The sequence below is a fragment of the Urocitellus parryii genome, chromosome 15 (assembly GCF_045843805.1).
Source record: "Urocitellus parryii isolate mUroPar1 chromosome 15, mUroPar1.hap1, whole genome shotgun sequence".
NCBI lineage: Eukaryota > Metazoa > Chordata > Mammalia > Rodentia > Sciuridae > Urocitellus > Urocitellus parryii.
The window spans coordinates 46,333,003-46,402,454 of record NC_135545.1 but is presented as its reverse complement, the minus strand read 5'-3'; the positions used below and the strand labels follow the sequence as shown (position 1 = coordinate 46,402,454).

Genomic DNA, 69,452 nt, shown 5'->3' with positions numbered 1-69,452 from the left:
GACTTCTTGTTAGCACCATGCCAAGGAATAAAAAGTGATGGGCCCTTTGGGGAAAGGGTAGTTCTGCAATTCTCAACTCCAGAATCTTGTCATTCTGGTCAGAGGACTATTAATGAAAGCTCCGATCACTCCATAAAAGCCACACTCTCAAGACAGTTTACCTGTGTGGGAAAGCATTGAAGTTTACAAATGATCCTGGCTTGGTGGGTGCTAGATGTGGGAGGCTTGGAGACCTGCTTACATAACTGTAGTTTTAATTGGGTTCCAACCCTAACCCTCAGCCCACTCAGAAAGTTCGTTACACATCTTATATACTTCAAGCTGATGATATAAATGTGATTGGGATCTGAGAAGGTGACTAGCTTGACTGGGTGTTGTCCTTTAGTTTTCCCTGGATGGACATGTTGTGAACTAACTTGGTGTTCTAGATCTTTTCCCAGGAATCAGATGGAAGAAGCAGCCTGTACCATTGCTGTACCCTTGACTTTGCAGATGAGATAGTGTCTTAGGAGAAGCCAAGTGTAGACAACTCTTTCTTTCACACGTAGCATGATTTTGTAAATGTATTTTTCTGGAGACCCAAAATGCAAGTCAATTGATAGTGCTGTTGATTTTTAATTATGGTAGCTGTGTCAGTGATGTGCAAATTGAGGCACTTTTAAAAGTGAAAGGAGGACAGGCATGAAAATTAAGCCCAGGCCACAGGGGTAATCAGGGCTGTCCTATAATGTATGGTTGCCATAATCTTAAGGGGAAGTTCCTTTCCTCAGAGAACTAAGATTATAAATTTATAACTATGCTTCTACATTTTAGGCATGATAATTGAAAATACTTTCTAGTATTTTATACTTTTTCTTTAATTTTGTTTTTGCTACACCACTGCACAGCCAATCTCTTGACCCAAGACCTATGAGCATCTCTTGGTTAAAGTTGCCTCTCTGACTTGCTTGTTGATGCGTATCTTCTCTCTGTTTTCTTAAATTTATGAAGTTTTTTTTTTTTTCTTTTTTTTTGGTGCTGGGGATTAAACCCAGGGCCTCATGCATGTTAAGCATATGCTCTACCACTGAATTACGCCTTCAGACCTATTTTTTTAGCATTAGTATTTGCACTCCTAATTTCTGTATTTTCCATTTAAATTTTAAAAATAAAAAGGGCAGAATGCAGTGAAACATCCTTGTAGTTGCCCAGCCTTTCCTGTTCAAAGATGTGTGCTCTTTTGAGGTCAGCAGGCAGCAGCAACCTGTAGCAGTTAGGGCATCTGTCCCCTGGTGTAGGAAAGTTCAGGTTTGGAAGCTATTCACAGGCTGTGGAGTCAAGGATGGTCTCAGAATGTTGCGCGGGAGATGGAACCTTGATTGGTGATATTTACAGATGGGCTGCCACTGGGAATAAACCTGGGGAAGAATAAAATGTCGGTGGATGCTGCTGCAGACTATGCAGAGGGGGTTCAGGTCCTGGGCCCTTTGGCCGACTACCTGGTAGTGAACGTGTCCAGTCCCAACACAGCTGGGCTGCGGAGCCTTCAGGGAAAGGCCGAGCTGCGCTGCCTGCTGACCAAGGTGGGCCATTGCATCTCTTCTCCAAGTCCCATTCCACTAGCCTATCCTCCTTATGCCTCTCCTTTGTCCTGGGCAAAGCTTTAGCATCTTCAATGAGAAGCTGTCCTTCACACCTGGACCAGTTAAGAGCCCTTGCTGGACCTGAAAGCACTCTCTGATTCCTTAACACAATACCGATTTTGTGTAATAAGGAATGTTCAGTTGTCTGTGCTGCTGTTAAACCGTATGGTCCATAAGAGCAGGAACATGTCTCTCTGGTTCATCATTTTATCCCTTGCACCTAGCACAGTGCATGAATTGACTTTTATCACACATGCTTGTGAAGTATTCCTTGTTATTTTTTTTGGAACAAAAGTCAAAACCCTTAAGATATTAGCTGTTGCAGTGGGGATCTCTTGGTTCAAAATAGTTGAACCAGATCTATCTTGGTGGGGTCGCTTCAGGAAACAGTAGGTTTTCTGAAGCGGAGAAATTGCTCCTGCCTTAGTTTGAAGCTTGTGTGAAAACATTGACTTGCACCGCAGGTTGCGGTTGTAACTCTGGGCTGTGGTTCCTGTCTCTGGCCTGTGCTTCCCTAGGTGCTGCAGGAGAGGGATGCCTTGAAGGGAGTGCAGAAGCCGGCAGTACTGCTGAAGATTGCCCCTGACCTCACGGCTCAGGACAAGGAGGACATTGCCAGTGTGGCCAGAGAGGTTTGAGTTGGGCCAGGCCTGGGGGTGCCTCTCATTGTTGTTAGAAGCCTTTTGGTCCACTGGGATATCCCAGAATGGCATGATTTGTGACTAATTCTCTGTGATATTGGAGGCTTGTTGGGTGTTTGTCATCATGTAACTCATCTTATGGTAAAGAGGCTATGTTCAAATAATTGTTTGAATATGTCTTTTTCTCATGCCTCTTCCTTTCTCTTTGCTTACCTTCATCCAGCAAGGGTCTTACGGCTCATGCTTGCATCTCTGACCAGTGTCAGTTGGGACAGGAGTATTGTTTGCCTTGTCCTGTCTGCTGGGTCTGAACACCAGGCCTCTATGGTGTAGGGGAACAGTGGAAACAGACTGAGCCCAGCAATGGGTTCAGATCCTGGTCCCACCACCCACTACCCAGGGCCTCAGACAATGCACTGTAAGCAGGTTGTTCTGAGGATTAACCCTGTTCTAGTGGAATGTTGTGGGTTGTCAGATGCGGTGATGGCTGCTGTGTCACACTGAGGCTCATTCTGATACTTGTTCACCACAGGAAGTGGAGTGAGGCCCATGTAGCACTTGCTTCCAGGGCTGTGAATGTAGGCCCTGGCTGATGGCTGCCTCAGACCTCTAGAGAAGCTTCTCTGAGTTCCTCAGAGCCATGACTCAAAAGACTCTTTCTTTGTCTCTCACTGCAGTTGGGCATCAATGGGTTGATTGTCACGAACACCACAGTGAGTCGCCCTGCTGGTCTCCAAGGTGCTCTGCGCTCTGAGACAGGAGGGCTGAGTGGGAAGCCCCTCCGTGATTTATCAACTCAGACCATCCGGGAGATGTATGCGCTCACTCAAGGCAAGGTTTCTGCTGTCTGTCTGCTGCTGTGTGTGTGGCCCACGCCTCTGGTTGTGACTGTTCCCTCATCTGCTGTGTTTGCTGGGTGGGGACTTTGGGGCTGAAGCCAGACTGAGGTCCTGGCTCTCACATCCTTCTTCACAGTGTTGCCATGTTCTTTTCTGCAGGCAGAATTCCCATAATTGGGGTCGGTGGTGTCAGCAGTGGGCAGGATGCGCTGGAGAAGATCCAGGCTGGTGCCTCCCTGGTGCAGCTGTACACGGCCCTCATCTACCAGGGGCCACCTGTGGTGGGCAGAGTTAAGCGGGAGCTGGAGGCCCTCTTGAAGTGAGTGTGGCCATGTGTGGCTGGAAATGAGAAGTCACTCAGAGTTAATTCAGAATGACCCAAATCAAAGGGTGTTATTGCCAGGCACAGTGGTGTACACCTGTGATCCCATCAGCTCAGGAAGCTGAGGCAGAAGGATCACGAATTCAAAGCCAGCTTCAGCAACTTAGTGGGGCCCTAAGCAATTCGTTGAGACCCTGACTCTAAATAAAATATAAAAAAATGGTTGGGGGCGCTGGGGCTGTAGCTCAGTGGCAGAGCACTTGCCTACCACCTGTGAGGACTGGGTTCGATCCTTAGCACCACATAAAAATGAACAAATAAAGGCATACTATCCATCTACAATTAAAAAAATAAAAACGAAAAAAAAAATGGTTGGGGATATGGCTCAGTGGTGAAGTGTCCCTGGGTTCACTCCCTGGTACCAAAAAAAAAAAAAAAAAAAATCAAAGGGGTATTATTCATCCATTCATTGTTCACAGAAAAAGGATTTGAGGGATATACTGAACATAGGGGAAAATGACTTAATTACTTCTTTGACAAAGACTTGTGCCAGGGAAGTTCAGGAGTAAGTCTAAGGCAGGGTTGGCCAATTATTCAGGCCTGAGGAATCCTGGTAGAATTAAGCTGTTTTTTTAGTTACATTGGCTTAATGGCAGGGAGCTGTTGGTACGTGAAGTTGATTCCCTTCCTGCTCTGAAGGCCTGGGTGGAGATATCTCCAGGTTCCTGGTTGTGAAGGTAGTGAAGACGGCATGAGATGTGCCTGGGTTGGGATGGTTGTTCAGGAGAGAGAAGTGTGCTTGGGTGAACGCGGGCTTCTTCTGAGAGCAGAGCCTGTCCTTCACCTTTGCTGAAATTGCTTTGTTTCCTCACTTTCCAGAGAACAGGGTTTTAGCCGAGTCACAGATGCCATTGGAGCAGATCATCGGAGGTGAGGATGCTTGACAGAAATCCATGACTGGATCATGTGAAGAAGGACTCTAAAGCCATGTCTCCCAAACCAAAGCTTAGCAGGACTATAACAGCCAATCATAAGGGGGTCACAGAGTCAATGGAGACTTTTTTCAATTGGTTGCTCAAACATAAACTTATAGTTGTGCTTCTTTCTGGATCCAAATCCTAGGATCCTTCAATTTGTAAGGATATTGAATATTTTGGGGGGAAATCATGGAAAAGATAAAGTCATTTAAATCCTGGCTTTGAACATATCCTCTTTCTGTAGAGCCAGGGCTTTGTCCAGTGTTGCAGGTCTTTCCAGGCCATACTCCCTGGATCTGCTGTGGGCTTCCCAGGACCATGACTTTCATTTTGTCACTGTTTTTATTTATCTTAAAATTTTTAACTTTATTTTGAAACTATTTCAAACAGACAAAAGTTGTAAGAATGGGGCTGGCCGTTGGGGCTCAGTGGTAGAGTGCTTGCCTAGCATGTGTGAGGCACTGGGTTCAATCCTCAGCACTACATAAAATAAATGAATGAATGAATGAATAGCATGTGTGAGGCACTGGGTTCAATCCTCAGCACTACATAAAATAAATAAATGAATGAATGAATGAATAAATAAATAAATAAAGTTGTTATGCTCAACTGCAACTAAAAATATTAAAAAAAAAAAAAGTTGCGAGAATGGTGCAGTGATGCTGGTTGTGGTGGTGCACGCCTGTAATCCCAGTGGCTCGGGAGGCTGAGGCAAGAGGATCACAAATTCAAAGGCAGCCTCAGCAACTTAGGCCTTAAGCAACTCAGTGAGATTCTGTCTCTAAGTAAAATACAAAAAAAGGGCTGGGGAAGCCAGGTGTGGTGGCACACCTGTAATCTGAGCAGTTCAGGAGGCTGAGACAGGAGGATCACGAGTTTGAAGCCAGCCTCAGCAAAAACAAGGTGCTAAGCAACTCAGGAAGACCTTATCTCTAAATGAAATACAAAATAGGGCTGGGGATGTGGCTTAATGGTTGAGTGCCCCTGAGTTCAATCCCTGGTACCTTAAAAAAAAAAAAAAAAAAGTGCTGGGGATATGCCCAGTGGTCCAGTGCCCTGAGTTCAATCCCCAGTACCTAAAAAAAAAATGGTGGGGGAGCGCTGGGATGCTCAGTGGTCGAGTGCCCCTGAGTTCAATCCCTGGTATGCAAAAGAAAGAAAGACACTGCCTCCAAATAAGGTCAGATTGTGAGGTACCTGGGGGTTAACTTCAACATATTAATTTTGAGGGGACCCAGTGCAATCCATAAGAGGAAATGAGCTTGCTCTTCCCCATTTCACTTATTTATTTATTTATTTATGAGTTCAGAGGATTAAATTCGGGCACTCGGCCACTGAGCCACATCCCAACTCTACTTTGTATTTTATTTAGGGACAGGGTCTCACTGAGTTGCCTAGTGCCTCAACATTGCTGAGGCTGGCTTTGAACTTGATCCTCCTGCCTCATCCTCTGAAGCCGCTGAGATTACAGGCATGTGCCATTGTGCCCGGTTCTTCCCCATTTTAAGTGTCTGTGACTTGGGTGTGTGACAACATTAGATGAGACTAAAGGGGTCTAGTTGTAACTAAAACTATGTCAGTTTTAGCAATCTTACAACATAAAGTCTTATTTCTACTTGTACAGTGGTAATTTGATATATTGCATAATAAAAAAACTTTAAAAATCTAGAATGCACAAGTATTGCAGTTTGATCCCTAAATCGTTAGTTAAGCAAACCTCATAAAACAGCTTCATGTCAGCCACTGCCATAAACTCATCAACACATCAGAACTGACAGATATTTTAGTTGTAACTAAAATAATGTCTGTGTTTTCAGTGCCAAAGAGTGAATGGTTGGGGCTGGGGTTGTGGTTCAGCGGTAGAGCACTTGCCTATTGTGTGATGAAGCACTGGGTTCTCAGCACCACATACAAATAAATTAAAAAATAAAGGTCCACTGACAACTAAATATTAAAAAAAAAAAAAAAAAAAAAGAGTGAATGGTGGAATGAAGTTGGGAACCACTATTGACTCTGGTTTTCCTTCACAGCTCACAGAGACTCTCCTGGTCCTGTTACCCGAGCAAGGCTTGTAGTTTAAGCTCTTTTGTTTGTTTTTTCAGTGCCAGGCTCCCATGCATGCTAGACATGTGCTTTACCACTGTGGTACATCCCCACTTCTACAGCTTTTATTTTAAATTTGAGTTCTTGGCACTTTATGGAGAGACACGGAACTTCAATGGAGATAACAGGTCATGTTGCCTAACTCTGGGCTTAGACAGTGCCTCCCCCTGCCACTCACTGCCAAGAAGCCAGTAGCCAATCTCCCACTGACCTGTTCAAACATCTTTTCATGGTTTTTATTTTTGAAAATATAAACAAATTTAAATAACACAGAACTACAGGAGCCCCCAAGCAAAAGTCCTATTCCCCACAAAACAATTACACTTTCCAGAGCTAACCACAGCTAACTTTTTTGCTATTGTCTAGATTTTTCTAGACATTCTTCTTTGTATCTGGACATACACATGTATCCATAGTTTTCTGCCTTTTTGTCTCTCTGCACACATAGAAAAGTTCATGCAACTTTTTATATACTGAATCATATGAGAGTAATAAATGGCTAATCTGATGTTCCATTACCTTGAACATTTTAGTGTGGACTTCCTGCAAATGAGTGCATTCTGGGTAACCACAGTATGACCATCAGGGCTGCGTTACAGCAATGATTCGCTGAGTCCATTTAATCTTGAGGCATTTTAAGACATGGCTTTCAGGCATAGCTGTGAGGGGGTTTCCAGATGAGGCTGGCATTTATACTGGTGGGCTCAGTGTAGTAGGTCACCCTCACCTATGTGGATGGGCCTCATCCAGTCCTGTGGGCCTGAATATAGAGCCTGAGGAGGAGGAATTTGGCATCTATTTGCACCTCGCCTGTCATAACTTGATGGGGAGCATCTCAACTTATTGTCACCTGCCCTATGACTGGGATTTATATCATCCCTCCATTGGTTCTCTGGCCTTCGAGTCTTGACCGAACTATACCACCTGCTTTCCCAGCTCTCCAACGTGCAGACAGCAGATGAGACTTCTCAGCCTCTAATCAAAGAAGTTCCCTGATACATAAGATGCCCCTCAACTGTGTGATGGGGCCACATCCCAACAAACCCATTGTAGTTGAAAATACAAGTAAAAAATGCATTTAATATACCTAACTTACCTGAAATATGCTTAGAATGTTTGTATTAGCCTATAGGTGGGCAAAGTCATCTGTCATAGTCTATTATTAAGTTTTAAATATGTACACATACATTTTATACACACAACATGATACAAAGCCTAAGACAATATCCAAAAATCACTGGCAACATATACCACTTTGGAGTATTGGTTGTTTATCTTCACGATTATGTGGCTGACTGGGGGCTGGGCATGACACAAAGAGTCTCATATTGCAAATTGCTGAACTGGGCAAAGGTCAAAATTAAGAATTTCAGGTATGGTTTCTATGAAATGTGTAGTGCTTTTACACCATCATATTCAAAAGTATCCAGGACACAAAGTCAAGTACAGAGACACTTTCCCAGACACAAGGAGACTAAGAGGACAATTGAATGCAACCTATGATTCTGAATTTTACCTTTACAATAAAGAATATTATTAGGACAATTGGTTAGACAGGAAGCTGGCCTCTATTTTCTATTGCTGTGTAACAAATCGCTATAAATAATGATTTGAAACAATACCCAGTGATTAGCTCAGCTCAGTAGGGCAGAAGTTGGAAACTCAAGTCAGTTGGGCTCTACCATCTATCTCTTATTGATTCTGTATCTTTGGAGAACCATACTATAGTCCTACGACCACAAAGAACAATTTTGCCTACATCCTGAATGACCTTGAACACTGATTCTTTCCACAGACTCTGGGTAGTAAACTGATCCAGCTGGCCCGATGATGTCCATGATGTCAGCCTGTGAGTCTCAGCATGGAGTTCAGTTGAGCAGCCTCAGCTGCCCTTCTGAGTTTGAGTTAATCAGTGGTATTGTTTCAAACCATTGAGTTTGTAGTGATTTGTTAAAACAAGTGTAGACAGCTATCCCCATAATGTTCTTTATTGTAAAGGTACCCAGTTCAAAATCACAGGTGGTCCTGTCTCCAGTCTCCTTGTGTCTGGAGGAGTTTCTCTCTGTCCTGGACACTTTGGAAGATGATAGGCCAATTACTTTATAAGTGCCTCTCATTTGGGTTTGTCTGGTGTTTTCTTATTGGATTCTGGTTCTGCAGTTTCATTGGGAACCTTACAGAAAAAATGCCATCTGATCAGGTGTCATTGCATCTTATCAGCCTCCGTTGGGGCCTAGGACAGTGAGTGCAGTGGTGCATGGAATTCCTAATATTGTTTGTATCGTATGCTCTTGTATTTTTGTGGAGTGTCTGATGGGCATCCACATTATAAATGGAGTAAGTTTAATTGTATTCTGTAATTTGCTCTTTTCACATATCGTTATAATGAGCAATTTGATATCTGTGCCTTAGGTCTACCTTGGTCTTTCTAGCAGAGCCAGCCTTGGTTTGCCATAGTGTAAATATCAATGTGTGCTTAGGTGTAAACACGTTGGCTGGTTCCATTCTCCACATTACAGAGTACTGCACTGACTAGTTATAATTTTGTGCTCTTCCTTTAGCACTGCTGGAGAGTGTAACCCCAGAAGTGGTGTTGCTCAGGTTCTGAGCACTTAGCTGCTTCCGTTACTGCTGCTGGGATTACAGGTGTGCACCACTGCGCCCGGTTATTAGTTTTCACTTTTGACAGGAGGAATGTCAAAGAATTTGTGGAGATTAAAATTTTTTTTTTTTTTTAAATTTTGAGACAGGGCCTTGCTAATTTGCTTAGGAGTCTCACAAAGTTGCTGAGGCTGACCTTAAACTTGCAATCCTCCCACCACAGGCATGTGCCACTGGGTCAGTCACTACAGCAGGGGATTTTGAAAAAGTTCATTTGGTCTAATGTATGTGGATAGGTGCTTGGGAGTCTGTGAGGACAAAGCAGTAGTACTGGGATGAGCAAGGTCATCTTCCCAATAATCTTGTACATTTACAGAAAATCCCACATAATATCTTTTTAAAAAACATTTTTGTAGGTGAACACAATATCTTTTTTCTTTTTCTTTTCATTTTATTTATGTGGCGCTGAAGATCGAACCCAGGGACTCACACATGTGACATGAGTGAGTGCTCTACTCCTGAGCCCCAGTCCCAGCCCCCCACATAATATCTTATTTGATCTCCTGACAGCTCTCTGTGACATATGATTATGATTGCCATTTTTAGAGATGAAGAAAATGGGGTTAAGTGCCTGCTCTTAGGTGATACAGGTAGGCATGGTGGAGGGAGGACCGTTTCTTCTCATCTCGATGCCAGCATCTGTCCTACTCTGCTTGGGGGTCCTGTTCCACTGTAGGCCTCCATGTGTAAGTTGTCTTGGCTCTCTTTCTACCCACTGCTGTTGTGCTGCCTCCAACACATGATGGAATGGGTCATTGCTGCATTCCAGGTGATGAAGGAGGAGAGGCCGAGGACCAGGATGCAGTCTTCTCTCCTAAACAGACTCTGCGATGCAACCCAGCTAGGGATGTGAGGATTCCACCCATCACTCGTGGGACCTTTGTACTGGCTGGCTCTGGAGTGCTCCAGGAATGTCATGCTTTTTATCAGAAGGCAGTCAGCCTCATCTGAGAAAGATTGGGATAGCCAAACCAAATAGAGAATGACTCTCCCTCTGATGTGTGAACTGATCAATATAATCAATAAGTCATAGACATAGATAACATAGATAAGCAACAGACATAGTTTATAGATAAGTTCATCAGGAGTAAGCCTAAGTAATAGTAATAAAATCATGAAACTGTAAGACATAGGATTTAAGCCACAGGAAAAAGATGGAACAGTGAAAGGTGATAAGTCAGTATGCCAGAACAGTTATAGATAAATATAGGCTGATAGGTTAGTATAGATGTAGACAAGGTTAAGTCAATATAGTTGTGAACAATTGTAGTAGCTTGATCATGTAGACATAAGGCTTATAGATACCACTAATAAATTGATGAGTAAATGAGATAACTGCAAGCATCAAATAAGTTACTGGTCCTGGGATAGCGGGAATGGAGTCACTGTGGCTATGGGAACAAAAAGTGTGGCTGTCGGGACTCCGTCTTAGCTGTTCTGACTCCGTCTTAGTTTTCCTGTTACTGCTCCTGTGAAGAGGGAACTAACTGCATGGCCCATTTCTGAGAAACAGAAACGAAAGCTGTCTTATAAAAAAATTGTTTTTCTACTTTGTACCCCAAAGAATGTACCCAACTCAGGATATGGTGGTGGTGGTGAGCTGCCTCCTGGGTTTGAGTACATTTATGGGTATACATAACTTTGAAATAGATTATCACCCTTGCTCAGCTGAAACTCAGGATAGGTTGTCTAACACTTTTTTTGGACAGAGATGCAGTTAAACTAACTGCTTTTTTTTTAGCTTCTGTAACTTGCTTGCTTACTAACTGGAAAATTCTAGTCCTCCTTTGGTCCCACTGATTACTGTTTTTAGTTGTAGTTGGACACAACATCTTTATTTAATTAATTTATTTTTTACGTGGTGCTGAAGATTGAACCCAGCGCCTTGCACGTGCTAGGTACACGCTCTACCACTGAGCCCCAGCCCCAGCCCTGATTACTGTTTTAACTTCTGTGATTGGCTTGCTTACATGATGATAAACAAGCCACTGAGTTGTGGTTTTCATCCTTATATTCCCAAGACACAGGCCAGGAAGCTGCTGTTCTCCCACAGAACATCAGTCTCTCTGCATGGGTAACAGTCCCTGGCTAGGTAAATAAAGCTCTCTTTTGTTTGAATTTGTTTTCTGAGGTGGCTCCCCATGACACCTTTATTTTTTTTTTCTTTAGTTGTTGATGAACCTTTATTTAATTTATTTATATGTGGTGCTGAGAATCGAACCCAGTGCCTCCCACATGCTAGGCAAGCACTCTACCATTGATCTACAACCCCAGTCTCCTCCTTTGATTATAAAAAGTCTTAGACATACAGAAAATTAGAAAGGATAGTACATCCATTGTCCTACCTAGACTCCTAATTCTTACTATCTTTTCCATGTTTGTTCTGTCAATCTTTTAAACTATTTATATACTGTATTTTGACTCACTCCTAAGTAGTTCATAGCCTGTATTAAATATATGTTCCTATACAACCATAATTACATAATCAACCTAAAATTAGCTGTGATTCTTTAATATCATCTAATATCTTTAAATTTCTCCTGTTTCCCCAAATTATCTTCCATAGTCAATCAAGATTCATCCATGTCTCTAGTTTCTTTTAATCTAGAACAATAACTTCTGAAGAGATCAGTCAGTTGTCTTGAAGATGTAGATTCCCAGAATAAGTACTACATTTCCCTATCATTGTTATATCTGGGTGTGGTCTTGTGACTCAGTTCTATTCAATGAGATGTATATGAAAATACTGTGTGAAATTTTGGGAAAGTCGTCAACTGCCTGAAACCTTGGTATAATGGCTGGAACTCTGGCAGTCACTTTATACTTCAGGATTAGGGTCACCTACAACTTAGAAAGGATAAGTGGTAAAAGCAGAGCTTCATGAATGGCCAATATCAGTTCTGTCTGCCTACCCCGCTAGCTCTAACTTGTGAACATAAAACCCTGTGTGTTGGGCTGGGGATGTGGCTCAAGCGGTAGCGCGCTCGCCTGGCATGCGTGCAGCCCGGGTTCGATCCCCAGCACCACATACCAACAAAGATGTTGTGTCCGCCGAGAACTAAAAAATAAACATTAATAAATAAATAAAACATTAAAAAAAAAAAAACCCTGTGTGCTTAAGTCATTGTGAAACTTGGATTTTATATTCAACCAAATTTAATCCCAGTTGGTGAAGAGGTAGGTTGAGGCTTACAACAATCTTGTATTGGCCTGGAAAAGATGTCATTTGTTTCTGCTTGGCTAAGACAGGTTTCAGGACTTCTTTTTCCTCCAGGTGCAGATCTCTGGTGTCAGACCCCATGAGAATGTTCTGAAGCTGTCAGCCTACCCAGCCTCTAGTCTTGGCAGTTGGGGAAATTTTCTGTAAGAACCTTGTGGTTATACATGTGGGAAATGAAGATGGTGTGGCATGCCACATGTAAAAGGACACCAAGGGACAGGGCTGAGAGGTGTCTGTACAAGAGCAGAGTGGGAACAAGCTGGAATTGGCACACAGTGGGATTGTGAAGTACCTGGGAAGCAGCACAAGGACATATTTATGAAGGGCAGGGCTTCGGGTGAGGAAATTGAATAAACATTGGCATCTTGAATTGCCAGCCAAGAGCAAGTTTCCTGGGTGTGAACAGCTCCATTTGGAAAGTGTCCCACTGGACACAGGAGTCACAGTGCTTGAGGGCAGTCTGGCTGACCACCTGCTGCTTGGGTAATCACTTGACTTAGTGGTTTGAGAACAGAGCTGTGTCCAGGGGTGGGAACATTTCTTTTCTGCCCCAGCCCATGGAAGACATTCTCCTGAGTAGTGTGACCTTGGTGCTGGCATTTCATCCTTAGTTTCTTGAGAAGACTTTGGTTATTCTCTTGGATGTTGAAATTTCAGTTCTTAATCTAGTGACATCCTCCTACCTCAACAGAGCAAGGAATGTGGATTCTAGGCTTGGGAACCCGAAATAAATCATTCTGGTTGGATTAGGATTTCAACTGTATTTGAGTTTCTGATATGACGATTAAAAATAAACACACACACACACACACACACACACACACACACACACATGTTGTTGACCTATTTTCATCAGTTCTTTTATTCCTCCAAACAGTCATTTATTGAGATCCTGCTTCTTGCCTGGGGCTGAGCTATGTGTTGGGGATGAAGAAAACTGAGTTTTTTAGCATCTCGGTCTCTCAGAAGAGACACATGCAAACACAACTGTCCAGAATCCAGTGGATCACACCCAACAACAGAGGAAGGAGCCTGGTGCTTTGGAGTAAAGAGGGAATTCACTTTAGGGTTTAACAAGTTTATATAAGTCCCGTATTTCTTGCACTGACTGTTCAAAATCAGAGCCCTATTTCAATACCATTCCTTCTAGAGAGATCTGTCAGGAGACCAGGATGGATGATTCAACTCTTTCCAACTTCTGGTGGCACAGGGGAACTCTGTTGTCCGAATGCTCTGTGAAGCAGTTTTCTGGTCTGTTTCCGTGGGTGTTCCTCAGCTGTTTCTTGGTCAGCTCCTCACAGCCTCCCTGCTGCAGTGCCTCCGGGGAAGAGCCTCACTCCCTCTGAAACATCAGGCTTCTCTAGCTGTGGGTGCCAGTGAATTAGGGTCTTCCTCCCTCTCTTTGCTTGGCGTCACTACCTTAGCAATGGTTTTAATCTGATGCACAAAGTTCTTAATGGTGTGAGCAAAAATAATGAAAATACAAATAACCAGGACGGAAGCAGCCCTCAAGTGGATCAGTAAGCTCTCCTTTATCCTGCAGCAGAGTGAATCAGTCAGGCACAGGAGGACCCATTTTCTGGTTGTGGAAATGGCCCCCGGGTTACAGAAGGAGTCTGAGTTTTACAGTTTACAGTGAGGGTGAATTAATCATTAGAGACTGCAGACGTGCTGTTCAGTCAGGGACCTAGTTGTGCAGGTTAAACTCAGGAAGGCAGTTGTAAGAAGTTTGAAACTCATTGTCACTGGGAAAAGCCCAGAACTCGGTGTTCACTGCTTATCTTCCTTCCTCTGGGACCCTTTGTTACCTAGAGCTTCACTATTTGCTTTTCTCTTCCAGGAAATGGGAAAGGGCAAAAGTCCATGTTAGGCCAAAGTCCATGTTAGGGCAGGCTGAACTAACGTTGTCTGCAGGGCAGGCTGAACAAATGTTAGCTGCAGGATAACCCACGCACTCAACCCCCTCTTTCTGGTTCTTTATCACCTGTTTGCCTCAAGTGCTCACCACCACCCCCCACAAGGATGAGCACTCAATCCCTGCTCATGGTTGAACACTCAATGCCCCCTGCTCAAGGCTGAACACTCAATTCCCCCACTCAAGGCTGAACACTTAATCCCCCTTATGCCAACAAGGCAGCTTGCAAACCCAGAGACCCGATTAGATTTAGGCAGCACAGCAGAAGGACTATAAAACCCTTCTCCTGCTGGGCTCGCTCTCTCTCTCTCTCTCTCTCTCTCTCTCTCTCTCTCTCTCTCCTTTCTCCTCTTTCTCACTGCTGTAATAAAGATCACTTGGTCGCTCTGAGTGTCGTGGTCACTTTCCTTTCATCTGGTGCCAAAACCCAGGAAGAGGATTAAAACCCACTTTTGGGTCCCTCTTCCTTGGGAAGTGCCCCTCACTGGACGGCCTGAACCCATTTTCTCGACCGCCAGAACTTCAAGTACCACCAGCCTTCGATTGGTGAGTTTCCCCTTCCTGGAGTCCTCAACCCAGTGGTGGTGTCGGGAGGATTTGAACGTAGATGGTTGGCAAACCTCCTTGCCCACCTGCGGGGAGAAAAGCACCTCACCGCAGCCTTCAAGGCCACGGTGGTCCTCAGGGACTCGATCCTCTCACAGATTCGACCCTCGGGTCCAAAATTATTCCCCTTCCCCTTCCCTGCCATAACTTTATAGGTCATCCTCAAAGGATGTGTAACTCTGGGAGCACATAACAGAACTGAAGACACACCCCACCCAGACCTTCTCGTCCCGTGGCCCTCATAAAAGTCCTCTCACCTTTAAGACTTGGCCACTAGAGATACACTTACCCTCCCCTCCCACTCTCCTTTCTCTGGCCCCGGGAGTCTTCAGCCCCTCCGGGGGGGGGGGGGCGTCCTGAAAAGCCTTGGCCAAGTCTCCCACGGCTCTGGCCCCGTCCAGGACAGGAGCTTCGACTGTCAGGATTTGGTGACGACCAATCTCTGCAGCTCGAACCTGCCACTAGGCACTACCTGATTTTTGGTTCTAGTGGGGACACCCCTTTTGCAAATAAATCAGTTCCTTCCCTCTCCCCTTACACTACGTTTGCAGGTCCTCACCCCCCCTGCCACCCCTCTTCCAATCCCCCCCCCCATACTATGTTTGCGATGTTTGCGACATGGGTAATGCATCCTCTCTGTGGTCGACTCTCCCTTACAATGCCTTTTAGGCAACCTCAAAACCCTCTCCTTGACACCAGCTAGTAAACCCCCAAAACTGATCTATATTAAATATAGCACCCAGGCTTGGCCCACGTATCCCCTAGAAAACCAAAGCAAATGGCCCCCATTTGGGTCTTTAGATCCCTCTATTCTAAGGGATCTTTACAATTACTGTGAGCATTTGAAAAAATGGGTAGAGATCTCTTATGTCCAAGCTTTCTCCTTCTCCGATCCAATCCTGCTCTCTGCACCGCTTGCAAACCTCTACAAATTCTTCTAGCTTACAAACCAACCCCCTCAACCACCTACCCTCAACTTTCTCCTCTGGACTCATCCACTGCTTTTGATCTTGCTGATGAACCCCCACCCTATTGCCCGGCTCGAATAGGTCCTCACTCTCAACCTTCTGCCCCAGCCCCTCCACCGTCACTCCATCCTCAACAACCTGCTTTCTCCCCTCCAATTTCTAGATCAAAAACCCAAACCACCACCCTTCCTCAGATCATTGCCCTCTTGCGTGAGATAGCAGGTACTGAAGGTATTGTCTGAGTGCATGTCCCCTTCTCTATGGCTGACCTTTCCCAAATTGAAAAACGACTAGGCTCATCTACTACCAACTGGTCCTATATACCAAAGAATTCTAATACTTCACACAGGCCTACAGCCTCACCTTCCATGATGTCTATATGATCCTCTCCAATACTTTACTTCCTGAGGAGCAGAGAACGGGCTTGCATTCCTGCAGACGAGATCCATCAGACCAATCCGGCACATCCCACTGGGCCCCAAGCAGTCCCAGACCAAGATCCCCTCTGGGACTACAACACCAGTAATGGCATCACAAACCAAGATCATTTCACCACTTGTATTCTAGCAGGCCTAAAAGGGGCAGTCCAGAAAGCAGTCAAGTTTGAGAAACTTCAGGAAATTATCCAAGATAAACATGAGAACCCATCAGCCTTTCTGGACTCCCTAACTAAGGCTCTCTTGTAGTACACTAATTTGGATCCAGAAACCCCTGACGGCCGATGGTTATTGATGACTTATTTCTTTGCCCAAAGTTTTCCTGATATTCGGATAAAACTTAAAAAATTAGAATGTGGCCCCCTTACTCCCCAGACTGAGATTCTTGCTACTGCTTTTAAGGTCTATCATAACCAAGATAAAAAGACTAAATGCCTAAAGTGCCAAATGCTGGCTCAGGCCCTCTGTGGGCCTTCCCAAAACTCATCTCCTATGTTGCAAGACTATCCCCCAAGGTCAGAATCCCCTGGGGCCTGCTTTAAGTATGGACAAGAAGGACATTGGAGCAGGGCTTGCCCAATCCAAGGCTATCTACCAGACCCTTCCCAAAATGGGCCACTAGGCTTCAGACTGTCCCAATACCCGAAGGCCCTAGCCCCCATAATCTCATGGGACTGGCCATCGACAATTGATGGGCTGATGGGGCCTTAAGACTCCTGTCCCAACAAGTCCAGTCACCATGCTGGAACCCAGAGTAAAATGACAGTTGATGGTTGCAAAATCCTTTTTAAAATAGACACTGGAGCAACATTCTTCATCTTACAGGAGTTTGGGGATCCTTACTTTCCTCTCAGTCCCCTGTTGTTGGGGTAGGTGGACAAGCAATATACCCCAGAACCACCCCACCCCACCCTGCTTACTCTCAGGCCACCCGTTCTCACACTCCTTCCTGGTGACGCCCCAATGTCCCATCCCCCTTTTGGACAGAGATAGTCTATCTAAGTTTAAGGCCATGATTTCCTTTCCACTGTTTTCACCATCCTCCCCCCTCTCAGTTATAGCCATGGCTGCCCTACAGGCTACACCAGATCATTCCCTTCCACTTCCACAAGATCAAGTAAACCCATTGGCCTGGGACACCGAGATTCCATCCTTGGCTCAATTAAAAAACATCCATCACATTCCAAACAAGCCTCAATATCCCCTCCTGATGTCCAGTCAAAAGGGACTACAACCCATCATTTCCAGCCTTCTCAAAAAGGGCTTTCTTAGGCCCACACATTCACCATATAATTTACCCATTCTTATAGTCAAGAAACCCAATGGGACTTACTTCTTCCACGAGGCAGTCAAACCTATCCACCCACTAGTCCCTTCTCCTGGCCTCAACTTCCTATTTTTCTATTATAGACTTAAAGGATGCCCTTTTCACCATTCCTTTGGCCCCACTTTCCCAAGACCTCTTTGCCTTTACCTGGACAGATCCAGATACTCAACAATACCAACAATTAACAGGGGCTTTAGAGACAGCCCACATATTTTTGGTCAGACATTGTCTGCCGATCTAAAGGGCCTCAACCTCCCCCTGTCAAGTGTCTTCCAATATGTAGGTGACTTACTCCTCTGCAGCCCCTCCCTCAATATTTCCAAGGCTGATACCAACACACTGCTTAACTTTCTGGCTGACAAGGGTTACCAAGTGTCTCCCCAAAAGGTACAATTATCACAACCCAAGTCACCTACCTTGGAGTCCAACTCTCCCCAAATTCCAAGACAAAGACTCTTAATTCGTGACTACCCCACCCCCAAAACCAAGGAGGCAATCCTATCCTTCCTGGGTCTGGCAGGATATTTTAAGGCTTGGATTCCCAACTTCTCACTCCTGGCCAAACCACTATACGAAATGGCCAAGGGGGACAAATGGGAGCCCCTCCCCTCGTCACCTAAATCTCATTTTCTTTCCATACAACAAGCCCTCCTCCAAGCACCAGCCCTACATCTCCCAGACATCCAACAAACCTTTCTTCTTTATGTTCATGAAAAAAATAGGCCTAGCCCTTGGAGTGTTGGGTCAGAATAAAGGGCCCACCTTTGCTCCTGTTGCTTACCTTTCCAAACAACTGGATTCAACTGTTAGGAGGTGGGCTCCATGCTTGCGTGCTCTAGCTGCAGCACACATTTTACTACAGGAGACAAAAAAACTGACTTTCAGAGCACGAACTATTATCATTTCCCCTCACACTCAGGAGGATCTTCTCACTTACAAAGGCTTACAGACCTTTCCCCTTTCCACTTCCTTTCCCTTTGGTCTCATTCCTCCATGATCCCTCCATTTCCTTAAGGCCTGCTCAGCCTTAAGCCCAGCCACTCTTTTTCCCAAGACTGAAGCACCTGCTTCCCACCACTGCCTCGAAATACTAGAAAACCTTATGCCCTGCCCCACTCATATCCATGAAGGGCCTTTTTGCCTGATGCCAGTTACACCTGGTTTACTGATGGCAGCGCCTTCACACTAGATGGTCATCATTATGCAGGCTACGCTGTTATCTCCCTGACTGACCCACTCGGCACAAAATTTTCTACAATGGAGGCAATCCCTGCCTCCACACACCACCAACCAGCAAGCTGAATTAATAGCCATCACTAGGGCATACTAAGTAGCAGCTGAACATCCCCTAAATTTATACACAGACTCTAAGTATGTTTATCACATAATCCCCTCCCACTCTGCCATATGGAAAGAGAGAAGACTCCTTACAACCAGGGGCTCCACAGTCACCAATGCTAAGCTCATCACTGATCTCCTTAGAGCCTCACTCCTTCCCCCTAAAATCGGAATCATACACTGTCGCTCACACCAACATGACTCTTCACCTGTCACAAGAGGCAATTCAAAGGCTGATCAGGAAGCCCGACTAGCAGGCCTTGCCCCATATTGTACTCTAGCACCAGTTATCCCACAACCCAAGTCCTCAATGTCAACCAGATCCCTGCTCTCATACCTCCATTCCATCTTTCACACTAACTCCCAAAGCCTAAAAGCTTTCACAAGCTCATTTCTCACACTCAACCCCGACGATGTCTACTTCTAACTGCTCCATCTGTAAAAGAACAAATCCTCAAACCCCACTGAAACCTGGAACCTACCTCACATATCAAGCACGGGGCCACATTCCAGCAGCCAACTGGCAGTTAGATTTTACCAACATGCCACCAGTCCGCAAACTTAAATACCTACTAGTTCTGGTAGATACTTTCTCAGGATGGGTTGAAGCCTTCCCAACTGCCAACAAGCAGGCTACACAGTCGCCTCTATCCTCGTCTTTGAGATTATACCCTGATTTGGAATACCCACTCTTTTCAGTCTGACAAGGGACCCAAATTCATTTCTCAGATTGCACAGCATATTGCTAAAGCTCTTAACATCCCATGGCACCTACACATTCCTTATCATCCACAATCATCTGGAAAGGTGGAGCGTACCAACCGGACAATAAAAGAAATTTTAACTAAACTTACCCTTGAGATTCACCTAGCTTGGACCAAACTCCTTCCCCCTCGATTTATTCCAACTCAAGAGTATTACCAAGGAAACCAACCCTTCTCTCCCCGTTTGAGGTCATGTATGGCCGTCCTGCCCTTCCCCCTGGTGTCATAGCTTCTCCGTGGACTCTACCAGGAAAGTCTGTCTTTCCCTCTCCTCTCCTTTCTATGCTCCCAACTCTGGAAAAAACCAAGAAACCCTACTCCCAGACCCCAAGAGGTTCCACGCTTCTTTTCCCCTGATGCCAGGAGCCTGGGTATTCTTCTCTTCCCCACAGCACCAAGGTTCTCCCTTGTCAGCAAAATGGGAAAGCCCCCTACAAGTTACTCTATGTACCCCCACCACTGCAAGGCTTCAGGAGTCTCCAACAAAGCTAACTCCCTGGATTCACATTTCCAGGTTAAAACTTTCATCAGCTCCTAAGCCTGAGTCTGCAGATACCTCCTCTTCTTCACCGGCATATGCCTGCAGCCGTTCTCCCACCAACCCACTGAAACTCTGTTTCACTAGGTCCCCCAAAAGTGATGAATAAATTCCATATCTGAGTCCACCTCCCTCACCTCCTCTTAGTCTACACCTCCATTTTCCATATTTCCTTGGATCCTATATATGGAGGTTCACAGTAGTTGATCAGTGGAAGGATGGATCCATATCAAAGACTGAACAAATTGCCACTTATGATATGCCCCTCAACTCAACTGCCCCCATTACCATTTCTCTTGAAAAATCTTGGTTCTACAAAACAGCCTCAATAGGACCCTATTTCTGCTTTCTATTTGATCACACTCAAGATTATTGCAAATGGTGGCCAGACACTTATCAAGGCTGTCCTTACTGGTCATGTAAAATCCATCACCAGGACAGGAAACTAGATACCAGTATGTTCCATACCTGAGGAGACTTGGCAAGAGACCTCAGCACAGGGCAGATGGCAAAAATACCATTTTGCGCTAAATATCTATGATCCAGCCCATCCATCATGGGCCTCAGGAGTCACAGGCGCCGCCTTTTGGGTGAACTACCAGACCAAACCCTTTGGATATTTGTGGACAGGGAGAAGCATCATAGCACAGGCCCCATCCAGGTCAACAATCTTAACCTCAGACATAACAGTACTCCGAAAAGGTCCTAAGTAGGCAGTTAGGGGAACTCCAAGGTCCCTCCTCCTCAGACCCCTACAAACCTGGTTCTCAGATCCATACGTGGATCAAAATCATCCAAGACACACTGACATTTCTAAACATGACAGCCCCACACTAAATCCCCAAGACTGTTTTCTTTGTGCCTCCCTGGCAAGGCCCCTCCTGGCCGCAGTCCCCCTCAACTTCTCCTCTTATGATCTCTCCCCCACTGGCATTAAAATGCAACCTGCCTCAAACATCCCTTTGCAGGAACCCATACCCAGTACCACCAATTCTTCTTCCTTGCCCCGATGGCTCTGTATTAGCCCTTCGTCACACACCCAACACGACAGAAGCTCACATTACACGGTTGCTTCCACCAATAAATACACAAACCCTGGAGACTTTCTTTGGTGTAACCAAACCTTAATGACCCTCATCTCTGACAATATAACTGCTCCCTATTTTGTTGCCCAAGTAACCCCTCAACTTACTTTATGTAGCACCGCAGAGTTTGAGCTCTTACTCCCTCACCCTAATTCCCCACGCAGCAAGCTGCGTGCAGCCTTTTTGCCTATTTTGATAGGAATCTCTGTAGCTGCAACTGTATCAGCAGCTGGAGTCTCAGGAGGCGCTATAGGGCACTCTATCTGGACTAAAGATGACCTTCACAAAAAGCTTCAAGCGGCTCTCGATGCTACGATGCTAGATGCTACGGCGACGTCACTTTCCTCCCTCCAGAGGCAGGTCATCTCACTGGCTCAGGTGGTTCTCCCAAACCAATGAGCTCTAGACTGACTGCCAAAAAAGGGAGGTACTTGCCTTTTTCTAAGGGAGGAATGCTGCTATTAAGTGAATGAATCAGGCCTAGCAGAACAGAGTGTTAACAAACTCACTGCCTTGCAACCCAACTGACTAAAGCTACTTCCCAAACTTCTTTTCTGGGATTCTTTCAAAATCTCTTATTCACCTGGCTCCTGCCCCTTCTGGGCCAACTTATAGGCATACTGCTCTTCTGCACCTCCCTCCCATGCATAATAAGTTCCTCCAAAACCAGATGAACACAATTTTTAACCGTTCCTTTAACCAGCTTGTCCTCAGGGACTGCCAACTGCTTCACAACCTAGATGACTCCAACTCATTTCCAGCAGCCCTCACCCAATGTTGACAATGCAAAAACAACAGCCAGTGGACAACAAGAGACAATGCACCCAGAGAACTTCTTAGCCTGTCATCCCGGATTTTTGATCCTTTCTGCCCTTTTGAGCCTCCTCATGGCCCTTGGCCTCTTCTCTATTAGTCCCCCAACTTGGAACTCCTGCCTAAAACTGATCTTTGCTTTAATCCTCATCCTGTTTTTGCTTACTCTGATCCTCTTCAGGTGCTGGTGACGCCATGGGGTGACAACGCTTTCAATACTTCCTAGAGTCCCTATGACGGGATCAGTGGCTGATACGAAGGATCTCCTCTGCTCAGGAATGGTTTGATGCCATTGAAGACTTATGGCTTCAAGGGACTTTTGTGGACTTTGCCCCTGACCAGATAACTGTCTACAGCCACTGGGGCTATTTTTAGCTGCCCTGGTATTCCCAGGCCTGTCCCTGAACATTCTTCCACTCTCCCAGGCAGGTCCCATGCTGCCCCCTCCTCTCAGCAGGAAGTAGCCAGACAAATTTTTGCCACCCCCACATCACTTAGAAACAAAAAGGGAGGAATGTTAGGTGCAGGGCAAGTTGAACGAATGTTAGCTACAGGATAACCTGGGCACTCAACCCCCCTCTGTCTGGTTCTTTATCACCTGTTTGCCTCAAGTCTGAAGCTCAACTCCCCCAAGACTGAACGCTTGCCCCCTGCTCAAGGCTGAACACTCACCCCCCACCCCCAACCCCTCAAGGCTGAACAACTTAACCCCCCTTATGCCAACAAGGCAGATTGCAAAAAACCCAGAGACCCTATTAGATTTAGGCAGCACAGCAGAAGGACTATAAAACCTTTCTCCTGCTGGACTCTCTATCTCTTTTCTCCTCTTTCTCACTGCTGTAATAAAGATCTCTTGGTTGCTCCGAGGGTCGTGGTCACTTTCCTTTCAGTCCAGGGTTCAGAGTGTAAGTATCTGCCTCCTTCCTTCAGGACCCATTGTGGTTGGGAAGCAGGTGAATGTTTGCTTTTGGTGGAGATGCTGGGAAGGAACCCGGGAAGGGATGAAAGTCTGCTTTTTCCCTCAGGGCCCAGGGTTACTAGGAAGGGATGTACTGGAAGAGGTTTAATGTTTGTGTAATTTCTCTCCCTCTTCCCAAGCCACACTATCCCTGCACTTTTCCTGGGAGAGCTGCCTTGTAGGAATATTATTTTCCATAACCCTTCAAGGGGTCCTCCATAGCCACTTAGGCCAATGTGGTTAACTACAAGTTTGTTCCCTTCCGGGTAAGAAATGCTTTAACCCATAAAGGATGTGTCTCTAGCTGACTCTTAAAAGCGACTCCAGAGTTAAGAACTTGAGGCTGATCAAGTGAAAAGGCCATAAAGGGCTTGAATAGTTCATCAGTCAGGAGAGGAACCTGTGCCCCATGGTGGTCCAAGGCTTGGTCTGAGTTTGAGTCCTGCCTCCTCTACTTATTATTTGTCTTACCTTGAGCAAGTTCCTTACCCTTTCTGTGCCCCTACTGATAAAAGGTCATTGAGAATCAGATGAGTAAAAACAGGAAGCACACAGAACAGTGCCTGGCTGAGAGAAAGGATTCACAGTGTGACCTGTTATCATTGCTATAGATGGCCTTTTCTGTTGCAGGGCAAATTTTTCCAATAGATTTTATGCCCCTGAGGATCTTCTAACTGCAGACAGAAGCTGAATCAGGCATTGCATTTATCCCCACACCAAAAGCTTTGAGGGTAGGTAGCAAACTGAACTGAGTGTCTGTTACATGCCACGCATTGCTGGGTATAGTGGGAAGAATGAGTAAGTAATTGCCAACATGGTCCTACCTTTCACCTAGAACCTAGGAGAATGTCTGCCCTGTAGATGTAGGTCGCAAAAAGTGAAGAAAGTTGATATGAATTCTTTTGAATATAGTCCATTTTTAGACGTATGCTAACATCCTTGTGCCTTTGGCTTTTTTTTTTTTTTTTTTTTTTTTTTTGCACCAGGGATTGAACCCAGGGGCGCTTAACCACTGAGCAACATTTCCAGCCCTTTTTTAAATTTTATTTAGAGACCCAGGTCTTGCTGAATTGCTAGGGCCTTGCTAAGTTGCTGAGGCTGGCTTTGAACTCATGATTCTTCTTGCCTCAGTCTCCTTAGCTGCTGGGATTACAGGCATGCACCACCATGCCAGTATTTGACCTTTGACTAGCAAAGGCAGGTTTCACTAAAAATTGTGACAGACCGTGTGGGTTTCTTGGCTCTGGTTGGCTCTTGCCAACCAGCTGGCCTTAGGACAGTATATGAATTAGCAGCTTGGATCTTGCAAATTCCTCAATTATAAAGTGTCTGGATTGATGTTACTTTTGAGAAGCTTTAAGAAAAGATTAAGTTTTAAGAAAAGATAAATGTCAGTATGTGTGCCAGCCCAGTTTTCAAAAAGAGAATTGCTGATACTCTGGAAGTACAGCTAGGAGCCAATTCCCATGTTCCTGTCACATCAGTGACTTGGAGTCCCTAGACCCTGGAGTCCTAAAGTCACTCAAAATTTGGCTCAATATTTTTCCTTCTCAAATCCATCCATAGGTATCAGTTCTTTCTCATTTTTGAACCTTGTATTTCTTTTGCCTGGTCAATATTTAGTTATTCCATTTTAGTATTTTTTTTCTGAAAATTCTTTTATATTTTTCCCTCTTTATTTTCTCCAACACTGAATTTGTCTTAATTATTTGCATTTCAAGTTATTTCAAATCTGACAGAAACTGTGTGTGTGTGTGTGTGTGTGTGTGTGCGCGCGCGCGTGATGCTGGAGCTTGAACCCAGGGCCTCGTTTATGTCAGGCAGACACTTTACCACTTCCTGACTTTAGCCACATCCCCATAGAAAAAAAAAAGTGTTAGGTGGGATTTTAAAATGTAGATGTAAAGCAAGTGACAACGACGGCATGAGGAGGGGAGGAAAGGTAAGGAGGATAGATCTGTAAAAAGTTCTTTCATTGTTTGGTAAGTGGTAAAGGAACTAACTTAAAGTAGACTGTGGTAAGACAAGAATGCATACCTTGAAATAAGAGGGTAACCACCAGAAAATAATATCAGAAAAGCTTTTAGCTTTTTTGTTTAGAGGATAAACTTTTTAAAAAATTGGTTAATATAATAAAGGCAGGAGAGAAAAAAATCAGAGAAAAGAGGATTTCTGGGTTAAATGCAAAACAAATAGTACAATGGTACCCTTAAAACCAACTCTACTTATAATAATATTAAATATAAATAAACTAAATATTCCAATTAAAAGGCAAAAATTGTCAGAATGGATGTGTCAGTTATATAGGTAAATATATGGAAAAAGACATAACACAAAATATTAAAAGAAAATTGGTGTATCTTGAGAAACTTTATGGAAAGAAGAATTACTAGAGATAAATAAGGATATGTCATAATGATGAATTAAATGGTCAATTTAACAGGAAGACACAAAAAAGCCCTAAATTTGGATGTACCTGATAATAGTATTATAAAAGAACAGACAAATTTATGAACTTTCTCTCAGTAATTAAAAGAGCAGAAAAAGTCAGTAAGATGACTTGAACTGAACAATTAATAAAATTGATCTAATTGATATATATAGATCATTACACCGAAAAACTATGTTCTTCTCCTTCTTCTTTTTAGAACTGTTGTCTTCTTAAGTGCATGTAGAACACTTATCCAAATAGGCCATATTTTGAGCCATATTTTAGTAAGTCTCAAAAATTTCAAAGGATGAAAATCATAAAGAGCATGTTCATTAAGCACTATGGAATTAAACTAGAAACCAATCAGGGAAAAATCACTTAAAAATCTCCAAAACGCTTGGAAGCTTAGCAATATCCTTTTAAACAAATATAGAGCAATTTAGACACACATAGAAATTAACAACTATTTTAAAATTATTTATAAAAATACAATACAGTAAAATTTATGGGATATAGGTAAAGAAGCATGTAGAGGAAAATACACAGTTTTTTTTTTTTTTTTTTTTTTTTTGTTACTGGGTATTGAACTCAGGGGCACTCAACCACTGAGCCACATGCCCATTCATTTTTTGTATTTTATTTAGAGACAGGGTCTCAATGAGTTGCTCAGGGCCTTGCTAAATTGCTAAGGCTGGCTTTGAACTTGCAATCCTCCAGCCTCAGCCTCCTGAGCCTTTGGGATTACAGGCATACACCACCACACCCAGCTTTAATTCCTGCCTCAGCCTCCTGAGCTGCTGGGATTAGAGGTGTGTGCCACTGTGTCTGGCAAATATATAGTTTTAAATGCATGTATTAGAAATTAAAAGTTAACTTTTATTGATATGAGTTTCTACTTTAAAAATCCAGAAAAGAACAAATTAAATCTAAAGTAAGTGGAAGAAAACAAACAACAACAACCAGGGGACTGGGAAAGAGAAACAAGAAAGAGAACACTAAGGATAAGAATGGGAATCATGAAGCAGAAAAGAGACTAACAATATAAAAAAAACTAAGTAAGGGAAAAGTTTGAATTTTAAAAAAGATTAATAAAATTGATAAACCCTTGGCAAACTGTTCAAGTAAAAAATGAAGGAAAACAAATTATTATAATCATTACTTGATTATTATAAATAAAAGACAGGCTATCACTACTAATCTTACTGATATTAAATAAATAATGTTGGGAAGTTTTATGGCACTAACTTTGACTTCTTAATTGAAATGGCAAATTTCTAGACAAACACTTGTCCCTAGAAAAAAGAGAGTATCTAAAGAATCTTTTAATTAAGAAATTGAATCTGAAAGCTAAAATCTTCTCACAAGATTAACTACATGACTTCAGTGGAAACTTCTTTCAAACAATTAGGAAATTAATAAAATCAATCTTACACAAAGTCCTTCATGGAATTAGGGAATGCTGCTCGCTTGCATTAAGAGATCAATATAACCTTAACTTAAAATCCTGGTGTAGACATTACAAGAAAGGAAAGTCATCAGCCAATATTTCTTAGAAACTCAGATGGCAAAAGAAAACTCAGCAAATCAAACCCAGAAAACATAAAAATCATACTACATCATGAGAAGCTGAGGTTTATTCCCAAAATGCCCAGTGAGTGTAACATTAAAAAAATCAGTGAATGTAATTCGCCACCATTAACAGAATAAATAGATGATCTTAATGAATAAAGACAAAGTATTCAACATCTCTCTTTTTAAAAATATCTTTTATTTATTTATTTATTTATTTATTTATTTATTTATTGCTGAGGATCCAACCCAGTGCCTCATGCATGTGAGGCAAGCGGTCAACCACTGAGTCACAACCCCAGTCCAACATCTCTTTTTGGTTAAAAAAAAAAAAAATCAGTGAGCCAGGAATAGTAAGGAACTCCCTTAATCTAATAAAGGATATCTATAAAAACAAAACAAAACAAAACACACAAATGATAACACAAAGAGAATAACAAAACAAAACTTCAGTTAACATAATCTTTAAGAGTGAGATTTTGACTGCTTTCTTGAAAGTCTGAGGGAAAACCAGGATGGAAACTTCTGACTGCTATGAAAATTCTAGTTAGTACAACGAGGTGAGAAAAGAAACAAAACATAATTATTATAAAAAAACTAGAAGAGGTAAAAGAGTTGTTATTTCCAGAAGACATAACTGTGGCTAAGATTTTTAGAATATTAATCAAACTATTAGATTTAATTAGTGAAGGTTGGGCACACACACCTGTCACCCCAGTGACTTAGCTGGCTGAGGCAGGAGGATTGAAAATTCAAAGCCAGGCTCAGCAATTTAGTGAGACCCTGTCTCAAGATAAAAAGGATGTAGCTCAGTGGTAAAGTGCCCCTGGATTAAATCCCTGGTTCCAAAACCAAAAATGCTGGGAACAATTATCCTCAGTACAAAAAAAAATATAGTTCTTCTTATTAGTAGCTATATGTATCTACACAATATATTGCAGTTTTATTTTTTTCCCTCAAATAAAAAGTTTATTTACTATTTATTTCTTGAAATTTTTTTCTTGTGATAAAATGTATATAATACAAAATTTGAAATTTTAACAATAAAAAGCCATTCTTTTTTTATTATAATTGTAAACACATATTGATTTGAACCATTCTTAAGTGTACGATTCAGTGGCGTTCATTACATTAGCAATGTTACACAACCATCACCACTGTTTCCAAAATTTTTTCCTCATCTCAAACAGAAACTCTGTACCTATTGAGCAATTTTAAAAAAACCCCATTCCTCCTCCCCCAGCTCCTGGCAGCTTCTACTTTCTGCCTCCATGAATTTGCCTATTTTAGACTTTAACATAAGTGGATCATATAATGTCTGTTCTTTTGTGTCTGGCTTGTTTCATGTAGCTTGTTTTCAAGGTTTATTCATGTTGTAGCATTATCAACCTCATTTCTTTTTATAGGCGAATAATATTTTATTGCATTGTTTCTGCATTCTCCTGCTGTTTCTACCTTTTGGCTGTTGTGAAAGTGCTTCAGTGAATACTGAGAGTCTCTGATTTCAGTTTTTTTGGGTCTGCATCTGGAAGTGGAACTACTGCAATTCTATTAGATTTTTGAGTGGTTATCCACAGAGAATGCACCATTTTATATTCCCACTATCAAAATATGAGGGTTTGGGCTGGGGTTGTGGCTCAGTGGTAGAGCGCTTGCCTTGCATGTGTGAGGCACTGGGTTCGATTCTCAGCACTGTATATAAATAAATGAATAAAATAAAGGTCCATCAACAACTAAAAAATATTTTTTAAAAAATAGAGGGTTTCGGTCACTTCCTCCCGGAAGCTGGCCTCGGCGGATGTCTCCGGCGCGACCGTGCTCGGGGCTGAGGGCCGCCGTGGCCGCCAGCGTGGGGCTGAGCCAGGGGCAGACGGGCTCCGCTCGTAGCGGACGCCTTCTCCGCCCGCCGAGCCCCGCTCTAGCGGCGCCGGGGGCCCGGCTGTTGCGGCTCCCGGGAAATGGGGCCGTGCAGGCCGCAAGTCCTGAGCGCGCTGGCTGGACCGAGGCACTGCGGGCCGCCGTGGCCGCCGTCCCCGCAGACACGCTGTCCGGCCTGGCCTGCTCGGCCAGCTGCTCGGCGGCACTGGACGCTGTGTACCGCCTCAAGGGCCGCAGCGAGACCAAGCCGCTGGCCGTACGCCTGGGCCGCGTGGCCGACGTCTACAGATATTGCCAAGTCAGAGTACCCGAGGAGCTCCTCAAAGACCTGTTGCCAGGTCCAGTGACTCTGGTGATGGAACGCTCAGAAGAGCTCCACAAAGACCTGAACCCCTTTACTCCTCTGGTAGGTATCCGGATTCCTGACCATGCCTTCATGCTGGACTTGGCCCAGATGTTTGGGGGACCTCTTGCTCTCACCAGTGCCAACCTCAGCTCCCAGGCCAGTTCTCTGAATGTTGAGGAGTGTTAGACCAGGACGCAAGAAAAGACCACTGACTCCAATTAAAATCAAATTAAAGCAAGCTTATTATTTCGACCGGCCGGGCTGCCTTGCCCCTCAAATCGTGGGAGCCAAGGACAGCCCCGAGGCTTCTTTGTGGCCCAGTTTTATAGCCCAAAAAGTTACACAAAGGGGGGGTTACAGATAACAACACTCTGAGGAGCATAACACAAGTTTACATTTTGCTGGCCCCGGCATCAGAATTTATGGAGATCTCAGAGACTCAGAGAGGGTCGTTGTCTGGCCAGGGAGGGCCAGAATTTATGAGGCGTCACTAAGGTTTAGGAAAGGGTTGTTATCTGGTCAGGGAAAACCGGACCTGGGTGAGTTCAGGGCACGGGCAGGCATTCCAATCAGCTTTACAACATCAACTAATGGCCAGGCCATACAGACATCCTGATATTTTTACAGAAAACAGAAATGAATCCTTCATAACTTGTGACAAGCTGGCTTCTAATCTAATGAGATAACTAGGCTAGGTATATCAGGAGTTCCAAGACCTTTGGCCTCATTTGTCCCTGGTCATTGATGGGGGACCAATTGGGGATGGTCAGAGCCCTGAGTATCGCCTTGGTTCTACTGTGGTTGACTTATCTGTGTCTGGAAAGTTTGGCATCATTCGTCCAGGCTGTGCCCTGGAAAGCACTACAGCCATTCTCCAACAGAAGTACGGGCTACTCCCCTCACACAGGTCCTGCCCATGAAATTCAGGAGAAGGACCCAAGGACAGTGCTGGATACTATGTGTCTGTCCACTGGTGGTTGTCAAGGCCTCATTTGCAGAGGCCACTGGAGCCACATCACTAGCCTATTCTTTAGGCAACACTCTGAATACTAGACCAAATAAAAAGGTTAAGAGCATTCCTAGGGTGGTCTTAAATCTGATCAGTTTCTCCTCTCCCTCCCTCTCTCTTTTAAATTGAAAAGTAAGCTGGTCACAGTGGCTCGAGCCTGTGATCCCAGTAACCTGAGGCAGAAGAATAACAAATTCGAGACCAGCCACAGCAGCTTAGCCAAGCCCTAATCAGCTTGAGACCCTGTCTCAAAATTCAAAAAGGACTGGGGATGTGGTTCGGTGGTTAAGAACCCCCGGATTCAATCACCAATACCAAAAAGGTGACCAAAAGCAAGGGTTTGCTGGCTCCTCAAGCTGGAACCAGGTTAAAATAAAAATTGTAGAGGGCTGGGGATGTGGCTCAAGCGGTAGCGCGCTCGCCTAGCGTGTGTGCGGCCCGGGTTCGATCCTCAGCACCACATACCAACAAAGATGTTGTGTCCGCCGAGAACTAAGAAAAAATAAATAAACATTAAAATTCTCTCTCTCTGTCCCTCACTCTCTCTTAAAAAAAAAAAAAAAATTGTAGAACTGCAGACCAAACATTTTCCTCCAAATCTCTGGGGCCAGTAGGGTGGTTGTGATTGCCTGGCAGGGAGAGTTGTCATTTTGGCCTGAAGGGAGATTTGATGGGGGAGTGGGGGGCTGCAAATTAAATAATACTGGAAACCAAATCCTTTTCAGCCAGTGACTTTTTCTTATTTATTTATAAAATAAATTATAGTTGATTATATGTATATGCCTTTATTTAACTCCAGTGTTTACTCAGCAGCCTTTTATCTTTGTTCAGTATGTATACCAAATGTTAGACATAACTATTGTTGGGCATTTGAGTTTTGTTTTTCTTTACTATTAAAAAAATGCTATTAAACAAACAAAAAAAAAAATAGAGGGTTTCAATTTCTCCACATCCTTGCCAACACTTGCTACACTGTTGTTGTTTCTTAAATGAGTTCCATTCTGGTAGATATGAAGTGGTTTCCCATTGTGACATTTCCCTAATGACAGTTTTTAATCAGGCCGAACACTTTCATGTGATTTCTTTCCATTTATGTATCTTTTTTGGAGAAAGTCTACTCATATTATTTGCCCATATTTTAATGAGGTTGTCTTTTTGTTGTTGTTATAGGAGTTCTTTGAATATTCTGGATATTAAACCTTCATCAGATAGATGATTTGCCAGTATTTTCTCCTATTCTGTAGATTGCCTTTTCACTTAAAATTTTTTTTTTAGTTGTATATGGACTTAAGGGCTTTATTTGTTTTTATGTGATGCTAGGATCGAAGCCAGTGCTTCACATGTGTGAGGCAAGCGCTCTACTACTGAGCCACAACCCCAGCCCTGTCTTTTCGCTTTCTTGATATTGTCTTTTGATGCACAAAAATTAATTCTGATGCACAGAAAGGATCAAAAAGGTGGGAGGTAGAATGACTATAAAAGGAAATATTTTCTTTACAGCCACCATCTATGCTAGAAGTATCTACACAGGGTTTGAAAGAACTTAAAGAAGGCCTTTTTAAGTGATGAAAATCCTCCAGAATAGAGACAGATTGGTGGTTCTGTGTCAATCAATACCATAGCTGAACTATCTTATGTGATTTCCTGTGAAGAGCAATCAGAGAATAAGACAAAACAGTTTACAGATTTCAGGTTGGAAAGATTTTAGCAACAGGAAGATGTTCACACAGGATGGGGAAACTGATTGTGAAAAGGAAATGCTTTCTTTACTGTTCCAGCTAAGCTAGGTTGGGGGAGAGTCCGTCAGGGGTTTGAAATAACTCAAAGGTCTTTTTCTGTGTTGAAAATCCTCCAAAAATTAGGCAGATTAGCAGGCCTCTCTTCCAGGCATTCTGCTCTGTCGCTATTTTCTGGAAACACTTGGCAGGTACATGGGGACATAAAGTTGCCAGATTTCTTCAGGGTTGTAAAACAACACCACGGGAAAACCAAGCATGAAGCAAGAGCTCAACTCTTAACAGAGATATTGTTTGTGGTTTTGTTACTGGAAACTGCCAGTGACCTTAACAAGTCCTGTTATATAAACACAACTTTGGGTAAACACAGGAATTACAAATTAAGAAAGAGGTGGGGTGAGATTTTGAGGCATAAAAGGCTCAGCAGGTACCCCACAGTACTGCACGTCCAGAGGCCAAGTCAAAGATGAGGTGAGTTTATAGCACAGGGCCCCCTTCTTTATTTTATCCTTCTTTATATGTATTAGTATAGAAGAAGCCTACAGGGGAGATGCACAAATGTAACAAAGAAACAAGGCCAAGGGCTAAACTGTGGTGGATTAAAGGGCTTCCTGTATTAAGGCCTTTCCTTTTTTTTTGTATCCACAAAAGGTGGTATTGTCTTTCTCAGGAGACAGGATCTACTCTAAGGAGGATCTCCCTGCTCCTCCTCCTTCTCCTCCTCCTCTTCCTTCTCCTTCTTTTTCTTTTGCAGTACTGAGGCTTGAACCCAGGGTTGCTCTACCACTGAGCTATATCCTCAGCCCAGATGGTTTTTCTTGAAGTTACAGTTTTCCTCTTCATAAGGGATGCAGCAGCTTCTTGGCATTTTAACTTTATTTATAGCATTTTTTTTTTAAATTAGACCAATAGCAACACATTTGAGTGATACAATTAAGGATTTAGATTTTATCAAAATAAGACTTTTTGAAATGTTAAAATGACAAGAAGCTAAACATCACCAAGTAATCCTGGATGATTGACATCTGCCAGCAAGATGGTTATGTGGTTATGTGGTAAGTGTGGCCTGTGTGCTAATGTCCATGGCCACGGTCATGTCTTCAGGAAGCCAGTTCTCTTTCAGGTAACCTCCTGGCATTCTGGAGTTTGATACCATTTCTTTTTTAAGGTTTTTTTTTTTTTTTTTTTTTTAATGTGTGTGTGTGTGTGTGTGTGTGTGTGGTTGTGGTTGGTACTAGGAATAGAACCCAGGAGCACTTTACCACTGAGCTATATCCCCAGCCCTTTTTATTTTTTGAGACTAGGTCTTGCTAAGTTGCTGAGGCTGGCCTTGAACTTATGATCCTCCTGCCTCAGTCTCCTAGTCACTGGGATTACAGATGTGCACTCGGGCTGATTATATCCCATTTCTTTTTTTTTTTTTTTTTTTTTAAGAGAGAGTGAGAGAGAGAGGGGGGGACAGAGAGAGAGAATTTTAACATTTATTTATTTATTTATTTTCTTAGTTCTTGGCGGACACAACATCTTTGTTGGTGTGTGGTGCTGCTGAGGATCGAACCCGGGCCGCACGCATGCTAGGCGAGCGCGCTACCGCTTGAGCCACATCCCCAGCCCCTATATCCCATTTCTTAAAAGCAAATGATCATAAAACAATTAAAACAATCATATGTAGATTTTAAATTGCATATTTGGGCTGGGTCCAGTGATGAGGGCTTGTAGTCCTAGTTACTCAGGAGGCTGAGGCAGGGGGATTGCTTGAGCCCTGGAGTTTGAGACCAACTTGGGTTGATCCCATCTCAGGAAACAAGCAGTAATATTTTAAAAAGTCTTTTATTATAGAAATTTTTAAAAAGTAGAGAGGTTAGCATAATAAGCCCCATGTTCCCTTTCTTTAAGTCCACATTGTATTGGGAGCATCTTTGTAGCCTAGTTTAGGGGTACCCAGTGGAGGTTCCTCTTGGCTGGAGAGCTCATATATTATTGCCAATTTAGTGTTTTCTGAAGGTGGCCATAAATTGAGGCTCCCTTAACTCTGTGCCTTCGTATCTTGGTGGTTACTCTCTGAAGTGGACGTATTATTCCTAGCAGCATAGAACTTGCTGGAACCTGGGTGTGTTCAGAAGAGCTACTAAAGCATATATGTGGGTGGAGGAGCAACTTCTTGGTCCCGGCACTTCTATATATCTATTTTATTTCCTGGGTGCTTGAGGGAGGGGTGTGTGTGTGTACGTGCTCTGTAAAGCAGGGGATCATTTTTGCATTCCTTCCTTCATCTCTCTGCAGTACCCTGGGAGCTCTGGTTGCTCTCCTGCTCTGCGGACAGCTTTTTGCTGCAGATTTGGACAATGATGTCACAGATCTTACAGGTAGGTCTTTGGGTTTGGGCAGCAGTTGTGCATCCCCACCTCTGCTGTGGCCCACTCTGACCCACTGGATCTGCATTCTTGGAGAAGACCCAGTAGTGCCTTCTCATCCTATTGTGTCCTAGTAATGAGGGTAGATGCCCTTTATTGTCTTCCAAAGGTTGGAAGGAGGTTGATATGCACAGCAACTTCCTCTCTGACTTTTTATAGGTCTCTGGGAGCAATAATTGAATATTAACTTCCTTTACTGGTTTCCTTTTGTTTGCAGAAGACAGCTGCCCGAAGCCCCCTGAGATTGCAAATGGCTATGTGAATCACATGGTTCGCTACGAGTGTAACACCTATTACAGACTGCGCACTGAAGGAGATGGTAAGACCCGGACAAGAGTCTCTGCCCAGCATACACCCTAGCCCTGACATCCCCATAAAGGCCAAAAAGTTCATCTGCACTTCTTGGACCCAGGAGATTTAGATCCTGAGTTAGTTTTTCTCACCAGTAGGTGGTTCTGTGAGCAAACTTTTCTCAGCACCAGTTTCTCTTTTGTTAAGTGGAGTCCAAGCCATGGAGCCTACCTATCTCAGAGTAAGCTCTCTGTCTATGAAAGGAGATACAGTAAAAGAACAAATGACAATGACAATGGGTAACCCTTCCCATTGTAGGCAGCACTATATTCCTGGCACTTTCTAAGTGCTTCCTATCTATTTAGAGCACTTTGTTCTCACAACACTGCTCTGAAGAGATACTGTTATTCTTATTTTTCTGATGAGGAAACTGAAGCACAGAGAAAATGAATATCTTGCTCAAGTTCAGGTGGTCTTTGAGAGGTGGAGTCAGCTCTCCAGCCCCATCTCTACTTGTCCTATATCTTGTCATGAGCACAGTCTGTCCTGCTGGGGATGCCTGGAGCGCCCAGTGCTTGACATGAAGCTCAGTGCTCTTCTCCTCCCTCCTTTTACAGTCTTCTCTTTAAATACCCTCTCACCCTACCTGAGGTCCAGAATTGCTCTCTCTCTGGGCTCATTTCTTTCCTTTTGTTTCAGGAGTATATACCTTAAACAGCGAGAAGCAGTGGATCAACAAAGACATTGGAGAGAAACTTCCTGAATGTGAAGCAGGTGGGTGCTGGGGTTAGGTCATGGGTAGGCAGCTAGGCTGAAATGTTGCAAAGCCACATCCCTTTTCTGTGGCTTACTCTGAGCATACAGGAGCCAAGGCGAGGGATCAGGGAGAACCATAGCCAGTGGGGTCAAGACCTGGACAGTGAGGAGGTGACCTCTAAAGGAGCTTACTGAGCATCTTGTTTCTTTTGGGCTTGAAGGGCATTGTCTTTATTGCCCCTGGATTAGGAGACCCTATGCATATAGACAGCCTACCTAGAGAGCCTAGTTCAAAGGTAAAACGAGAAAGAACAAGTCAGGGAAGGTTGAGCAAAAGCTTAACCCATGGAGGGACAAAACAGGAGGCTGAAGATGAGCTGGGACTCCTGATTCCTTGCTCTCCCCCTTTCTTCTGGGAACAGAGGGTCTTGTCCACTTTCTGCCATCAGGGCTGTGGAACTGCTAATATGCCTTGGATCAACTGCAGTGTCTATAAAATTTGCATTCCTGCCAGTGCTAACACACAGCCCTCGCTAGTCAGGAAGAAGGAATTAGATAGCATCCAGCCCTTTTAAGAGTTTCAGGGAACTGTGGAAATTCCTTTATGGTGACAAAATTATTTAAATATACAAATAGTTTATCAGCTGGGGCTTAAAAATCTCAGTGCTACTTACTTCTTTTTTGTTGGAAAAGCAGGGGCTAAAACTCTACTTTGTGATGTACAGAATGAAAAAAACATTATTTTAAATTGTGAACATTGGCAGTGAGATGAGCAGATGGTAAGAGCAAAGCATTTGAGCATTTCTAATTTTGAAAAGGGTAGACAGTAAGAACATCAGTGCTTTAACTTGTTTCTCCTGGCCTGGGAGACTTTCACATGCCTGCTCTTGAGTTTCTTGCTCTCCTTGACAGTGTGTGGAAAGCCTAAGAATCCGGTGGATCAGGTGCAGCGCATCATTGGTGGATATCTGGATGCCAAAGGCAGCTTTCCCTGGCAGGCTAAGATGATCTCGCGCCATGGTCTCACCACAGGGGCCACGCTGATCAATGAACAGTGGCTGTTGACCACGGCCAAAAATCTCTTCCTGAATCACACAGAGAATGCAACAGCAGAGGACATTGCTCCTACTTTAAAACTCTTTGTGGGGAGAAGGCAGATGGTGGAGATTGAGAAGGTGGTTCTCCACCCTAACTACTCCATGATAGATATTGGGCTCATCAAACTCAAACAGAAGGTGCCTGTGAATGAGAGAGTGATGCCCATTTGCCTACCTTCCAAGGATTATGCGGAAGTGGGGCGTGTGGGTTATGTGTCTGGCTGGGGGCGAAATGTCAACTTTGAGTTTACGGAGCGCCTCAAGTATGTCATGCTGCCCGTGGCTGACCAATCCAACTGTGAGCTGCACTATGAAAACAGTACAGTGCCTGAAAAGAAGATCCCAAAGAGCCCTGTGGGGGTGCAGCCCATCCTGAATGAGCACACCTTCTGTGCTGGCATGTCCAAGTACCAGGAAGACACCTGTTATGGTGATGCTGGCAGCGCCTTTGTCATTCATGACCTGGAGGATGACACCTGGTATGCCGCTGGGATCCTGAGCTTTGATAAGAGCTGCACTGTGGCCGAGTATGGTGTCTACGTGAAGGTGCCTTCCATCCTGGACTGGGTTCGGAAAACCATAGCCGACGAATAATACAAGCTGGCTGAAGTCTACTCAGAGGGGTGGTCTGAAGCCCTTGCCTGACAGTGAGACTTCATCCTGAAAGAGGGAAAGGTAGACGGGACAGGGCACCATCTGAAACTGATAGGCACTACCCCTGAACTGATGAGTCAATTAATAAAGAACTTGCTTATGATTAATTTTGGTGCTGTTTTTAGTCTGGGCCTTTTTTATTCTTTCATTTATGGTACTGGGGAGACAAGTGGCATAGAGTTTACCGGAAGTATGTCAGAAAACACTCCAAGCTGCCTGGAAATTCCCAACATGATACAAATTGGTTCATTTTGGGGAACTGTGCATTGATTGAATGCCTACTGAATGCCCGATCTCAGAGAGATAACTCTTATCCTTGTTTTACAGATGAGGAAATACAGACTCACTTTGCTTAAGTTTCCACAGCTATTAAAAATGGAAGCTGAACCAGAACCTAGGTCTATTTAAATACAAACTGTGAGTTCCTTTTAACTGCATCCTGTTGCCTCTTTGAAGTGGATTAGGAGAAAGGGCACAGGAGTTATGGTTTAGATACTCGTCCCTCCAAAGCCTAGGAGTTGTAAGGCATGGTTTCCAGCCTGTGGCACTACTGGGAGGTCGTGGAGCCTTTGAGAGGACTTATGGGAGGAAGTTAGGTCAATGGGGGTGTGCCTTTAAAGGGGACTATGGGACTCTGGTCTTCTGCTCTTCCTCTTTGCTTTCTGGATGTCATGAGGTGAGCTGTTTTTTGCTCTATCACATGTTTCCCTTCACAATGTGCTGCCTCACCACAGGTCCCAAGCAACAGGGCCAACTCTGAAACTCTGACCCAGAACAAAACTTTCCTTTTCTAAAGCTGATTATCTTAGGTATTTTGTCACAGTGAGAGAAACTGATACAAGCTAAAGTGGGATGAAAAGAATGTGTTCTGACCCAGACAATACTTTTACTGTTGTGTTTCAACTTTCCAGGGCCCCAGAAAACAAAACAAGGAGATATAAAGGAGGATCTCTGATTTGCTGGGTCTAAATCACAGCTCAGGCATAAAACTGCTAAATGCTTTAAGCTCTCTGGCCATTATCAGATCCCTGGTCTCTTCCATAGGGATTTAACAGAGGAGCTCCAAAGTCTCTACCAGCTGCAATGCTCTGGGACTCTGTAAAAAGTTAGGAGTCTCTTCCACAGTAGGAGGAGATGTTTGTCAACCTGAAAGAAACCCATCCTCTACCAGGAGTCAAATGCAAGCTGTGTGATCTTCCATTTCACAAAGATAAGGGGCTTGCTCCTAAGGGTCTCATAGGTGAAAGGTGAACAGGAGGCTTTTTTCTCTGAATCTTTTCTTGCTCTAAGCCTTTAGTACACTGACCCTTCACCAATCCACCTTCTTATCATCTTAACATATGGCCTTCTCCTTCTCATAGTATGAAAGGTCAATGATGTCACTATTCGTTCACCAGGATCTGGCCTTCACTGTAAAGTTCTCTTCACATGCATCTTCCAGATCCATTAGTATATATCGACAGGTGGACTAGTGGACTAATGGAAATGTGGAAGAAATAAGACAGAAACTGAAAATGACACAGTTAAATGCTTATAAAATGCCTCTCAGAATGCAGTCACTTATACACTTTTCTTTTTTTTAATATTTATTTTTTAGTTGTATTTGGACATAATACCTTTATTTATTTATTTTTATGTGGTACTGAGAATCGAACCCAGGGCCTCACATGTTCTAGGCAAGCATTTGACTGCTGAGCCACACCCCAGCCCCTCTTTTTTTTAAACCTTTATTTTATTTTTACGTGGTGCTGAGGATCAAACTCAGGGCCTCATATGCGCTAGGCAAGCACTCTACCGCTGAGCCACAACCCCCGCCCCTCATTTATACCTTTTTCTTTTGATAGTATCTTCAGTACAAAGTTTTCTGAAAGAAGAAACCATCCCAGTTCCCTAAAGAATTATCTGGTTGTATTAAATGGCTTCTGATCACTCCTCAGAGGAAAATAATGATGAGAAAGACAAGAAAATCACTTATGTTCTCTGCCTTCCTAGCAGCACCTCCTGCTGTCCGGGCCTCGTTCTTGGTTCCAGAACAGAGTGTGAGCTCTCTCTGCTGCCTCCACCCTTGGGCCTTTTCCCTTGGGTCCCTCCCCTTTCTGCATAAGGTCTCTTACTCTCCCTTAAGACTCAGACATTGCCTCCTCTCAGAACTTATATTTATGCAGCAGCTAGTGTCAGACGGGGCACCCAGAATGTACTCAAAAAGTACTTGTGGATAGAAAGAATTAAGATAGGATCAAAAAATAAAAATCAGGACTTCAGAGAAGATTCCCTGAAGTGCTCAATGAGACGATATAATTTTAGCATGCAAGTTCTGAGTTTTGGGTGGTTATTTAAATACTTATCATGTACCAAATATCGTGTGATTGAGGCTGTGAAGAACAGAAAACTTGACCAACAGTGACTTAGGTAAAGAATTATTTTTTTTTCTTTCATAGAAGTCTGGAGAGAGGCACATATAGAATTCACTCGGGTACTCAATAATGTCACCGTGGATCAGACCCTTTCATTGTTCTTTTCAGCATATTATTTTCTCATATTGATGCTGGTTGCCTTCTGAGCCTAAGAATGGCTGCTATAGTTCCATGCATCATGATTTAAACTAAGTGGAAAGTGGTAGGACAGAAGACAGGTGGTGGTGAAAGGATTTTCTTTTGCTTTATTCCTGGAGTAACTCTCTCCTTTTATCAGCAAAGGACACATAAACCCCCAGCAGTCTTTCTTCTGTGCCACATTAGCTTGAATTAAGTCTCATGGCCATCCCTCCTGTGAGATGATCTTGGACAGAAGCACCTAGCAAAGGGGTCAGCAGGTAGTGAGTAATGCCCTGAACAGAAATGGGCTTCTGCTGGTAAAGAAGGCAGTGGCTGCCAGGCAGATAACATGTTGCCTGATCCACTTCTGTAGCTCAGTGTCCATTATCTCATTCTAGAAAGTCAGTACTCAGAGCTGCCATGAGGCTTAAGAGAAGCAGTACTCGCCCAAGGCTGTGCCAGGAGGACTCTGAAGAGCAAGGCTTCTTTGTAAAGTCATTAGGGTTGGCAACTCCTATAAAGGTGATATTTTTTTTCTAGAACTTGCAACATTTTTTTCAATCTTGAACCCTTGAATGCAATTTTCTGTCTCAGGAAGAGGTAGCAACTCAGACTTCTGGGAAAGCTTTGCTCTAAGGGTAGTTAAGTTTTTGTTTAGCTCAAACTGGGTACTGGATGATGTTAAAGTTCTTGCTTCTTGAGCAATTTAATAACACAAAATCTAGTTTATATTATCAAGAACAACCAAGACAGTTTTTCACCATTACCTGTCTTTTTGCTTTCTGAAATGAGGTCTCATTGTTGCCCAGGCTGGCCTTGAATTCCTGGGCTCAAGCAGTACTGCCTCAGCTGCTTAAGCAGCTGGGATTACAGGTGTGCACCACTGGGCCTGGCTCAGGATGGCATTTTTGAAAGTCTCAGTTCAAAAGATTCCAAAAAAAAAAAAAAAGCCTACTATTAGTAGACAATTACTATTCCAAGAGAGATTGGAGTAGAAAGGCCTGGAGCTGGGGGAGTAGGAGGGATATGAGTAGAAGAATGGGCAGGGGTTTGTGTGTGTATCCAGGGTAGAGAAGAAGTACTTTTTCTCTTACAGGACTGACTTTCCATTTACTTGTGCATCAGATAACATGGATAAATCAACTGTACTTGCAATGTCTAGAAGGATTCTGTATCATCTTGAGGGAAAAAAAAAAAAAGCAGTCTACAGGACAGTTAGAAAAACTACCCTGTGGAAAATGAACATGATCCCTTGATTGCTTAGAGGCCTGCAGAGAGAAGATGCTCAGCCCTTCAGACCAGGGAGCGCCGCTGGGTGGTCTTCTGCTCAGGGGCCAGACATCATACACACAAGTCACACCTCTTCTCTTCTGGGATACTGAACACATTTCTGAGGGAGTTCAGAAAATAGCACAGCTGGATTCAGGCACTGTTTCAATGCATGCCATTCTCTTCATTTCCAACAGTGGTTAATATGCTAAATGTCTTGATAGAGAAGGTCATATTTGGGAATATTCTTGGGATCAATGGGACTTTGGACAATAAGCTTTCCTCTCATGGCTCCCCGATAGATTACTTCAATCAAATCTATGAAGTCTTGTTTGGTTTTGAAACTTCCCACAAACTTAGTGTGATCTGGAGACCTACATGGCACAAGAGAGAAATAACTGCTTTCAGATCACTTGCTGAAGACTTGCAGGATAAACAAAATGAACAGCAGATTCATTACTTCCTTCTTATCAGGGAGACTTTAGACACATAGCCTGACACATTAATTTTCCCACTTGGTATATGATACATGACTAACACCAGTGCTGTGGACCACACTGTGGTATGTGAAAGATTCTGCTTAATATATTTTAATCATTTTTTAAGTCATCATCAAGTAGAGTTCACTAACATTAGAGTGGGCATGGTTAGTATTTCTGTGCAAAGCCCATTAATTAGTCATGGTCTCCTAAGTTCCACCACTTATACTTTTGAGTTGTAGGTATTAACAGATTATTAAAAAAGTTTCTTAAACATTAGGTATATTTTAAACATTAGGTATATTTATTTTTTAAACATTTTAAACATTAGGTATATTTATTGTATAACTTTTTAGAGAGAAATAAAATCACCAGTGAGGACAGAAAACACCTTTTGGTGTTATATCCTTCCAAACTTATGTGTATGTGTGTATATATCTATGTATAAGTGTATTCAATTGTTCATGATAATGAGAATCATATTCAAACTATTTAGTAACACATTTTTTCAACTAATATATATATATATCTTTCAAAGTCATTAACTATACACCTACAACATCATATTAAATGTTTAAACACTTTTAAGATAATTTGATACATGGTGTCATAAATTATACTTTAAAAAGTTTGTTTAAAACTAATACTCACATCAAGTAAGTATTACTTTCCTGTGTTCCAGGAAAATAAATAGCTTTAAAACACTTTCAAACACTATATAACTCACTTTCTAACATATAATACAAACCAAGTATACATTTCAACCAGAGTAAGAAATATTTAGAATGATGAATACAGTCAGTAACATTCAGTATTGGGATGCTAACTAGATGGAATGGAAGATATTAAAAAACTAATGTTATATTTTTTTGAGGTGGAGGGTACTAGGGATTGAACTCAGGGGCACTTGGCCACTGAGCTACATTCCCAACCCTATTTTGTATTTTATTTAGAGAAAGGGTCTCACTGAGTTGCTTAGTGCCTCACTTTTGCTGAGGCTGGCTTTGAGCTCACAATCTTCCTGCCTCAGCCTCCTGAGCCGCTGGGATTATAGGTGTATGCCACCGTGCCTGGCTCATGTTACATGTTTTGACAGGCCTGGTTGAAGAATGACTTCAAATTCTCTGAGTAACAGAAGATACTTGGCAAGAGAGAAGTTTGCTGGCAGAAAGGCTTCTTTTATAAATATCATCTACCAATCCCCAAAGTTTAAGAACAACTATATATTGTGTTTCAAATAAAATTCCTGGGAAACTTTTTATATTCTATACTTAGTTAATTTATTTTGTATTTATCAACTTGAGGATGATTAGTGCTTCGTAAACTATTCTTTCATATTTAAGTTGGAAATTAAAAAATTTGCTAATCATTTATGAAATACTCTTATTTTGTACCTAATTTTCATATAAAAATTAAAGGATACATCAACTGAGGAAATAGTACTAACACAAGACTCAGAGAGCAAACATCACATGCAAATAGGTAAGTTGGAAATGGCTTAGATAAAGGACACTTTCAAGATTGCAATGACTTCAAAGTCAACTTACCCATAGTCCACCTTCATATGCTGCCCATTGAAGAAAAATACAGTAGATGGAATATAACTTATGTCAAAATACTGTGTATAAACTGGAGTGTGGTCCACATCTACCAGGTATATAGCAGCCATTTTACTTAAGTCAGAAGAAGTTTTAGAGAGCTAAATGACAAGAGAGAGGAAGGTTACAATATGAGAAGTAGCCAATGTTTCTTCTGAGAAACTTTTTACTACAACATATTGTTTGAAAAAATTACTGGGCCAAGACTCTATAGTCTATTTGGGTTTTATATTAGATAGAGTATAACTATTGTTCACAGGTTGAATCACTGTTGACAGGTTATGAGAGCTCCCTGGGAAAAATAAATTTATTTTTAAAACTTTTTTGTCCATGTTGGATTGCTCCTCTAAAAGTAATCCATACTCATTTTTAAGTGGGTTGTTGTATAGAGCTCAGTGGCAAAGCACTTTTCTAGCCTGCACAGGGACCTGGGTTCTATCTCCAGTACCACAAAACAAACAAAAACCACATATTATACTCACTTAAAACAGAACAACTCAGAAACATGTAATATAGATACTGAAATTACCCCAAGTCTCTTTCTTCCCAATATTCTAGAAACAATTATTATAATAGCAAATGTTTATACAACACTTCCTGCATGCTATCTGTCCTAAATGCTTTCATTTGCTGACTAATTTAATCCTTACACATTCCTATGAGGTATGGATTGTTTGAGTCCCTATTTTATAGAAGAAGAAAGAGAAGCACAAGAAGTAAAATAACTTGTCCCAGTTCATACAGTTCCTAAGCAGTAGGGCTGGGATTTGAATTTTGGCAGCTTGGCTTCAGAAACTATACCCGCCCCCCCGTGCAGGATTGAACCCAGGGCCTCACACATGCTAGACAAAGTGCTCTGAGGACATACCGCAGCTCAGAATCTACCCTCTTGACTTCTGTACTATTTTTTCCTCCACACGGGTAAGGGTATAATTTTCTGGTCATTTGTCTTCCAGGTTAACACATCACACATCTGTTTTTAACCAAATGAGGATGCTTACACTTAATTTCCATGGTGGATGGCAGCAACTGAAGGGGCAAGAGGTCTTAGTACTTGGTTAAAACTCTCTATAATAGACAGAGACAAGAATACACTCACTCTGTCCCATAATTTTCCCCCTTACTAATCAGAATGTGAAGATGTGCTGTGAGATCAGAAACCATCATCAGGGACATTCTAGAGGCAGCACATAAGAAAAGGGATTGGCAGCTAGAGAAAACTGAATTTAAATCCCAGCTCTTCAATTAAGTGCATCTGTGCCAGTGGGCAGCTCCTTGACTTCTCTGGTGTTTGTTTCTGCCACTGGGAAATGGGGCCACTGCTCTAGCATCAAAAAAAGATAACAGGGGCTGGGGTTGTGGCTCAGTGGTAGAGTGCCCACCTAGCACATGTGAGGCACAGGTTCAATACTAAGTATCACATAAAAATAATAGCTGATGGAGTTAAAAAAAAAAAAAGGTAATGTTCATAGACTCCTGGTAATGTTTTCTGCTCTTTCACTGCCTTATCTGTGAAAATGAGTTTTGAAATCTGCTAGTGGGGAAGGACACTGGAGCAGATTCAGCACAATAACAAATTTGGAGGTTCAGCTCAGGGCAAACACAGGATCAGCTCTTAGAGTAACTGTGTTAATGAACCAAGAGTTACATCTGAGCCTTGCCTGCTTCCATTCATTTTTCAGACACGGAGGCATTTATTTGGGCTGGGGCTGTAGCTCAGTGGAAGAGCATTTGCCTAGCATGTGTGAGGCACTAGGTTCAATCCTTACCACAGCATAAAAATAAACAAACAAAATAAAGGCATTCTGTACATATACAACTACAAAAAAATAAAAAACCCCATATGTTTAAAAAATTCACTTACAATGTCATCTAGTTGCAGACAGACAGGATCCTCATCTCTCCCAAACCTGAGAACCAACACTTTCTCTGCAGTACTTTTTATGGCTTGGTCTACTTCTTTTTTGCTAGTCAGTTTGGGCAACAGGAAGCTCATCTTGAAATAATTCAAATATTAATCCCCACCATCAATCCTGAAATGAAGTTGCAATGTTTAAAGCAGTTTAAATTAAGTGCATGAGTTCTAATTTAAAAAAAAATAAAATTTTAGAGTAGGTAATATAATTACATGGTTAAAAAAGAAACATTATAGAAAGGTACACATGTCCCTCTCCCCATGGCCCTTCTTGGGCCTGGTTCCCACTGCCACACATGCCCCACATACCAGAAAACTGTTGTCATTAATTTCGAATGTATCTTCCAGAGTTTTGTCATATATTCACAAAAAAATACCAATATGTGTTTCTTTCTTTAATTTTTTTTTAGTTGTAGATGGACACAATGCCTTTATTTTATTTATTTATGTGTGGTGCTGAGGATTGAACCCACGGCCTCACACATTCTAGGCAAGTGCTCTACCACTGAACTACAACCCCAGCCCATGTGTTTCTTTTTTTAAAATATTTCTTTTTAGTTGTTAAAGGACCTTTATTTTATTTATTTATTTTTAAAATATTTATTTTTTAGTTGTACTTGGACACAATACCTTTATTTTACTTATGTATTTTTATGTGGTGCTGAGGATTGAACCCAGGGTCCCTCCAGCAAGTGTGAGGCGAGTGCTCAACCGCTGAGCCACAACCCTAGCCCGGACCTTTATATTTTTAATTTACATTTATTACATTTATTTTATTTATTTATATTACATTATTTTATTTATTCCAAATTTCTAATCTAGTGTTACTTTTAAAATCTGGGAGTGGTGGTGCATGTCTGTAATCCCAGAGGCTCAGGAGGCTAAGGCTGAAGAATTGCAAGTTCAATGAGAAATTTCATATTTGAGAAACTCATTGATCAAGGAGCATATTATTGCATCTACAGAAGACTTCACTGAGACACCTGACACTTTGAATTCAGTTTCAGAGTTGGCTAATGCTACAAAAAGGTAGTATTTCTTTTTCTATGTATATTTTTGGTCACATATCAATTTTTAGATATGAAGTTAATAAAAATTCATGCAGGAAATGAAAGTGTTCCAGCAATAGGTACACTTTAAATAGGGAAGCTGATTTTCAGGGGGGACTTTGTCATATTTGGCAGAAAAAATTCCTGATGAAAGAGAAATTCAAAGAGAATATAGATCTGTTCTATCACTGGAATTCAGACAAAGAGTAAATCCTCAAGGTTACTAATAAAGAGGAGGAAATAAGGGGAGAGCAATGTCAACAGAGAGGCTAGGGATGGGCTTGGACAAATGCTGGAGACAGTATTGAGACCCACCTGAGAAGATGTTCATAGAAAAGGAAAATCAGAATAAAGAATTCACAAAAGAAGAGGTACAGATGGGTAGTGAACACGTTTGGAAGGTTAAGCTTTACAAGTAAGCAGATAAAAGCAAAACCAAAAAAAAAAAAAAACCCGATTAAATTGACAAAGATTAAACAATATAGTAATACACAATAAGGGCGACAGTGTGAATGCAGGGGCAGGAATTAGATAAAGCCAAAATTATTTCCATTTTACAGATATAGAAAAAGCAGAGGGAAAAACCTTCCTGGAAAGAAAACTGACATACTCTTTGACAATTCCATTTTTGAGAACTATTTCTTAGTAAATCATTAGACAAATGCACAAAGGTTTATGTACATAGGCTATTCCATGCACTTAGGGCAAAAAGCTGAAAACAATGTAAATGGACATTGGTGAAATAAATGACAGCACAGTCCTGCAGCCATTGAAGAAAAGTTACAAAACAGTATATAAAGATTGATCCCACATTTTCTACGAAACTTAGCTTGTATATAATTCATATTTACAAAGAAAAGTGGAATGTTTTAAAACATCATCAATGGACATACCTGCATCTGAACAGACGGGTGATTTTTATTTATATGGGGCCTACGTCTCTACTTTCGAAAATACCCCATGTTAAGTTTTTTTGAAGATGCTTGTGTTTGGGCTGCTCTTAACCCACAGCTGAGAGGGACGACGATACTTGACACGTCCCAGTCACCTCCGCTCCAGGGCCCTCAGCAACCTGGATCCTTTCTCTGAGTACCCAGGCCGCGGGAGGCGTACTTCTTCCGCCCCAAGCAGGCCCGCAACCTCAAGCTAAAGTAACCCCGAGTTGTTGCCTAGCAACGCTCGTCAGCCCACTGCGAGAGTAATCAACGGAAACGGAAAACGCACAGGGGAAAGAACTCGTTGTAGAGGATCCCACTCAACAGACCAATAAAAACAGAAGAGATTATTGCAGATACCGCCTACTCCCCCTGACCGGAAGCTTGTTGTCATTTCCGCCCTTAGCAAATATGGCCGTTCCACTCCCCCAGCCAACCCCGCTCTCCCGCACACAGACTAGAGGCGGGTTTTCACCTCTCGAACTAAGCGTGATTGGTCGCAATGTCTCGGAAATGTCTCTGATCAGAGCTGATCCCCAGAAGACACTCTAGCTTTGAGAGCTGGTTCTCGTTCTGCCCCACACTTGGCCTAGAAGCCAACGTTTCCCGGACTGTTCTCGATGGTATCTTTGGATGATAGAGGGGGCCGCGCAGGGTATTATGGGAGGATAATGGCGGCTTTCAAGGAGTGGAATTTGTCTTTTTGAGGCCTTCAGACCGAGGGGTGGCAGCGCCAGAACCCCCAAATCCGGAACAGAAGGGCCCCAAGAATCGCTCTTGGGGAGGTGAGTGTCCCTTCTTCCTTCCTGACCTGGCCTTCGCCAGTCACAGCGGCTCCAGGAGACAGATACCGGTCTCCGGTTCAGGTTTCTCCACTTTGGAAAGTTCCTTCCTCCTTGTCACCTAACTTGCTTTACTAACCTCGACGATATTGTGCCCATCCTGTTTCCTGCGGCCTTTCTCCTTGCTCTGGTTAGATGCTGAGATCCAGAGGTGCTGTCCAGGGTCGCCCTGCGCCCTTACTTAGGACTTGGCCCTAGCCCACTCCTAGGCAGTCTCTGCGCCTGAGCAGGGCTCCTCCGTCTTCCTGTTCTACCTCACAGTGGTATCTCAACCCGGAGATTTAGTGGAAGACCTCCTACATTAGAATGTAAGCTCCGAGGGTGCCAGGGATTTTTATTTTTGTCTATCTCTTTTGCTGAGAACAGGGATGGCTCAAGGAGGCATTCAGTGAATAATTATTGATCGAGTCAGTCCAGGTTTCTTCACTGACTTTCTGGTACCCTCTCGCCTCTTTGCTATTAATCTTTCTGCAGAGTCTGGCCTCTTAACTCTTTGTTCTTCTCAGCAGCCAGTTAAGTCCTCTCTCTGAGACTCCCTTGTGCTCTGTTGCTGCTATCTTTTCAGGCTGTTTCTAGAAACGTTTGACTTCCTGTTCTCCTTTAAGTTTAAATTTACTTATTCATTTATTCATCACATGTTTATATTGCTACACTGAGCCATAGCAGTCAACAAAACAGACCAGGTTCCCTTGTTTGCATAGAATGGCCTTTAGGGGCATAATACCTAATTCAGATAACTGTTGATGACAGCATGTGTACCCCGATCTTCCTGCCTGGATTTCCTTACATGCATACAAATGCTTGTGAGGAAACCAGCATGCAGGTTTCTCTTTTCTGTTGTGCCTGATGACGTTTTCAAAATGCAACTCTTGTTCTTGCGTCCACATTATGTTTGTAATACTCCTCTGTAGAGCTGTGCATGTTGATTAGAATCTGGCAGAAAATTTTGGATTTTGGAGGTATCTTACCCCTTGACAGTTCTTTGCTTCACTACTTGTTTGAATGAGGGCATTTATCCAAGTGCCCAGCATAGATGTACATTTATAAGTGGATAGTGTGTAGTGAGAGACAAAGAGGAAAATGTTACAAGTTAAGCTCCAGGGAATCTGCCTAATTCAGTGTTTCCCATAAGTATTTTTGGTAAACATGGATTGTTATTAAACTGATTTTGACTTCTGTAAGGTACTTGTTTTTTTACAAAATACTACTGATCCAGAAAAAGTCACTAAAGTGGGCAGAACATGAATGGTAACCTTCTGTCTTCACGTCTTTACTCTGCTATACCTTTAATTGAAAGGGAGGGAGAGGTAGAAGAACTCATGTAAAAAACTGGTAAGGAACCCAATTAATATATAGGAGTATAGCAAATAAAATATGAAATAGTGTAACCATTATGTCTATAAATCTGGCTACAGAATACTTTTTTTGATTCTTGCAATAATTCTATAGATTAGATAAAGCCAAAATTATTTCCATTTTACAGATATAGAAATTATGGCTAATCCAAAGATGAAGTTGCTTACCATCACAGAAGTAGAAAATGCCAAAAGTTTGGTTTCTAATTGAGTTTCTGACTTCAAATCTAGTTTCCCCTGCACTCAGTTTATAGATGGTATCTTGTTCCAGTAAGCAACCCTTAGTGAGGTCTTTTCTTGCCTGTATGATATCCTTTTGGATATTGATGTTCTTGGGTCCACATTATGTTTGTAATTCTCCTCTGTAGAGCTGTGCATGTTGATTAGAATCTGGCAGACATTTTTGGATTAATTGTAATTATTATTTTGTAATATTGTAATATTTGGTGTGTGTGTATGTATATCTGTGTCTTTGGTGTGGGGGTGAGAATAGGAGGGTCTTTTGAGAATGTCATTGATTTGATGGAAAGGTCTTGGCAAGAGGTAGCAAAAGAAGTTCTGGTCTTGGTAGTGGGTAGGTAGGCTTAACCACCTAAGTATACCTGTAACTATAGTTATTCTGGGCTATAGCATAGCTGAGCTTTATTTCTTATGTTCTATACCAAATGATTCTCCTCCCTCCCAGAGAAATCCCAGAGCCTGCGATGGAGGACACCAATGAGGATGCCTCAATCCATCGGTTAGAAGGCACTGATCTGGACTCTCAGGTTGGTGGTCTTATTTGCAAGACCAAAAGTGCAGCCAGTGAACAGCATGTCTTCAAAGCCCCTGCTCCCCGCCCTTCATTGCTGGGACTGGACTTGTTGGCTTCCCTGAAACGGAGGGAGCGAGAAGAGAAAGATGATGGGGAGGACAAGAAGAAGTCCAGAATCTCTTCCTACAAGGACTGGGAGGAGAGCAAGGATGACCAGAAGGATGCTGAAGAGGACGGTGATGAGCAGGCTGGCCGAAGTAGCCGGAAAGACAGGTAAAGGCCTTTGGGTAGGTTAGCCCAAAGGGGATAAAAGTGGAGGCCAGAAAACAATAGCCCATGATTAGTTTCCAGTTTTCCTATTGGACATTCAGAGCTTGTAATTTTTTTTATGATTTTGTAATACTGATGCTATGTAGAATTAGCATTTTCTTCACATTTGTGGTAAGAATTCAAAGACAGCTAAGGGGGAGATGATAGAGGTTAGAAGTGCCTTGGGTTGATGCCATATGTAAGCCTGCAGCATCAAGGAGTAGAAAAGGACAGGTCACTTGTTTGGCACAGCCAGAGGTTTGGGGTGGGGATCTTCTCCTATGGAGGGCTCTTTACCAGCTGCACTCCCTGTTTCAGACACTATCGATCTGCTCATGTAGAGACTCCGTCCCATCCTGGGGGTGTGAGTGAAGAGTTTTGGGAACGTAGTCGGCAGAGAGAGCGGGAGAGGCGGGAACATGGTGTCTATGCCTCATCCAAAGAAGAAAAGGATCGGAAGAAAGAGAAATCACGGGATCGAGGAGACCATGACCGCAAAAGGGACAGAGGTAAACTACGCAGCATGGTTCCTGTGCCTGTTAGCATGTGAATAGACACATGCCAGGCTTTTTCATGTTGCACAAACTTGAATTGTGCCCATTAACTGGATATCCCTGTGTGCATGATGTCAGCCTATGGGTTTTACCCTGCAGGGATTGGGGATAGCCGGCAGTTTAAGAACAGGTGTCAGTTGTAACACCTGGTTTGCTTGAGCATATTGTCCTTGTTTTATTATGAAAACTCATGATAAAGGAAACAATGGATAATTCATATAAGAAACCAGAGTATACAAGAGTGTCGGAGATAGAGAAAGGACAGTGATATGGAGTGAAGCTAGACGTAAAAGCCAGTGCTGGTCTTGCTCAGTATTTTATGACTTACATGCTTTTAACTTTATAAAACTATTCACTATAGACTTGAAACTATTTTTTTTTTTTGAAATCTTGCAGGAAAATAACTCTTATTGCGAGTTTGAAATTTTCTAGCCAGTAACTATATTTTTCCCTTTGAAAGAATGGGAATGTGTGAGTTCAGGAACCCATGGACCGCATTAGAGCAGTACAGGTTGCACCTGGGAGTGAGTGAGGCGGCCTGTCCTTTCTCTAGGGTGCAGCTGGGTATGTGTGAGGACAGGACACAGCTGCACTCTGTGTGGTGCTGAGCTCTGTGTGTGACTCTTCATAGATGAGCGGGATAGAAGTAGGCACAGCAGCAGATCGGAGCGAGATGGAGGCTCAGAGCGCAGCAGCAGAAGAAATGAACCGGAGAGCCCACGGCATCGACCTAAAGGTAGACTTAGCTCTTTTCTGTGGTAGTTGTGATGGTTTGTGATGGTTCAGGTGACTACAAGGCTGACTGACTTTCTTTCTAGTGGGTTGCTGAGGCAGTGAGATAGAAGCCCTGACTCTATCTTGAGCCTCTGGGAATACTGGGCCCTGAGCCAAGTGGATGCAGCCGTACCTTTCTCTGTTAGCTTGCATATGTTTCCTTTAGGTGATAGGCTCGATGGCCAGTTTTCCAAATGTCAGGAAAGGATAGAGAGATAGGGGCTTATGAAGGATTTATAAAAAAGAATTATTTGCATTTAAGATGGATATGTTTGCTGAGAGAAATTAAATATTCCTTAAAAAATTGTTATAAACAGAATGAAAACTGGACCACTAAATTCAGATATCTTGTCAGGCATGGTGTCATGTCCTTGTAATCCCAGTGGCTCGGGAGACTGAGGCAGGAGGATTGCAAGATTAAAGCTAGCCTCAGGAATTTAGCAAGGCCTTAATCAACTTGTTAAGACCCTGACTCTAATTTAAAAGAAATGGAAAGGGCTGAGGATGCTGCTGCTCAGTGGTTAAGTGCTCCTGGGTTCAATCCCTGGTACCAAAAAAAAAAAAAAAAGAAAATTCAGATATCTTTAAAAAACTCTCAGAACCATCTTATCCATTGCAAGTAGATGCAAAGGTTTATAAACAGTAAAATAAATAAAGTGGGGGAGTTAACTTTTGGTTAGTTGTTTTGGAGCTGCATCTCTGGTGAAATTGGATGCTTCTGGTGATGTGTCTCTTGTGGCCCCAGATGCAGCCACTCCTTCAAGATCTACCTGGGAGGAGGAGGATAGTAGCTATGGCTCCTCAAGGCGCTCTCAGTGGGAGTCACCCTCCCCGACACCTTCATATCGGGATTCTGAGCGGAGCCATCGACCATCCACTCGAGATCGAGACAGGTGATGCCTGGGTAGAGCTGCCCTGGGTCTTGGCGAGGCTGTAAAGGGATCTGGGCAGGGAGAGCTGATGGCTGAGGACACAGCTCAACTCTGTGCCTGCTGGTCTTGCTGTCCCAGGTCTGTGAGGAGCAAGTACTCAGATGACACGCCTCTGCCAACTCCCTCCTACAAATACAATGAGTGGGCTGATGACAGACGACACCTGGGTTCCACCCCTCGTCTGTCCAGGGGCCGAGGTAAGGCCTGGGAGACAGGAGGCAGAAGAGCACTTTGGCTTATCTTGGGGAGGCTGAGAAGAGGCTTTTGTTCTTGGAGGTTTATGGCTTTGCAGGTCTTTTGGGGGCCTCTGGGATAAGCCAGGTTGGTGTGAACTGACCTACCATCTGCTGATTTTCAGGAAGACGTGAGGATGGTGAAGAAGGGATTTCATTTGACACAGAAGAGGAGCGGCAGCAGTGGGAGGATGACCAGAGGGTAAAGGCAACAGACGTCTTTGAGGGATTCAGAGTGGGCTATGACTGACTGTAGGGGGACGGGTGAAAGGGGGTATCAGAGCCCAAGGGCCCTGAGGGAGTCTCCAGCAGTACTGGGCTTTGAGGAGGATAGTTGGTGCTGTGCAGTGGACTCTCCTTGGAAAAACCCAGGCTGCAGCGAGGCCTCTCCTAATGCAGCAGGTCATACATTATGCAGCAGGTCATACATAACTCGTTATGTGGTGGTGCCACCATGTGGTGAATCTAAGAAGTGCCGTCGTGATGGGTGGCCAAGTCAAGTCAGCCCTGTGTCGTCCTCCACTAGGTGGACTTTCCTGCACCTCTCAGGAGGGTTGTTCCAGTGCCCACTTAACTTCCTACTAAATATCTGTTCCCCTCTACCTGTGTCTCATGCATAAACTTGATCTTCCCCTTGTTCTTGTTGCTTTGTCTCCCTGCAGCAAGCTGACCGGGACTGGTACATGATGGATGAGGGGTATGATGAGTTCCACAACCCCCTGGCCTACTCCTCCGAGGACTATGTGAGGCGGCGGGAGCAGCATCTGCATAAACAGAAGCAGAAGCGAATTTCGGCCCAGCGCAGGCAGATCAATGAGGTGAGGCCACTGGCAGTGGTTGGTGCAGGTTCAGAGCTGGAGTCTGGAGGTGGGAGAAGTAGCAGGTCTCACTAGGTGAAGAAAGCCTAGCTAGTCTTCTGTTGCTGAGAGGACAGGATCAGATATGCCTCTGGCCAGAGAGAAAGGGTGGATAGGGAAACCCGTGGGTCACTTAGGAATACCTAGTTCATACTTCTGTCATCTGCAGTGCTGTGAGTGAGAACTGGTACTGTGGCACCTGCCTCTGTGGTCTGTGTTCTTTGTGTCTCTGAGTGGGGCTGTGGATGGTCACTGTTCGTATGTCTGGCTAGAGGTTCTGACTTAGATCAAAAGTGTTGCTTCTTGGAACAAAGTATTGCTGGTGATCTAAGGTCAATGACTCTTTTAGTGAACTGCGGGGTAGAGAGATCTGTGATGCCTCTGTGGCCACCATGGCCCACCCATCTGTTGAGATAGGATATGGGAACTTGCTTGGAGACTTTTTAGGATGGCTTCTGGTTGCAGTCTGAGTGGGACTCCCACTGTGTCCTCACAGGATAATGAGCGCTGGGAGACTAACCGCATGCTGACCAGTGGGGTGGTCCATCGGCTGGAGGTGGACGAGGACTTTGAAGAGGACAACGCAGCCAAAGTACACCTGATGGTTCACAACCTGGTGCCTCCCTTTCTGGATGGACGCATTGTCTTCACCAAGCAGGTGAGGCTCCTGTGGCCAGAAGTAGGAACATTCAGAAAGGTTAGAGGAATAGAAGGAAGAAAGAAATAAAAGTGGGGAAACAGCCCTGTGTCATGATAGGATAACCCCTCTGCCCTATTACTCCCGAGAACTGTTAGGACACAGGTCCTCTGGTTGGCCTTAGAGACTAATGGATGATTTCTCTTTTTCTTCCACCTCCTGCAGCCAGAGCCCGTGATTCCAGTTAAGGATGCTACTTCTGACCTGGCCATCATTGCTCGGAAAGGCAGCCAAACAGTGCGGAAACACAGGGAGCAAAAGGAGCGCAAAAAGGTTGGCCTCTCGCCACCCTGGCTGGGAAGTCTGTGCATGTTTTTCTTTTCCTATTTAAAACACTCATTAGACTACTCAAGTGTGATTCCTTGTAGAAATGGGGCACATGGAGAAAGACTCAGCTCTTGGAGAAGGGCACTGCTTTCCTCCACTGTCCTTAGTCAAGGCAGCCACAAGCCTGGGGTTTGGGGATCTGGAGGCTTGAGTCTTGGAATGTGTTGCCTGGTACCCCCAGTGCCTTGTGGGATTTGCCACCTTGTAGATGAAACTGATGTCAGCTGGGACTGAGTTTCCATTGCCACAGTTGCATCACAGGATGGAGTGGACTTTATTTTTCTTGTCTTCTTCAGGCTCAGCACAAACACTGGGAACTGGCTGGGACCAAACTGGGAGATATAATGGGTGTCAAAAAAGAAGAAGAGCCAGATAAAGCTCTGACAGAGGATGGGAAGGTGGACTACAGGTGGGGAGTCTTCGTCAGCAGCAGACTTGCTCTGAAAACCAAGGACAGTCATGGCAGAACTGTTAGACTTCATGACTTATGAACTGAAAAATGACAGCTGTTACTCTGAATCTTGTTTTCCTTGATCTCTTCATCCTGATCTTTCTTCTATTATCTTTAGCTTTTCGTAGGTGTTAGGCTTACTACCACTACCACAGGGGCTTCCTCTTGGCCTGGCAGTGGTCTGAGTACTATGAGGCCCTGGAAGATTAGGGAATTTGTTGAGGTCACTCAGCTAGTAAATAGTGGCATCAGGGTTGGTCCCAGACAGTCTGTCTTTGGAGCCCATGCATTTGGCCTTGCTACTGACCAGTAGCTTCTACGTAAAGCACTCAATGTCTGACATGTGGATACATCCAAGACCCAGAAGGACTGTGGCATCTTCCCAAGTCAGCACTCCCTGAGCTTTGGTGTATTTCAGGTGTTCGTGGGGAGAAGATGGGTTTTGTTCTTTTAGTCAAATTTTAATTCCATATGAGGAATAATTATTTTAATAGAGATTCCAAAATAGAAAGTGTTATCAGGTAATGACTTATCTGTTTATAGATGTATTAAGTATATATTGCATACTCTTTGTTGGGATTACTGCCTTGAGTAGCTGAAAGACACAAATGTCCCTCATGATTCATTCTTTGAATTCTCTTACGTCTTTCTTTTTTTTTTTGGTGTGTGTGTGTGGGGTGTACTGGGGATTGAACTCAAGGGCACTCAACCACTGAGCCACATCCCTAGCTCTATTTTGTATTTTATTTAGAGACCAGGTCTTACCGTGAGTTGCTTAGAGCCTCGCCATAGCTGAGGCTGACTTTGGACTCATAATCCTCCTGCCTCAGCTTCCCTACCCACTGGGATTACAGTTGTGTGCCACTACACCCAGCTGTTACGTCCTTCTGAGCTGTCATCTGAATTAATAATTCTCTGTACCCCTGTGTGAAATATCTTCAATGAGAAGTTGGCATTATTGGTTAGCTGTTGTTAGTTTCTGGGTAGTTTAATTTCTTAGATATCATTTGTTGGGTGAAATTAGAAACAGGAAGCAGTTAATTGGTCTGAGGGAGGAAGTATCTCTTGGAAGAGGTGACTGGAAGATGGTGTGGGCTCAGGGAGCGGAGTACTGATTTGGGAATATGCCACAGTGCTTCTAGTCTCGGGATGTATCCACATATCAGACATTGAGTGCTTTTGGTAGAAGCTACTGGTCAGTAGTAAGTGAGTTTTTCTCAGATTTTTGAAAATGAGTCCTTATGGGCCATGCTGCCCTGTTATGAAGGGGGAAGATTGACCTACACTGTGTGCTATGGCCATAACTCCTAGAAGACCCTAGATGGCTAAAATAGGTGGCTGTTTTGGCCCTTTAAGTATTGTGCAGAAATTGCCCAAGGTGTTCTCTACAAGTTAGTGAGTGTGGTTGACTTTAGCTCCTCTCCTGGTCACTTTCTATTTAGGGCACAGCATTTGCCCACTTGATAATCTGTACCTCCTTAGATCCTTGGTTAGCTCTGTTTGACCCTATGGTGTTGAGAGTGTATCATAGATTCTCACTGCAGTTCCAGTCCTTAGTTCTGAAGAGAAATAATCTCAGACGACCTGGCTGCTTTCGTGTGTCAGATTTATTGCTTCTTGTTAAAGTCTTTCATATTCCTTGAGCAAGAAGAAGGGCAGGAGGTACCATGGGGGACATTATGCATGGTGCTTAGGCTGCTCTGTGTTCCCAGGACAGAGCAGAAGTTTGCAGACCACATGAAGAAAAAAAGTGAAGCCAGCAGCGAGTTTGCAAAGAAGAAGTCAATCCTGGAGCAGAGGCAGTATCTGCCAATCTTTGCTGTGCAGCAAGAGCTACTCACTATTATCAGGTAATGCCACCAGATCCAAGGATCCCAGTGTCAAATCAGTGGCCCCTCTGTCTCCTGTGTTTGCTCAGGAGCTCTTTTTTGTTTTTGTGCATTGTCTGGTGGGAAGGGAACTCATTTGTTTTCCCAGGACTACGCTGCATAAAGTAACACGATGGCATTGTTCTTTTTTAGTGCACCTGTTTAAACCTCACTGTGTTCCAGATATCTCAGGTGATAGTTCTGTAGGAGGCTCTTTTCCCAAGGAAATCATCTTTTCTGAGCAGGCATGCTCTCTGCCTAGCTAGCCATGGTGAAGACAGGTGGCAGAGGCTTCTTGGAGTTAGCCTTCAACTGAGGAAGCTGTTTAACCTTTTGAACTGCTTTTCCTTGCAGGGACAACAGCATCGTGATTGTGGTTGGGGAGACAGGGAGTGGCAAGACCACTCAGCTGACCCAGTACTTGCATGAAGATGGTTACACAGACTATGGGATGATTGGGTGTACCCAGCCCCGGCGAGTGGCTGCCATGTCAGTGGCCAAAAGAGTCAGTGAAGAGATGGGGGGAAACCTTGGTGAGGAGGTGAGTGGACATGAGTCCTGAGCCAAATATTCTTTTCCCAATACTCTGCCCATTTGAGCCAGAGGGTGTGATCTGCTAAGACCTGGACTCAAGGATGGGGTGTGCTCACAGTGAGCGGGTGGCTCCAGCTCTGAGTGAGCCATCTGTCTGACCTCCAGGTGGGTTACGCCATCCGCTTTGAAGACTGCACTTCAGAAAACACCCTGATCAAGTACATGACTGATGGGATCCTGCTCCGAGAGTCCCTCCGGGAAGCTGACCTGGATCACTATAGTGCCATCATTATGGACGAGGCCCACGAACGCTCCCTCAACACGGATGTGCTCTTTGGGCTGCTCCGGGAGGTAAGGACCGTAGGTCCAGTCCCTTTGTACTCGGGGCTTTGACCAGTGCACTGCCAGTAGCCAGTGATTGAGGTGCTACAGGTGGGTTGGGACTATTCTGGGGACACTGGCAGACTAGGGTTTTCCCTGAGGCTCCGTGTTGTCAAGTTCAAGTCTGATCTTATAATTTACTCTCTTCTCACTCAGCTGAGTGACTTGTGATTTTCTTGGCTATGGCCCTGTTGCTCAAATCTCTAGGATTGTTAAATCTAATAAGCCAGTTTGCAAGCTTTGGCTTCTGCTTTATTCAGGGGTAGTGCTGATGGGATTGGAGGGCAGAGCCAAGGGTTCCAAACTCAAGGGAGCTGGTGCGTGACTTTTTCTCTCAGGTTGTGGCTCGTCGCTCAGACCTCAAGCTCATCGTTACATCAGCCACTATGGATGCAGAGAAATTTGCTTCCTTTTTTGGGAATGTTCCCATCTTCCACATTCCTGGTAGAACCTTCCCTGTGGATATCCTCTTCAGCAAGGTACTGAGGGTCTGTTTTTTGAATTGACCCTCCATGCCATGTGCCTCTTTGGTGAGAAGCCAGCTGGAGTGGATAGAATACTGAGTTGGGGGAGATTTGTGGGGTGCCACGGAGCAAAATGGGGCAACCTATAGCTCTAGGCTTAGAGGACTGTGCGTTGGGGGAGGATTTATTTCCTTGCTTCTTTGAAGCTAAAACATGGGCCCAGGGAGGCACCAGGACTTCTTGTAGGGGCCTTGCAATCAGACCCCCAGGTGTAGCAGCCCTGAAAGTCCACTTATCAGCTCAGACCAGTTAGTGGCTGTGGGGCTCCCAGAGGGAGGCCTGGTCCTTGCTACCCTCTGACTGTTCCTGGCTGCTGTTACAGACCCCGCAGGAGGATTATGTGGAGGCCGCAGTGAAGCAGTCTTTGCAGGTGCACCTCTCAGGGGCCCCTGGGGACATCCTTATCTTCATGCCTGGCCAAGAGGATATTGAGGTGTGTGCCTTGGTCACCACTGTGGTGAATGGGGGTGTTCTCCATATGAGAGTTTGGGGCTTCAGAGTCTTATGACTCCTCCTGGCGCGTTTAGGTGACCTCAGACCAGATTGTGGAGCACCTGGAAGAACTGGAAAATGCGCCTGCTTTGGCTGTGCTGCCCATCTACTCCCAGCTGCCCTCTGACCTTCAGGCCAAAATCTTCCAGAAGGTATGACAACAAAAATTTTTTTGGATCCCCATCTTTGGGTATCTCCCCTTCCAACAGAGAGCAAAGGGGAGGAGATGTTCCTTCACAGAAGGGGTGGGAGGGAGGTGGGCTGGGTCCTGCCTTGTGTAGTCTTTCTACCTCTGCATGACCTGCTCGGCCCTAGGCTCCAGATGGCGTCCGGAAGTGTATTGTTGCCACCAACATTGCTGAGACATCTCTGACTGTTGATGGAATCATGTTTGTTATTGACTCTGGTTATTGCAAATTAAAGGTAAGGAGAGATGTGGGAAGTGGGGCCCTGGGTCTTCACCTGAAGCTGACTGAGCTTAGAGGGTGGGAGGTCAGGCCCTAGTCCTCCTGGAAGGTGACACCCATGTAACTGGTGGTGCAAGGCCAACATTTAGTGAGTGCTGGTTTTGCTGTGAGTTTGATTCATTTAATCTTTGTGATTATTTGAAGAGGTAGATCATTTAAATAATTTTGTAGAGGTTTATACAGTTGGTGTTTCTGGGGAAAACTCCTTCAGGTGTTTATGAGAACATTTCTGAGGGCGTATGGCTCTAAAAGGATGGCTGTTGGTGTTGCTGAGACACTTCCTCTGTGATGTGCAGCAGCTGGGTTTTGGCTTTTCTGTATTTTAGAGCCACTCCCCCCACCCCCAAACTTTATCCTTAATTAGCTTCTTTCTACCCCCTCCTAGGTCTTTAACCCCAGGATTGGCATGGATGCTTTGCAGATCTACCCCATCAGCCAGGCCAACGCCAACCAGAGGTCAGGGCGAGCTGGCAGGACGGGCCCAGGTCAGTGTTTCAGGTAGGAGCCCTGTGCTAGCCTGCTATTTGGGGCAGCGCTGGGATTGCTGAGAGTCTGCACCAGGGTGGGGGGATGTTGATCCCAGAGCTGATCCCCAAGACTAGGGCTCCTGTGGGCTGCCATGTGGTGGTACTGCTGAGTGGAAGAAGAAACCTTTCCAGGGAGTTGTGAGGTATGAGGCAGACTTAGAAGGAATGTCCACGCAGTGGAAGACCCATACAGCAGGCTCCCCCATCAAGGATGGAGCTGAGCAAAGGATGTCATTTGTTGTTTTGTACTTTTTCAATTATTCTTTGTTGTGGTTTTTTAAAATAATGTATTCATTATAGAGATTCAGTGTATACAAAGATACTGAGAAAATAAAACCTTGCCATAGTTCTAGTCTCAGGCACTTTAGTTCCAGAAATGAAACAGGTATATAGAAGGCATACCTGAGTAGGTAGAAATGAATGAGTTAAAGGAGTGGAGGTGGGGAAAAGAAATGGGTGTTTCCCCATCTGTAGGATTTCCTGGCTGCTATGGAGTACACTTAGAAGAAGCTAGAATAGTGTTGATCTTCCACCATGGGGTCCTGTGGGAAGCCAGTGTAGTAAGAGGCCTTGTGGGCCAATGTGGTGCAGGTGCAGCAAAACCAGAGTCTTCTCCCTGCCAGGCTGTACACACAGAGTGCCTATAAGAATGAACTCCTGACCACCACGGTGCCTGAGATCCAGAGGACCAACTTGGCCAACGTGGTACTGCTGCTCAAGTCCCTTGGGGTGCAGGACCTGCTGCAGTTCCACTTCATGGACCCACCCCCAGAAGACAACATGCTCAACTCCATGTATCAGCTCTGGATCCTTGGGGCCCTGGACAACACAGGTGTCGTGGCCCTGGGAGCCGGCAGGGCCTCAGGGGTGCTGGTGTGTGGCTTCTCTCTCTGTACTCCACTGTCCCGTTGAATGTCTGGATTTGCTTCTCTCTCCTAGGTGGTCTTACATCCACAGGGCGGCTAATGGTGGAGTTCCCTTTGGACCCAGCCCTGTCCAAGATGCTCATCGTGTCCTGTGACATGGGCTGCAGCTCTGAGATCCTGCTCATTGTGTCCATGCTCTCAGTTCCGGCCATCTTCTACAGGCCCAAGGTGAGGAGTTGGTGGCCTTCTAGGAAGGCTTGGGGAGTATTTGAGAGAGGAAGAGCTCTCTGTATTTTGGAAGTGGAACATAAGGCTGGGAATCAGAGTTTTTGAAGCATGATTTTGCTGTCTTCTGTTAGGTGGTGTGGGGGGAGCAAGTTTGGGTTGGATCAGTGGTCCGCTCGGGTGTCTTGGAAATTTGCAAGAGCATCCTTTGTCTTCTAGTATGGTTGTTTCTGAGCTTTTACATTTTAACATTTTATTATAAATTATTTTTATTCCATATCATTAGGCAATATATTGCTGTGTTTGAAGTTATGTGTGGGTAGGTGATAGTGTGAGAATCCCCGGATATGCTTGGTGGGCCTGATCTTCCTTGCCTAGGGTTAAGCTTCTTTTTCCCTCCCTAGGGCCGAGAGGAGGAGAGTGATCAAATCCGGGAGAAGTTTGCAGTCCCTGAGAGTGATCATTTGACCTACCTGAATGTTTACTTGCAGTGGAAAAACAATAATTACTCCACCATCTGGTGTAATGACCATTTCATCCATGCCAAGGCCATGCGGAAGGTGGGGCCACAGACTAGCAGGACTTCTGGATTGTAGGGTGGGAGAAGAGGGGAAGGAGGGCTCCGTTCTGGTTTGCTTGTGTTCTGCTCTAGGTCAGGGAGGTGCGGGCCCAACTCAAGGACATCATGGTGCAGCAGCGGATGAGCCTGGCCTCATGTGGCACTGACTGGGACATCGTCAGGAAGTGTATCTGTGCTGCCTATTTCCACCAGGCAGCCAAGCTCAAGGTGAGCCTTGGGAGCCCTGTGGAGCTCTGGCCTCCTCCCTCCTGTGGTACCTGAGGGCAGGTGCCAAACCTGGGTCAAGATGATTTTAAGGGATGGAGTAGCTTCCCAAGTAGGCAGTGTGTCTCTGATGTGCCTGCCTTTTGTGTCTTCCCTAGGGAATCGGGGAGTATGTGAATATCCGCACAGGGATGCCGTGTCACTTGCACCCCACTAGCTCCCTCTTTGGAATGGGCTACACCCCGGACTACATAGTGTACCACGAGTTGGTCATGACCACCAAGGTGAGTCTTTCCTGAGGTGCTCGCGTAATGTGGGCCCACCTTCCTGGCCACACTTTCATGACCCTCCCCTGCCTTTTACAGTGAGCTTTTGCTCCGGCAGACTTGTGACCACACACATTGCTTTGCAGGGCTTTTGAGGCTGGTTTTCAACTGGAGGGCCTGGGGAAGCTTTATAGAATTAATCTCTAGAATACAGTGACCTCAACCCTGCGAGCAAGATGGTTTCCTATTTGCTGTTTGGGATTAGTGACCCCTGTTGATGTCATTAGAAGGGCTTTCTGCAGTGCTGAACCTTTTCTCGGTATATTTGGGAGTGTTTTTCAAGCATGGGAGAACTTAGATAGGAGAAGGGATGACAATCAGTATCTGGGGCTCTCCCCTGCCTTTTCCAGCCTAGATGGGTTGGGGACAGGGCCCTTCTCAAGTGACTCCTAATTGTGGAACCTCTGGGAGGGAATGGCCCACCCATGACCTCTGCCTCACTGCCCCTCTGCCCACAGGAGTACATGCAGTGTGTGACTGCTGTAGATGGAGAGTGGCTGGCGGAGCTGGGCCCCATGTTCTACAGCGTGAAGCAGGCAGGCAAGTCGCGGCAGGTGAGCATCCTACATTTCCCATGGAGATGCTGTTTGCCCATGATTGAAGACTCTGTCATCTGATCCCTTCTTCCTCCAAATATAAAATCTGGGATCAAGCCTTCCTGATGTGTCTTATTTCCCCATCATTCAGGTGGCTGGGTCACTGAGCTTTATTTTTTTTTAATTTTTTGAAATTTCCAAATATTCAGCAAAGTGGAGAAAACACTACCACTATATCTAGCTTGAAAGGAGTCAACTTTTTTTTTTTTTTTTTCTTTAATGGACACAATACCTTTATTTTACTTATTTATTTTGTATGTGGTGCTTAGGATCGAACCCAGTGCCTCATGCGTACTAGGTGAGCACTCTACCACTGAGCCATAACCCCAGCCCTTGAAAGGACTTATTTTTTTTTTATTCTAATTTGTTATATATGACAGCAGAATGCATTTCAATTCATATTACACATATAGAGTACAATTTTTCATATCTCTGGTTGTATACAACATAGAGTCACACCATTCATGTCTTCATACATGTACCATCTTATTCCACCATCTCTCCTACCCCCATGTCCCCTTCTTTCCCCCTCCTTCCCCTTTGCCCTATCTAGAGTTTGTCTATTCCTCCCATGCTCTGCGACCCGCCTTCCCATGAATCAGCATCTTTATATCAGAGAAAACATTCGGAATTTGTTTGGAATTGGCTTACTTCCCTTAGCATTATATTCTCCAACTCCATTCATTTGCCTGCAAATGCCATGATTTTTATTCTCTTTTAATGCTGAGTAATATTCCATTGTGTATATATACCACAGTTTATCCATTCATCTATTGAAGGGCATCTATATTGGTTCTACAGTTTAGCTATTGTGAATTGTGCTGCAGTAAACATTGTTGTGGCTGTGTCCCTGTAGTTTGCTGTTTTTAAGTCCTTTGGGTATAGATCGAGGAGTGGGATAGCTGGGTCAAATGGTGGTTCTATTCCCAGTTTTCCAAGGAATCTCCATACTTCTTTCCATATTGGCTGCACCAATTTTCAGTCCCACTAGCAATGTATGAGTGTGGAAGGGACTTATTTTTAAAATACTCTTAGGAGGCACATGAGATCTGGTGGCCCCACTTTTGGTGATGCTAATGTTGAGGAGTAGCCTGGTCTCTGTTCTAAATTCTCAGCTGCTATCCATCTCCTCAAGGATTTGATGTCCATTGATGACCCTCATTTATGTTCCTTATTTAGGGTCGCAAAATGTTGTTAGGCTTTTATTTTCCCAATCAGCGTAGTTCTCTCCATATCTGACCAAGCACATCTTCCATCTGTCCTTTCCAGCCAGGTGACTTCCTTATTTTCCCATTCTCTCTGGCATAGATGTGAACTTGATTTTAAAAATTTAAGTACTTAACTGATGTGACTGGAGTGCTGAGGCATGACTGGCTTAGGACTGACCTGTCTAATGTCTATTGTGAATCAATGAAAAAAGCAGGCCTTAGCCACAGAAGAAGAAGTGGCCTCTGACCCTGACAGCTGGTCTTGTGCAGCAAGCACCTGGGTTCAGACAGGGCCTCCTCACCTGATGTCCTCAGTGGGCTCAGCCAGTGCCTCTACCCCTTCTCCAGGAGAATCGCCGTCGGGCCAAAGAGGAAGCCTCTGCCATGGAAGAGGAAATGGCGCTGGCCGAGGAGCAGCTGCGAGCCCGGCGGCAGGAGCAGGAGAAGCGTAGCCCCCTGGGCAGTGTCAGGTGAGCTTCTGCCTTGGGACCTGGCTGGGAGGCTGCCAGGTGCTAGGCCCTGATCATGATTTAAGAGAAGTTGACTATATAAAGGCGAATTGGTGGCAGAAGCTGCTTCCGTCCTGGTTGGTCACATATGGAGATACAGGAAGAATTCCTAACTCCTTTAAAGGCATGGTCATTCATTTGCAGTCCTTGGTCATTGCCACGTTGTATGCAGGGCTTGGGGTGGTGTGGAGTAGCACGGGAGGTGTAATGACTCTACTGACAAACCAGGACATTAGAAGAAATAGCGGCCAGGGGAGAAGAGAGTCTTGGGTTTGTGCCTCTGTGCAGCATCTGGTGTTCGGTCAGATTTTTACAAGTTAGGGGCACAGTCCTCCTCAGGGCTGCCCTTACTTCAAACACCAGCTGCAAGCTTCGAGGTCACCCTTACTTTTGATAAACTTGCTGCAAATTTGGGGATCTCCTTGAACTTTGCTGGAATGACTCAAAATGCAGGAAAGCGGTATACAGTTTTATTATAGCAAAAGGGTATAAAACAGAATAAGCCAGAGTGAGATATGCATAAAGAAGGTGTGAGAGGGTCCCAAAAGTGACAATTTTTGCCCTCAGGGCTCAGTTACCCTCTTGGCACATCAGTGACAGTACACACAGGGTATTGCCAACCAGGGAGGCTCTTCTGAGCTTGGGTTCAGAGTTTCATTGGAGTTTCATGACTTTGGCATGAATGATTGAATCCTTGCCCATGTGGCTGAACTCAGTCTCTGGCCTCCTTGGCCTCCTTCCCCTCCTCAGCGATTAGGCTGATATCACATGACGCAGAGTCCTGATTCTGAGGCTCAAAGTCCCAATTATAATCACATAGTTGGTCTTTCTGGCCAGGCCAGCCCATCTTACTCCGCCGTCAGACGTGGTCTGCAGGGCCCACTATGAACAGCAGAAGCATTCTAGTCCCTTGGTAATTCCTCCTAGAAAGTGGCCATGGAGGCGAGTCCACTCTTTATTACACAGCTCTAGTGGTGGTCTGCTGGAGTGGATGGGAGCTATCGCCGCAGCTCAGCCTGGGGGTGTGGTAGGAGTTATTTAAAATGGATATCATGATGAAGTGCTTGCTTTATTTTATTATACTCCTGATCAAAAATGGAGAGACAAGGGAGTGAGTGTGTGCTGGGGAAAAGATGCTTTAGCTCCAGAGCTGCTTCACACATAAGTTAGAAGAGCAAGGCCTTAGGCTGTGTGTCCTGCTGGGGACCCTGCTGGGGTAAGGAGTAATGCTCTCCTATATCCTCTTTCTGTGTCTCCAGGTCCACGAAGATCTACACTCCAGGTCGGAAAGAGCAGGGGGAGCCTATGACACCTCGCCGCACGCCAGCCCGCTTTGGGCTGTGAGCTAAGGCTGTCTGAGAAGACGGTGGCAGCAGGTGTTGGGTCCCGAGCCCTCTGATGGGAGTGCCCCCAGGCTGTGGACAAAGCCTTCTCATCTGTGGACTTCTCATCTGTGTACATCAAGGCCCTGGGGCAGTTCCTGCTGGGCCAGGCTCTGTCACAGAGGAAGGAGGAGCTCCTGGGTACAGGAGCCTGGCAGGAGCTGGGGCTGCAGAGCAGCTGAAGTGCTACCAGAGCAGAGGGAGGTGGCTGGACCCATCTATCCACAAAACCTGTCCCTGGGTGCCTGGTACATGAGTGACTTGGCTGTGACTATGTCTTTTTTTAATCCTTGTGTAAAGCAGTAAGATAAACTCAGAGGCAATTGTAATTTGGTTATCATTCAGGATTTGAAAATACATTTATTATTTGTAAAATGTGATTGCATTTTTTTTCCCTTCCTTTTTCCCTCACTGCCTTAAATCCTACAATAGGAAAGGGAAAGCCTTGCTGACTCTGCTTGCCTGGCTCTTCCTAGAACCTACCTCCACCATTACGTTCACTCTGCAGGCAGGGCATCTTAGAGGAGGGGTTGGCAGGCTGGACACAGCTTAGAGACCTAGGAATGGCCTGGGTCCTCAAAGCCAAACTCAGGATGCCTGAATGTTCCTAAGGCTGGTGGGCAATGGTGAGGCTGGCCTTGGTGGCCAGGACTGGAGGGAGGTAAGCAGGAACCTGCTGCTGCCCAGCCAGGGATAGGCTGGCTGCTTTAAAGAGGCCTTTGCTATTGCTCAGAATGGTAGAGGTTTCTACCCTTTGCAGGTATAATGGCTGCAAAGTAGTATAAAATGTCACTTATTGATTTACATGTAAAAGTTGATCCTTATGATGGAATTGCTAATCTTTTGTTGAACAGGTTCTTAAATCTGTGGAGGTGGGTTTTTCAGTATTTGGCCCTTTAAACCAACCTCGGTCTTTATTTTGTGATTCCTTAGTCTTGGGCTTCTGCTAGATCTTTGGTTGGCAGGTGTGCTGGGGCTGAGTTGCTGATGTGGTTGAGGCTCAGAAGCACCTCTGCGGGCCAGTGCTCAGGGCAAGCCCCTTGGTTCCTGGCTACTGGGCTGTAGGTTCCAATCTCCCACTCCTTTCAAAATTTGAATTTCCTTAAGTTAAAATATAAGTCAATTTTGTGTATGAGTTTGGAAGCCCAGCTTTGCCAGCCAGCATGGGTACCACCCCTACTTTGTTCTCCATATCTCCAGTTGTCTTTATTGGGAATGACTTTTCAGGGCTCTGTGGTGAAGAGAGGCTTATAGCTGCTTGTCTGGGAAGGCTTCTGATCTCGGCCCTGGGAGAAGTGTGTCTGTTTATTCTGCAGGGAGAAAGTTGGCTGGGGATGAAATCTTTAAATATGATTAAGGCTCAGGATACAATGAAATAGGAAAAGATTGGGGTTCCAGTTGGTTCCAGTTGGTTCTTGTTGTCACTAACAAGCTGTGACCTTTTTTTTTGGTACCAGGGATTGAACCCGGGATGCTTAACCTCTGGGCCATATCCCAGCCCCTCCCCTCCTTTAATTTTTTTTTTTTTTTAAAATTTTGAGACAGGGTCTCACCAAGTTGCTTAGAGCCTTGCTAAGTTGCTGAGGCTGCTGTGAATTTGTGATCCTCCTGCCTCAGCCCCCTGAGTCACTGGGATTACAAGCATGTGCCACTGTGCCCAGCCACTCAGCTTCTTATCTTAAGTCCCTTAAGAAAAATCAGGCCAGAGAGGTTATGAAAACTCCTATCCAACCTAGTTTAAAAGTAAAGAATCCCTGGCAAAGGACATTTGGTGTCCCCAGATGAGTGGGGGAGGTACCTGCTCCCCCAGCAGCTCTGTTTTAGTGTTGGAACTGCCCAAGACTCTGTCTGGACCTACTTCTCTAAGGTTTTCTTATAATTTTAGGCCCTTTTCATTTCACCCATCCTTGAGGTTCCTTTCAGCTATACCCCTGGTTCTCACTGGCTTCCTCAGACGATAATGATGCTTTCTCTAGAGGACAGAACATTTCTATGACAATGTCTGTTCTCTGAAGTGGGCTCCTGAATCTAGCTTCAGGCCCTCAGACTTGCTGGAGTGAGGGAACCAAGAACCGTGGTCTGGACAGTTTTTATAAGAGACCCCGGCCCTGGGCTCAGTCATGTGCCAGACAAAGTCATCTACTAACAAAGTAGATGGGTACCGTGGACACTAGAGGTGTCAGTCATTAAAAGTCTCAGGCTGAGATGAGGGCTCCTGGGACCCCAGAGCTGGCTTGACAGGTCTTTTCTGCAGCAGATTCCCAACACAGTCCTCAGTTGGGCTGCATGGAAAAGGTTCAAAAGGCACGTTTATTTGCGGCAGATGGTGGTTCAGGCAGCTTCCCCTTCTCAGGGAGGAAGGTGGAACTTTAGTCAGGAAGGAGGTGGGCTGGGGGCTGATGTTTGCTCTGGGTTCCTTTAGCTAAGGAGACCCATACTCCCCTGGGGAGAGGAGATCTGCTTCTAGCAGGATTCTGTTGTCACTGATTTTCAAAAATGGAGTGCTGTCCTCACCCTGGGGGCCTTCGGTGTTTATTTTATTTATAATCTCTTGGCTAAGTCCTAGCTTTGTCAGCATGTCTTTGCCATATCACGTGACTAAATCGGTCAGGGTCACTCCCGGTGAATTGGGCTGGCCACCAAATCACACAGACACAGAAAGTACCTTTTTCTTGGGGTTCCCTGACAGCTCCTCTGCCTCAGCTCCCACAAGGGAGGCAAGAGGCCAGCAAGAGAGAGAGAGAGAGAGAGAGAGAGAGAGAGAGAGAGAGAGAGAAATAAAAAGAGAGCACGCCCCCAAACCCTATTTTTTGGGGGGGAAGACACTCGAGAAAGTTCCACCCAAATGAGGCAAGGGATTGGGTTTCAGGGGTGCGTAGCCTAGTCCCATTGAGTGACGCCCACTCCCAGAGCTGTAATTCCTGGCTGATAGAAGGTGATGTCCACCTGCTTTCACGCTGCAGCAGAGCCAGTTCCAACCTTCATTGCTCAAGGCTAAGGGTGTGTGCTCAGCTCCTATTCATGGTGGCCCTCGACATGTCTTTATTTTTTCCTTTCTAATTTTTATTGTAAAGTATACAAATCAAAATTTGCCATCTATAGTTTTTTTTTTTTGAGAGAGAGAGAATTTCAATATTTATTTTTCAGTTTTCAGCTGACACAACATCTTTGTTTGTATGTGGTGCTGAGGATCGAACCCGGGCCGCAGGCATGCCAGGCGAGCGCGCTACTGCTTGAGCTACATCCCCAGCCCCAAAATTTGCCATCTTAACTTTTTTTTTTTTTTTTGTGGTGCTGGAGATTGAACCCAGGGCCTTGTGCATGCGAGGCGAGCATTCTACCAACTGAACTATACCCCAGCCCATCTTAACCATTTTTAAGTGTACAATTCGGTGACCTTAAATATGTTCACAATGTTTTATAGCCATAGCCACTCATCCATCTTCAGAAGTTTTTTTTTTTTTTCTTTTCCCTCTTTCTCTCCAAGTGTAAAAGAATAGGATTTATTCAAGTGAGAAGAAAAGAAACTGAGTTCTTGCAGGGCGAGAGGGGACTCAATAGGGGTTGCCCAGGTCTTCTCATCT

General features: G+C 44.3%; 5 protein-coding genes across 7 annotated transcripts in view; 4 read left to right on the top strand and 1 right to left on the bottom strand.

The window, feature by feature from the left end:
• Positions 1 to 9,953, top strand: part of Dhodh (dihydroorotate dehydrogenase (quinone)) — a 19,986-nt gene extending 10,033 nt beyond the window's left edge. Inside the window, exons 5-10 of one of the 3 annotated variants that reach the window (XM_077792973.1) lie at positions 1,375 to 1,562; positions 2,141 to 2,254; positions 2,941 to 3,094; positions 3,262 to 3,421; positions 4,304 to 4,354; positions 9,935 to 9,953. In XM_077792973.1, the coding sequence (XP_077649099.1) occupies positions 1,375 to 1,562; positions 2,141 to 2,254; positions 2,941 to 3,094; positions 3,262 to 3,421; positions 4,304 to 4,354; positions 9,935 to 9,938 (671 nt within the window). In that variant the 3' untranslated portion in view covers positions 9,939 to 9,953. Of the gene's footprint in view, positions 1 to 1,374; positions 1,563 to 2,140; positions 2,255 to 2,940; positions 3,095 to 3,261; positions 3,422 to 4,303; positions 5,059 to 5,773; positions 6,259 to 9,934 lie in introns of those variants that run through there. The other 2 variants (XM_077792972.1, XM_026399224.2) reach the window with 2 other exon arrangements.
• Positions 9,954 to 28,932: 18,979 nt separating this feature from the next.
• Positions 28,933 to 30,434, top strand: LOC144250417 (threonylcarbamoyl-AMP synthase-like). The gene is made up of 2 exons (XM_077793231.1): positions 28,933 to 29,529; positions 30,054 to 30,434. Exons 1-2 carry the CDS (start codon positions 28,933 to 28,935, stop codon positions 30,276 to 30,278), a joined length of 822 nt encoding a protein of 273 aa, XP_077649357.1. The 3' UTR covers positions 30,279 to 30,434.
• A 2,048-nt stretch (positions 30,435 to 32,482) lies between these two features.
• LOC113190103 (haptoglobin) lies at positions 32,483 to 37,422 on the top strand. The gene is made up of 5 exons (XM_026399229.1): positions 32,483 to 32,574; positions 34,387 to 34,469; positions 34,735 to 34,836; positions 35,508 to 35,582; positions 36,477 to 37,422. Exons 1-5 carry the CDS (start codon positions 32,570 to 32,572, stop codon positions 37,253 to 37,255), a joined length of 1,044 nt encoding a protein of 347 aa, XP_026255014.1. The 5' UTR covers positions 32,483 to 32,569; the 3' UTR covers positions 37,256 to 37,422.
• A 1,574-nt stretch (positions 37,423 to 38,996) lies between these two features.
• Txnl4b (thioredoxin like 4B) lies at positions 38,997 to 47,305 on the bottom strand. Its single transcript, XM_026399225.2, has 4 exons — positions 47,053 to 47,305; positions 45,060 to 45,228; positions 43,145 to 43,296; positions 38,997 to 41,492 (listed from the first exon to the last, which is right to left on the bottom strand). Exons 2-4 carry the CDS (start codon positions 45,189 to 45,191, stop codon positions 41,327 to 41,329), a joined length of 450 nt encoding a protein of 149 aa, XP_026255010.1. The 5' UTR covers positions 45,192 to 45,228; positions 47,053 to 47,305; the 3' UTR covers positions 38,997 to 41,326.
• Positions 47,306 to 47,652: 347 nt separating this feature from the next.
• Positions 47,653 to 66,208, top strand: Dhx38 (DEAH-box helicase 38). Its single transcript, XM_026399246.2, has 27 exons — positions 47,653 to 47,879; positions 49,977 to 50,318; positions 50,673 to 50,863; positions 51,540 to 51,644; positions 52,428 to 52,575; positions 52,693 to 52,811; positions 52,973 to 53,049; positions 53,510 to 53,665; positions 54,201 to 54,362; positions 54,567 to 54,674; positions 55,025 to 55,137; positions 56,892 to 57,029; positions 57,402 to 57,588; positions 57,747 to 57,932; positions 58,301 to 58,441; positions 58,809 to 58,919; positions 59,014 to 59,130; positions 59,294 to 59,401; positions 59,831 to 59,943; positions 60,596 to 60,804; positions 60,912 to 61,066; positions 61,468 to 61,623; positions 61,716 to 61,850; positions 62,006 to 62,131; positions 62,632 to 62,727; positions 64,326 to 64,447; positions 65,746 to 66,208. Exons 2-27 carry the CDS (start codon positions 49,996 to 49,998, stop codon positions 65,828 to 65,830), a joined length of 3,687 nt encoding a protein of 1,228 aa, XP_026255031.1. The 5' UTR covers positions 47,653 to 47,879; positions 49,977 to 49,995; the 3' UTR covers positions 65,831 to 66,208.
• The last annotated feature ends 3,244 nt before the right edge of the window (positions 66,209 to 69,452 follow it).

Excerpts from the sequence above, each read along its gene's own strand:
- LOC144250417 (XM_077793231.1), top strand. The coding sequence starts at position 28,933 with ATGTCTCCGGCGCGACCGTGCTCGGGGCTGAGGGCCGCCGTGGCCGCC. Across the intron at positions 29,530-30,053 it reads CCCAGGCCAGTTCTCTGAAT|GTATATCAGGAGTTCCAAGA; the intron begins GTTGAGGAGTGT and ends TAACTAGGCTAG.
- Txnl4b (XM_026399225.2), bottom strand. The coding sequence starts at position 45,191 with ATGAGCTTCCTGTTGCCCAAACTGACTAGCAAAAAAGAAGTAGACCAA. Across the intron at positions 43,297-45,059 it reads GTCTGCAACTAGATGACATT|CTCTCTAAAACTTCTTCTGA; the intron begins GTAAGTGAATTT and ends CTTGTCATTTAG. Across the intron at positions 41,493-43,144 it reads CATATGAAGGTGGACTATGG|GTCTCCAGATCACACTAAGT; the intron begins GTAAGTTGACTT and ends TGTGCCATGTAG.
- Dhx38 (XM_026399246.2), top strand. The coding sequence starts at position 49,996 with ATGGAGGACACCAATGAGGATGCCTCAATCCATCGGTTAGAAGGCACT. Across the intron at positions 54,363-54,566 it reads GCATTGTCTTCACCAAGCAG|CCAGAGCCCGTGATTCCAGT; the intron begins GTGAGGCTCCTG and ends CACCTCCTGCAG. Across the intron at positions 61,067-61,467 it reads CCATCTTCTACAGGCCCAAG|GGCCGAGAGGAGGAGAGTGA; the intron begins GTGAGGAGTTGG and ends TTCCCTCCCTAG.
- LOC113190103 (XM_026399229.1), top strand. Across the intron at positions 34,470-34,734 it reads TGATGTCACAGATCTTACAG|AAGACAGCTGCCCGAAGCCC; the intron begins GTAGGTCTTTGG and ends TTTTGTTTGCAG. Across the intron at positions 35,583-36,476 it reads ACTTCCTGAATGTGAAGCAG|TGTGTGGAAAGCCTAAGAAT; the intron begins GTGGGTGCTGGG and ends TCTCCTTGACAG.